General features: G+C 27.7%; 10 protein-coding genes across 13 annotated transcripts; 7 read left to right on the top strand and 3 right to left on the bottom strand.

Annotated features, from left to right (window-relative positions):
• Nucleotides 1-756: 756 nt before the first annotated feature.
• LOC101497510 (GDP-mannose 3,5-epimerase 2-like) lies at nucleotides 757-4411 on the bottom strand. Its single transcript, XM_004495740.4, has 7 exons — nucleotides 4270-4411; nucleotides 3088-3498; nucleotides 2630-2726; nucleotides 2402-2531; nucleotides 2172-2304; nucleotides 1576-1783; nucleotides 757-1229 (listed from the first exon to the last, which is right to left on the bottom strand). Exons 2-7 carry the CDS (start codon nucleotides 3495-3497, stop codon nucleotides 1065-1067), a joined length of 1143 nt encoding a protein of 380 aa, XP_004495797.1. The 5' UTR covers nucleotide 3498; nucleotides 4270-4411; the 3' UTR covers nucleotides 757-1064.
• An 8586-nt stretch (nucleotides 4412-12997) lies between these two features.
• LOC101498047 (light-inducible protein CPRF2-like) lies at nucleotides 12998-17246 on the top strand. Of its 3 annotated transcripts, none has more exons than XM_004495742.4 (6): nucleotides 12998-13535; nucleotides 14356-14452; nucleotides 14804-15023; nucleotides 15620-15695; nucleotides 15809-15934; nucleotides 16689-17246. In XM_004495742.4, the coding sequence occupies exons 1-6, from the start codon at nucleotides 13167-13169 to the stop codon at nucleotides 17091-17093; spliced, it is 1293 nt and encodes a 430-aa protein (XP_004495799.1). In that variant the 5' UTR covers nucleotides 12998-13166; the 3' UTR covers nucleotides 17094-17246. The 3 variants fall into 3 exon arrangements, with proteins under 3 accessions (XP_004495799.1, XP_073223327.1, XP_004495800.1); XM_073367226.1 differs by having other exon boundaries at nucleotides 13004-13535; nucleotides 15635-15695; XM_004495743.4 differs by lacking the exon at nucleotides 14356-14452 and having other exon boundaries at nucleotides 13037-13494.
• An 856-nt stretch (nucleotides 17247-18102) lies between these two features.
• On the top strand, nucleotides 18103-19469 carry LOC101498594 (sec-independent protein translocase protein TATA, chloroplastic-like). Its single transcript, XM_004495744.4, has 2 exons — nucleotides 18103-18471; nucleotides 19180-19469. The coding sequence occupies exons 1-2, from the start codon at nucleotides 18187-18189 to the stop codon at nucleotides 19300-19302; spliced, it is 408 nt and encodes a 135-aa protein (XP_004495801.1). The 5' UTR covers nucleotides 18103-18186; the 3' UTR covers nucleotides 19303-19469.
• Nucleotides 19470-25951: 6482 nt separating this feature from the next.
• Nucleotides 25952-31999, top strand: LOC101511757 (transcription factor UNE12-like). Of its 2 annotated transcripts, none has more exons than XM_012714531.3 (7): nucleotides 25952-26533; nucleotides 27409-27555; nucleotides 30128-30250; nucleotides 30329-30394; nucleotides 30522-30587; nucleotides 30700-30777; nucleotides 31276-31999. In XM_012714531.3, exons 1-7 carry the CDS (start codon nucleotides 26171-26173, stop codon nucleotides 31504-31506), a joined length of 1074 nt encoding a protein of 357 aa, XP_012569985.1. In that variant the 5' UTR covers nucleotides 25952-26170; the 3' UTR covers nucleotides 31507-31999. The 2 variants fall into 2 exon arrangements, with proteins under 2 accessions (XP_012569985.1, XP_012569986.1); XM_012714532.3 differs by having other exon boundaries at nucleotides 30131-30250; nucleotides 31276-31801.
• An 11922-nt stretch (nucleotides 32000-43921) lies between these two features.
• LOC101498926 (auxin-responsive protein IAA16) lies at nucleotides 43922-46959 on the top strand. The gene is made up of 4 exons (XM_004495745.3): nucleotides 43922-44326; nucleotides 45944-46321; nucleotides 46407-46468; nucleotides 46573-46959. Exons 1-4 carry the CDS (start codon nucleotides 44046-44048, stop codon nucleotides 46608-46610), a joined length of 759 nt encoding a protein of 252 aa, XP_004495802.1. The 5' UTR covers nucleotides 43922-44045; the 3' UTR covers nucleotides 46611-46959.
• Nucleotides 46960-52412: 5453 nt separating this feature from the next.
• LOC101499251 (pathogenesis-related protein PR-4) lies at nucleotides 52413-53068 on the top strand. The gene is made up of 2 exons (NM_001364753.1): nucleotides 52413-52694; nucleotides 52770-53068. Exons 1-2 carry the CDS (start codon nucleotides 52425-52427, stop codon nucleotides 52938-52940), a joined length of 441 nt encoding a protein of 146 aa, NP_001351682.1. The 5' UTR covers nucleotides 52413-52424; the 3' UTR covers nucleotides 52941-53068.
• Nucleotides 53069-56662: 3594 nt separating this feature from the next.
• On the top strand, nucleotides 56663-58194 carry LOC101497056 (pathogenesis-related protein PR-4-like). The gene is made up of 2 exons (XM_004495556.3): nucleotides 56663-57260; nucleotides 57725-58194. The coding sequence occupies exons 1-2, from the start codon at nucleotides 56943-56945 to the stop codon at nucleotides 57893-57895; spliced, it is 489 nt and encodes a 162-aa protein (XP_004495613.3). The 5' UTR covers nucleotides 56663-56942; the 3' UTR covers nucleotides 57896-58194.
• Nucleotides 58195-59889: 1695 nt separating this feature from the next.
• Nucleotides 59890-61868, top strand: LOC101496747 (probable prefoldin subunit 4). Its single transcript, XM_004495555.4, has 3 exons — nucleotides 59890-60022; nucleotides 60100-60210; nucleotides 61371-61868. The coding sequence occupies exons 1-3, from the start codon at nucleotides 60014-60016 to the stop codon at nucleotides 61629-61631; spliced, it is 381 nt and encodes a 126-aa protein (XP_004495612.1). The 5' UTR covers nucleotides 59890-60013; the 3' UTR covers nucleotides 61632-61868.
• Nucleotides 61869-63847: 1979 nt separating this feature from the next.
• LOC101496415 (PRA1 family protein E-like) lies at nucleotides 63848-64948 on the bottom strand. The gene has a single exon (XM_004495554.4). The coding sequence runs from the start codon at nucleotides 64824-64826 to the stop codon at nucleotides 64251-64253; it is 576 nt and encodes a 191-aa protein (XP_004495611.1). The 5' UTR covers nucleotides 64827-64948; the 3' UTR covers nucleotides 63848-64250.
• Nucleotides 64949-66891: 1943 nt separating this feature from the next.
• LOC101496090 (uncharacterized) lies at nucleotides 66892-68281 on the bottom strand. The gene is made up of 2 exons (XM_004495553.4): nucleotides 67604-68281; nucleotides 66892-67498 (listed from the first exon to the last, which is right to left on the bottom strand). The coding sequence occupies exons 1-2, from the start codon at nucleotides 68082-68084 to the stop codon at nucleotides 67419-67421; spliced, it is 561 nt and encodes a 186-aa protein (XP_004495610.1). The 5' UTR covers nucleotides 68085-68281; the 3' UTR covers nucleotides 66892-67418.
• Nucleotides 68282-71315: the final 3034 nt, after the last annotated feature.

The raw sequence follows: 71315 nt of genomic DNA, 5'->3' as shown, positions 1-71315 counted from the left end.
ATAAGTTTATCAATTGATAAACTATTAGAAACATATTAGAAACATGAGGTTAAAGAATGAAACTAAAGCGATTAATTTAAATGAATTTTTTTATTTGAGAAAAAAAAAATTAATTTTTACGATAATTTTTCAAAAAATAATTTTCAAAAATTTTTCAAAAAAAAATCTCAAAATTATTAAAACACTAGGGACCTATAAACTCCTGAGTCCCTCTATTAAGTCCCATAAAATAATGGATCGAGATTTAAAAAAAAAAATTTTGACAAGGATCTACCTTCATATAGCAAATTGGAAGCTTTTTTAACAGTTCTACCTTCTTATAGTAAAAAAAGTGTTTTTGGCCGTAAAAGAAAGAAAAATTATTATATTTAAAATTTCGTACTTCGATTGTTCAAGATTCATCGTTAGAGATAGGATTTTAGGTGACACGCCAATGAACAAAAATGAACTCTTTTTTTTTTGTCAAAAAATATACTCCTTTGAGGAGACAAAATTGATGCAATGAGTTGTAGACTAAGCAGTGTGTGAGAGAATCTCAAAAACTGATTAAGAAAATATCATGACATAGTGGAGTAAAGTGAGAAGCTGTTTGGAATACTTTTTAGTGAAAATTATTTTTGAAAGATGATGTTTAAAAAACAAATTAGTTTCAAAAGGGGATAGATAGCATATATTGATTGCAACAAATCATAAGCAACTGCCTTTCCATTTTGGAAGACCATCACAAATTACAAGGTATAATTAAACATTCAGAAATAATATGAATAGCAATTACATTGAACTTCAAAAGTCACAAGGAAGAAAACAATTGCATGCTTATTAATCAAAGATTGAAACTAAAAAACAAATGATAAAAAATAGTGCAGTAACCACCTCAAACACCGATAAGTGCCTTAAAAAAGGTGATATGAAATGAAATAAATACATGGAACATCAAGGATTATGGTGTATGCATAAACAACCTGCAAACAGCTAATAACAATGACCACGGACATCTAATAAACTGCAATATAAAACCAACAACTCTTTGCCTGAAACATTTACTCGACTGCTACTGCCGCGAATTAACCACTTCCCTCTTTACCGTCTGCTGCCCGAAGCGAGCCTAACTGCACTGGAGCTTGGGTTTGCACCACTTTTGATGATCCATATACCGATGTATCAATACCTTGAGCCTTCTCCTTCTCAAGCTGTTCCTTAATCCAGAAGTATGTAATCCTCAGCCCATCCTACAATATCAAATTTTAGATACTGCTGTAAGTATACACATAATCATGTGGATGTTTATTAAGATAAAAAAATGTTGGAGGGAACAAGGTCAACTAGGAATTTTATTGATGAGTATAAAACATAAACATTCCATTATTCTCTCTTGAAGAAGACGAAGGAGCCAAATCGGATAAAAAGTTGTTTAGACACAAGAAAGTAGGAAGGTGTCATTTTGAAGAAAAACAAACTGAACTAGGTATAATTGGCGTATGAGATGACTGTTCATCAGACATTAATCTGAACTTTGATTATAGTACATAAAGTAGGAATAGGAAGGTGATTTTCACCAAACTAAATTATTAGTACCTTCAACTTCATTGTTGGAGCCCAGCCAAGTTTCTCTTTGATTAGTGTGTTGTCAGAGTTACGACCACGAACACCCTCTGGGCCTGGAATGTGATGTATAGGAGTGTTCTTGTTATCAAAACTAAGGACAATCTCAGCCATCTCATTCATGCTGACCATTTCATCACTTCCAATATTTACCGGCTCACGGAAGTCCGATTTGGTCAGTCTAAACACAACAACAGATCAAAATGTCAAGTTTTATCATAGAATATAAATTAAATTTTAAAATAAATATGAAACAATTGCTTGATAAACACCATATCATCTTCCCTATCTAACCAATTAAGGCACATACCAAATTATCAGAAGCAGTAAGCCAGTAATCCCTCTTATAATCATATAATCCAATAATGTTGATTGAGTAAGCTAACTAGATTTTGTAAAGAACTTTTTAATGAAATTGACAACTAATTAAAATAACACAAACATGAAAAGTTTACTTTGATTACATCGACCATAGAAATCATAAGCTCAAAATTATAATTCAAACAGAGAAACCCAAGAAAGAACATATGAATACAGTTGGATAAGCCATAAAATCAGGCAAGACCTACCTAAGTACACCTTCAACACACTCATCGATGAAAGTGAATGACCGTGTTTGTAAACCATCTCCCCACATCTCAAATTTGTCGGTAGATGTAAGTGTTTTCCGACAAAAAGCAGCAGGAGCCTTCTCCCTTCCACCTGTTTGACAAAGCTGACCAAAATTAAAAACGTCTACTAATTTACTCATTTGGAAAAGACGAAACAACCAAAATTTGCAATTCAGTTAAGAGCATACCTTTCCATGTTCCAAAAGGACCATATATGTTATGGAACCTCCCAATGCGGCACTCAATTCCAAAATCTTTATTATAGTGTTTGCATATCTCCTCTGTTGCAAGCTTCTCTAGCCCGTATGCATCTTGTGGCTATACATATTCATCAAACTCAACACATCAATACCAGTCATAATGTAAAAATGAAGAACCAACATGCATCAAACAATCAAAAGGGATCACCAACAAACCTCAGCAGGCCATGCATCAGACTCCTTCAAACTCACATTAGTAGTTTCTAACTGTTTAAATTCAGGGTAAATACAAGCACTGGAGGCATAAAAGAACCTGAAGAAAAAAAAAAAGTTTTGGCAATTGGCATTAGTAAAGTACATCGTATAATTGAAACTGACACATCACAAATATTTATTCGGTTATAATATACGCGCTTATCATATAAATGTTTATGCATAAAATAAAATCAAATTATTTTCATATAGTAAGCTATAAGCTATTTTTATAAGCTATCCTTTAGAATTTATGAAAATAAACTGTAAGAAGTTTATGGACATCTCATAAGTTGTTTTCATAAACTCTCAAACAATTTCACAAATGTTTATATCAATAGATAAATTCAAATAAATCAATCTAAACAGACCCTAGTTCCAAAAACATATATTTGGAAAAAAATGATGTACAAGATACTAACCTCTTAATGCCATTAATCCTCGCAGCCTCGATCATGTTGAAGCTAATCATTGTATTGTTGTACATAATGACAGAATGATTGGACTGAATAAAACCCATTCCTCCCATATCAGCGGCGAGATTGAAAACATGGTCAACCCCTTTAGTAACTGTTAAGCAGTTATCCATGACCCTAAGATCAACAAGATGGAATTCATCACAGAACATGTCCTCAGTCATGTGCTCATTTTTCTTCCAGTCAGAAGCAATAATGTAATGTCCCTCGGTCTTGAGGCGCCGCGCTAAGTGCGAAGCAATAAAACCCCCAGCTCCAGTGATTGAAATTTTAAGCTTTTCGGATGGCCAGTAAGGCTCTCTCTCAAGGTTCTCATAGGTGTATTCTCCATAGTCAGTTTTTCCAGTACTTCCCATTCTGCTTATACAACACGACGGTAACAAAAAATTGGTCTTAGTGTATATTCAGTTTCACTTTTGGAAGAATCAAAATTGATATATAGAAATCTAAATTGATTGTTCTCGCGTAAAATTGATTATAACTTGAAGCTACAATTTGGAACTTTTGCCTGTCCTCGAGTGTTATACGAATGTAGGCTAAACATAAATCACTTTACATTAGACTCACTCAATCAGCCGGAATCAATTTTACAAACTCAATTCATTCAAAATTATTTTGATTTGTCACCTCAGAACCAAAAACGCACTTAATTGAATTCAAAACACAAGTAGATAGACTTGAGGAACAAATCAATTTTCAATGTACAACATGAAGAACTAGAAGAATTGACGGAAGTTCCCCCTTTCAAGGAATAACCAGGCTGAGAAACACACACAACACATGCAGGCACATGAGTGATACTAGAATATAATTAAATAATGAAAACAATAAATTCACTATGGCTGGCAAAAGTACAAAACATGTTTCGTCTTTAGGCGAAAATATTGAATCGAAACAAAACATAGTGGAATTATTAGTATTATATAATAGCAATTATAATTGGTGAGAGTAAAATAAAAAAGAAAAGAGAAGATCTTAAAATAAGACACGACATGGTAAAACCGTTACATAGAAGACAAAAAACTCATGAGAGTTAATTGATATTTGATATTGATAATAATAAAAAATAAAAATAAAAATAAAAATGATTTGTAAGTGGGAGCAGTGGAAGTTAAAAGAGGAACAAACCTGAGAAAAGGAAAAGCAAAGAGGTTTGTGAAGATAATGATAATGATAATGATAATGTGAGGAGCGAAGAGGAAGGGAGGTTATGGTTATGGGTTTGAGAGGGAATTGAGAATAATGATATATATAGGATGATAAGTGAGAGCCACTCATTCCTTATAATTGAGAATAATGGCCTACTTATCTTCATTTATCACTCAGCTACCAACGAAACTTCTCTATGTTTCAACTAACAACTACTTCAAATCACTTACATTATTATCACCAGGATATTTTTTAAGTTAAAAGTTAGTCAATCAGTTTTAACTTTATCAATTTAGTTTATCTGTCATCACTTTCTTTATTAAAAAATGTTTATTTAATTCTTTTATAAAATTTGAGTTTAACTTTTATCAACTGAATTATACTATTATGTTCCCATAATGTCATAATCGACAATTGGAGCATATATTTTCAAAACATTGTTTGGTGCAAAACTATTACTATTAATTACTCAGAGTTTTTCCTTTCTTTGCTTGGTAAAATCTTGCACATTTTAGTCATGTGATTGTGGTGTATAACTCTCCTTGAAAAAAATATTATTTTCCACTATAGTGTGGGAAATCAGAATATACCTTTTTGGTCAAAAGAATCATTTGCTATATCCGATTTGATTTTATTCCACTTTTCCAATAAAGGTTATTGAAAAAACATCTAACACATTGCATGAGAACCAAACAAAAATGAGAATTTCAAGATCAATAATGATTTCCAATATTTCCGACTAGCAAATGCTGTATTTTTGACCAAAAAAATTATGGAAATATCTTTTTTTTTTTTCAAAAACTTAACCAGTCCTACTTTTTTTTAAAAAAATTATTATTTTTTCATTAAATTGTTTTTTTGTTAATTTTATTAAAAAAAACAAAGTTATATTAATAAAATCAAATAAAATACATTAAATTAAAAAAAAAATACTTCAAAATTGACTAGATGTGGCAAAATAAATAATTGGTCCCTAATATTTTACACCAACACAATTTTATTTTGTTAACAACTCCTTTATATTTTAGTCCAATTTAATAAATATAAAATATTGTTATTGTAATAAAAAAAGTAATAGTAATTTTTATATAAAAAATTAAAATTATAATAATAAAATAAAATATCAAAATTAACACATTTAAGTAGATGTGTCAAAATAAATAATGTATTATATTATTTTAACAGTTTACTGTTTTAGTTAAATTGACACTTAATATTATTATTATTTTAAATAACTCTCTCATATTTTTCATCTGAATATAATAAATAAATAATAATAATAATATTACTAATTTTAAATAAAATACATTAAAATAGAAAAAAATTACATTAAAATAGAATTAAGTTGATAACGTGTGATAAATTACTTTTTATTACGTTGACAATATTTTATTTTTATTATTATTATTTATATTTTTTTATTTATTTAGAGGAAAAATACGAAGGAATTGTTAAAAAAATAGAATTGTTTTCTATTTTATCTACAAAATATTAGAGACACTTTATTTATTTTGGACACATGCATATGTATTTATTTTCTATTGAATATATTTTATTTTATTATTATAATTTTGAATTTTTTAAATATTATTATTTTTATTTTATTATTATTATTATTTATTTACTCGTTTGGAGTAAAAATAGAAGGGGAATGTTAGCAAAACAAAATTGAATTGTTATTTTATCTCCAAAATATTAGGGATACATTATTTATTTTGGTACATTTAGTCAACAGCTTATTAAGTTTGATGTATTTCTTTTTTATTTAATATATTTTATTTTATTTTATTAATATAATTTTGTTTTTTTTAAATATTTTAATAATTTTTTATTAATTAAATTAACAATTATTTAATTATTAAAATCAAAAGAAAAAAATTAAACTTATTACATACTCGCATCTAGCCATGGCAACGGGGCGGGTCGGGGGCGGATTTTGCCTCCTCCACCCCCGCACCCGACTAATCGGGGAAAATCCGCACCCGCACCCGTTTCATAGCGGGTGTGAAAATTAAACCCCCATCCCCACCCACAACGGGTTTCGGGTTTCCCCGCCCACACCCGCACCCATTTATATATATAAAATTATAAATTTAAAAAATCATATCTATTATAATTAATATAATAAAATAATTATTATTAGATAATAATAAAATAAAAAATTATTATATATAGAGATAAGATTATAAGTTTTAATATTTAAAAAAATGTTAAATATATTTGATAAGTATATGTATAGAAAATTCAAAATTTACTCTAATAATACTTGCGGGGCGGGTTTGGGTGTGGGTGCGGGGTGGATATCATCACCCTCGCACCCATCCCCGCACCCGAAATTTAATTTCGAGGAAAATCCGCACCCGCACCCGCACCCAATCAAAGCGGGTTTTCCCCGCCCAAATCAAACGGGTTTGGGTGGGTAACCGCGGGTGCGGATTTTTTTGCCATCCCTACTCGCATCCCCAGATCTAACATATTCCTTCAGTTGTTCACATCATGTACGACCTGTGCAAACTAGGGCAATTTAACTAAGTTTTTAAATAAAAAAAAAAATATTAAAAAAAAAACGTAAATTCATTATTTTTGTGCTTAAATACAGGATTTTCCCCCTTTTATCATTATTTTTTAGATATTTCAATTGTATTCATTCTTTTCATTAACATTTAACATGTTGTTAATTATTTTAAATTTTTTCTGCAATATGTGATGCACTATAAGAAAATTTATAATTTATTGTCATAATTTCACTGCAAAATGAATTGGTATCATACTACAATAAAAATATAAAATTTTTATTCTTTAAAAATAAATTAATAAAATAATTTAAATTATTGTCCTAATTAAATTGATAATGGTGATATTATTAGATTGAATATTTTGTCTTGAATTCAAATATACGTGACTTGATAATTTAGTCCATGTGGTCTTGTTTATAAATAATGTTAAGTGATATTAGTATTTATTATTAAAAAAAAATTCACATTGTCAATAGATTTATTACTACAATCATTTCTTTTCTATGATTTAATCCACGTGATCTTGTTTACAAAGACAATTTTTTTTTATGGTAAAAAGAATAGGCGTTGTCATAGAACTAAAATATTGTAGTGATGAAATATTTATGTATATGGTTTTGATGAGTTTTAATCCAAAACAGTCAAATTTTTAAAGTTCCCAATTCCTATAAAAAACATATTAAGATTGCAAGGCTTTCATTGATAACATACAAGTTAGTTTAAGTCGTTCCGACACAGTGTCATTGTTTTGGCTATAAGTCACTACTATAAAATTAAAGAAGACAAGGTATTTGTTAGTAATAGAGATTGAACTTGAATCTTGTTAATAAAATTTCTTAGACCCTCAACCCAACCAACCACCACACGATTACCTCTCACTCTATTAGAAAAGAGGACCCAAAGAAAAAAGGACCTATTGTAATGGGTAGGTCTCAAACCCAAAATGACAAAGTTTGTAGTGTACTAGAGTCTAGAGCACACCGTAACGTAGGGGGCAGTGGCTGGGTTGATTTAAGCACAAACACATGTATGATGTATGTATTCATTCCATTCGGTCTAAGGAGTCATTTTTTTTCTTCTTCTTTTTAATAAAATAAAAGGAGTAAGGTTGAAGTAACCACTATCATCTCAATAATAATTAAAAAAATAGAAGTGAGTGCAAATTAAGTCAGACAAAAGCAGAAAGCACCATTCTAGTTGGGGGAGGGAAACTACTTGGAAAAAATGGTTTGTGGTGTACATTTCTGTTTTTTGTCTGCTCTGGACTCTATGCTTTTTTGTACATTGTTTGAATGGTTAAAATTAACTTTTTTTTCCTTTATTATTTTGTTTGTTTTAAATTTAGCTCTCTATGTACCTCCCCCTTCTTGTCAAAAAATAAATAAAAAATGCACATCTACTTCTTTTTAATCAACGTCTGATAATACTTCTTGTTGTTCGGGTTTAGGTTAATTATTTTTCCTCTTTAATTGCAGAAATTTTCGATTCCATTTAAAGAAATGTTAGAGTCGCATCTTCTAAGACACTCTTTTAACATACTCTAATAATAATTAGTCACATAATTAATATTTTTTATTGTTATACCTGATAAAAAAAAAATTAAATAAAATAAATTATTTTTGTGTTCATTGTCCACCTCCTTCATCCTTCTAAGCTTTCTCTCCGCCCTCCATAGATGATTTAAATCGCCTTGACTTTTGTAAAATCCGCAACAACTATAGAAATTCAAACAAATTTGTTTATTCATTAAATGGTTTGTTCACGATTTATGTGAGAATGAATTTTCACCTAATTTATTTTTTCAGATTTTTGTTTATCAAACATTATTATAAATATAAAATAAAAAAATATCTCCATTGGGTAGCCTATTCAACATTGCTTGGCTTGGCTACCATGTAGTCACCAAACTGGGCATAGAGATAAAAAAGAAGTTGTTAGAGGAAGTGATCCTAGTATTTCTTTTTTATTGATTAAACGTAGTTGTTTACTCGTCTCGTATTTGTCATCTTTCTTAAATACATTTTTGGAAATTATGATCTGATTGTCTATAATATATTTTATATAATATTAAAAACTAGAAAATAATAAATAAAAAACAAACATGGAAATCGAATAAACAAACCCCTCGGTGAAACTCATAGGCCACAGCAAGGCCCAAATAAACATGGGCCTAAGCATCTGGGCCTGGGAAAGAATGGCCAACGGACGGTTTGGCAACTTATGTATACAACATTGTTAACGAGCAAACAAAAAAACTATCGAACAGAGTTACAAACTAGTGGATCACTAGAAGCCAAGCCAAGCCAAGGGATAAGCCGCCATTTGGGAAGATATGAAAGAAGAGGCAACACAAAAACTACAGCTTGACTATTAATTAAACAAAATATTAAACTAATTTTAAGAGGAGAGAGGATTAAATTTCTTTTTAAGTGGTTTTTGCTCTCTATCCATTTTAAAGAATTTAAAGAGGAGGATAAAATACTCAATATAATTAAAAATTCATTTAATTTTTTTTATTTTTCTTGAATCAAAACACAAAATTATTAAAATTTATCCCATCCTCTATCTTCTTCCTTTTAAATCAAACATGTATTTATTTTCTTTTTCTTTTCTATGTTGAACCAAACATACTTTATTAAACAAATAAGAGGATATAAGACCTCATTACATCAAAACACAAAAGAGAAATAAGTCGAAACATAAAATTATCAAGAATAGTGTAAGACAAGTTGTCCATAGTAGGAAAATTTTCCTATACTTCCTTTATAGAAATACCAAGTGTCTAAACAATTGTTTTTAGTGAAAGATAGTGTTAAGTGTAATTATAAGGCTTGCTCTCCTTTATTGGATCCCTGGTATTTATTCGATTTCCTCTAATATTTGGGCCAATTGAAAGTTCTTAAAGCCTAAAAAGATAATCATAGAATTGAGTCAACTCTTATTTTTGCTTATATTATGATACGAAAGAAGTAGTTGATATGCATTTGTGAGGCCTAAAACTACTTAGTTGGTTAGACATAGCCTTGAGAAGAATACCTTTGAGTCTTTGGGAGATAAATTTAGTCATAAACTTGTAGATAAAATTGCATATGGCAATGATGCATAATTGAATAGTATAGAAAGAATCTAACACATTTTGGGATCAGAGTAAAAAAGTATCATTCACTTCTTGAATGTGGTTGAGATCAATCACGTAGACAAAATATTAACTACATGGGTCAATAATATTCCTTTGAGTCTTGAAGAAAAAAGGTGAAATTCATCTAATCCAAAAGATTTAATTAAGATTGCCTATGAGGAATAAATGCCTCTAGATAGATTAATTTTTAGATGTTTTATCTTTGGCTTAAACAAAATTGTATATGAGCATAATATTAAAGAAATTTCTATTTTTTTTATTAGTGGAGTTGGTTTAGCTTAATTGTCAAATTAGAATTTATTTCTCACTTGACCTTTATGTCATATCTTGAACTACAAATATTTAAACTACGTGATTTTAGTGCCTTGGAAAACTAATACTTAAATCTATATATTTGTGGATGAAATAAAGTTCCTTTTTCCAACTCACAGACATTTTCACTTTGAAAATTGTTGAAACTGCTACAAAGACTTTTCTTTGAGCGCACAATAAGTATCCTTTTAAAAAAAAATTACATCGCACATTAGCATATAAAGAGTTAAAAGTTTTATAGACTCTTTTGTGTGGGATTTGTTTTTTTTGAAATATTTCATAAAACACTAAAAGAAACATAACATAAAGTTTGTATTAAATTAAAATTAGGCTAAAGATTGTTCTAAATAAGATTCAATTTTAGATTCTCTTAAGCAATTTGTTTTTAATTAGAATTCATTAACCATTTAAGTTCAATCTCTTATTAATATTGTTAATTATTAAACTAAATGCTAGTTTAATTCTAAATTATGATCTGAAGTGAATGATTCTTGTCGTCATACATTACAAAAAGCAACAGCCATGAAAATAAATATAAGAAATAAGCTTTCAAGAGAAACGAAGTTGAAGTTTCTTTGAAGGGGAAGGTGGGTGTGAGTGGAGCCCTCCGATTGGATTTTGGAGCAACCGTATTAATTCCTTCATTTTATTGAAGAGACATTTCTTATTTCTACTTGAATGAAATATTCTTAGTTATTTAACATTCTATGATAATGATCAAGCCAAATTGGCAAATTGTAAAGCATTCTTTAATGCATGTGGGTTTGCTCTTATATCCATTTGTCACCATTGTGGGCTCAACTTTTTCCCCGCCCCATCATTTTTCTATCTTCCAAAATTTTCATTCTTTTATGATTTCTTGGAAAGAAATTAATCTATATACATTAATGATATAATTTTTTTTACAAATAATTCAATTAAATGTCATTTTTTAAATTAGTTTTTAAAATATCTCCACGAAATTTTACATGAATTGATTTGATTGGATATATGTATAAGAGAGTTTTAAATTTTCGAGTATACAAATTAAATCCTTTGAAAAATATATGTTGGATCAATTAAAGGATTTAATTATAGCTTAGACAATAGACTATACAAGATAATACAAAACGATATAATATAACTTTTTGTATTTTACTGTTTTCGAAGATCAATGTATAAAGCAAAATTATTTGTACTGCACCTTATTTGATATTTGTACTGCACCTTATATATAGTCTGCACAAAATATTTTTTTTATATAGTACTTTTTATTGATATATATATATATATATATATAAATGCAAAAAAAAAAAATAGAAAAAAGATGTAGAGAGGGATAATAAATAGAAATGAGATAGAGATGATAGGGAGGTAGAGAAAGTAGAGATGACAAGAGACATGATAGATAGTGGAGAGAGACATGAGATTGTAGATAGAGAAAGTAGAGATGACGAGATACATGATAAATAGTGGGGAGAGACATGAGATTGTAGATAGAGAAAGTAGAGATGACGAGATACATGATAAATAGTGGGAAGAGACATGAGATTGTAGATAGTGAGATTCGAGAGAGGGAGAGAGAGAGAGATTGGAGAAAATAAGAAAGATAAATGATGGATATAGAGAAGACAAAATGACAATTGTAGTAAAAGAAACAAAAATTCCTAATTTTGTCTAGTCCCTTGCCCTCTGTTTTGTCCAGTTTCGTGACCATTTTCTAAATTTATGTTCAATCTTCTATTTTAAAGAAGATTTGAAGACTTTAATTTTAAAGAAATTAAAAAATATGGCGTTGTTTGGTATTTTTTTCTCATGGTGTTCATTTGATTTAAATTGTCTGATAACTCATCAATTTGATTATCGGACAATTAAGTTTCTGATAAGAATTAAACGAACAAACTTAAAATATCTTTTCAGATACTTAATTAATTATTTTTAATTACTGTCGAATATCTAATTGTCCAGTTTTTATAAAAGTTACATGTGTAATAATAAAGTTGATGAATCATCATATAAGTCATCAACAAAAAACTCAATTTTCTAATTCTGATTTACATAATGATTAATTTGACATAATTTATTTTTCTTAAGAATTAAAAAATATTTTTATCTTTCTCAAAATTCAATTGTTTATTTTAAATTTTCTAAAGAAACCAAAATCAGTCTTTACTATAATTTGTTTAGACAATTTATGTTAGGTTAACCTAACAAATATGTAGGAAAGAAATCTACGGTGAGCTTTTAAAAATTTATAACGACAAAATCAAGAGTCTAATTTTTTTCCATCCTCAAAGCCATCTTAACATTATACAGAGAAAAAAATACAGTTTTACGTGGTTCAAAAAGTATATTAACTCAACTTTTACTAGCTCTAATTCTTTTGGTTATGTCATCTTGAAGTGCAAAGTATTATATTTTTTTTAGTGAAAATCCTGAGGTTGAGTTTGTTTAGAGAAATGTAAGTGTAGTTGCGCTTAATCTAATAAGAATTTGCAAATATTACCTCTCATGTTATCTATAATATTTTCTTATTTATTGTGTCTTTTATTATAAATGAATCATTAAGTGCATAATTTTTTATGTCCAAAAATGAAAAGTATGATTAAACCACCACTCTCTAAAATGTTTTGATTAAATTATTATTTTCTTACAAATACAATAAAATTAATACCAAATATTTTAAATAGACAGTGTCTTAACTCAAATAAAAAGAACTATTTCACATTAAATACAGCCATATTATTAAAGTCATGATGGCACACATATGTGTTACATAACATGGGGGATAAAATTGAATATTATTTCAATGTCCAGTAGTTGTTTTTTGACCAATATACCCCTACCACTCGTTTTCCATAGGATGTAGCTTCCACCATCTTCTCACACACAATCAATCGATCGAAGACAGAAAGGTTCGAACAAACAATATGGATAGGGTATTCTCAGTGGACGAAATTCCCGACCACTTATGGTCGCCGCAGATTCACATCTCCGCCGGCGCCGACGACTCCTCTAACTCTAAGATGAGCCGCAGCGCTTCCGAGTGGGCTTTCCAACGCTTCATCCAAGAAACTTCTGCTACCTCTCCCCTTTCTTCTTCCTCCGTCGCTGACGACGTCGTATTCGTCGATATTGACCCTCGATCCAAACAAAACAACATCGAAGCTTCGCCACTTCCCACGGACGCCGCCGTTTTGACTAATGGACCTCCTCCGGTGGCTGTTGACTCCGATGAATACCGAGCTTTCCTAAAGAGTAAGCTAAATCTCGCGTGTGCTGCGGTTGCCATGACTAGGGTATTTTTGCTTTTCCCTTTTGAGTTAATACAATGTGAAAGAAAAAAAAAAAACCATTCTATTCTTTTCGATTATATTTCAATTTGGATCGGTTTTCTTCATGTTCTTAGTTTCGGAGTGTTTAGTAAAATTCATTTTTTTTTAATTCTTGGTTCTGATTCTTCTGAATTATCGATAGTTTTCCTTTTTCTCTTCTTTTTGTTTAGCTGATTTGAGCTTCTATTAGAAATTACTAGAATTGATGCTTACTGTGAAAACTGAAAACAAGTGCAAAGGTATATTTTTTGTTGAGACTTGAGAGCATAACAATAAAAAAGAGACTTTTGCACTTGTTCTTAGGAGGGTGTGTTCTTGGGAGCAAAGGGAACATTAGAAGTTTGAAGACAGGATATGTCATATTGATGTGGAATTATTGCATAATTCAGAGTTGTATTATTATATTTCATCTTCAGTATTTCCCTGACTCATAACCAGAATTATTTAGCCTTCTAAAATTCAATTAAAATTTGATAGTGTTCTTTCAACAAATAGCTAATAGCTGTGCAGCAATTAGGATTAAGCATCCAAATAAAAGGTCTTTGATTGCTTCCATAAATGCTTTTCTTGAAATATATATTTGTTGGCACCGTCTGCCTGCATATTGTCCACCTTGCGTTTATAATCATACAGTACTCTTTAAAATTGTATTTACTTTGTAATTTTGTATGATCTATTACTTTTACATGGTTTGAAATTTGGGTTACCAATCTTCCATTTTGCTTATCTTTTCCCAATGAGAATGGTGCATGTATCTAATATTGTATCCTCCTCATTCCAATAGGGAACTTTGACTAAATCTCAAGATACAACCACTTTTCCTGAGAATGGACCACAGCCGTCTATTCCTACTCAAGTTGCATCTCAGCCCATTTTTGAAGGTTTGAATCAATAAATATTTATTCATATATGAAAACAGAGAGGATTTATTGAAGGTAGTGGATCATATTTATGAAAAAAAAGTTAAATGACACTACTGGCTCCATGAGTAAATTAGAGGCGGCTGAATCCTGAAATCTTAATGTAAAATAAATTAGTAACTACTGTTAGTTCACGCATGAGTAGGGTGAATGAATAATCTACATCTACAATTTTGTTTTAATCAGAAAGTTTTGTTCTCTTTTACTGATCTGCTAAGTAATTTCCTGAGCAGCTTTAGTTTTTTTTTTTTTTTTTTCCTTTTAATATGCATAACCTTTATTGAATTGTGTCAAATATATCTATCTATGCAGTATCCGCCCCTTCAAATGACCCACCTATATTACAAGATAAAGATGCCAAACTACAACAACCTGGGATTCCTTCCATACCTCCTGTACAGAAAAAAACCATTGTTGCAATTAGGCCATCGACAAGTGGATCATCAAGAGAACTGTCAGATGACGACGAAGCCGAGGGAGAGACAGATATGAATGACAACACAGACCCTGCTGATGTAAAACGAGTAAGGAGGTAACCATTTGTGTCAATATTTACTGATTTTATCATTGTAAATGCTGGTTCTTGTATATACATCGAAGAGTGAATTGCAATTTGGAATATCATGTAATTGGCGTCGGAGTGATTTAAAAGTTTGTTTTACCAAGTATGATTTCCTCGCTCCTGCTAAATGAACCAAGTGACAGACCTGCCTAAAAAATTGCATCCACTCTGTGCCATTTTATATTTTAGAAGTAAGAGTGATGTTTTTTGCCCTCAATATCTTATTTTTCTTTTTCACAAATTGTGTGCAAACTGTTGATGTGGTTGCATCAATTTTCACTTTGAGCTCCTGCTAGAATTTTTTAGTTCTGTTAAACTAAGATGTGAACAGAACTCTCTTGAAGTTAGGATGTTGCATTACACTTAAAGTGATTCTGCATCTGTTAATTTATACAGTAAGTTGAATGAAGTTATATTATCTGTAAGCTACTAAGCTTATCTAACCTGATTTTTTTCATAGACAAGAATCTTTTTTAACTCATTGTTTTTGTGAAACACTTCTTTGTTTGACTTGAGAACACATTCTATGTCAGTTAATTCAATGTCTAATGACATCTATCTGTCAGGATGCTTTCCAATAGGGAGTCAGCAAGACGCTCAAGAAGAAGAAAGCAGGCTCATTTAACAGAACTGGAAACACAGGTGTGTGTATTTTGTTTTATATCTCGGTTGTTCTTCCCGCTCTTGAATCTTTTAGCTAGTTGGTTGGTCCTCCCAGAGATTCTAATGTTTTCTGATCATATATTCTATCTTAGGTTTCTCAATTAAGAGGTGAAAATTCTACCTTGGTAAAGCGCCTTACTGATGTGAACCAAAAATACACTGAATCAGCTGTTGACAACAGAGTACTGAAAGCTGATGTAGAAACATTACGAGCAAAGGTAAAGTCTTGATTCATGTATTTGCTTGGCTTGATTAAGACCCTCTTTGGATAAACAGTTAGTGGTTATAGTATAAGTGTTTATCGTAAGAGTATATGTATAAGTTCTTTCTACGACAAATTAAAATGTCAAATTGTTTTCATGTAAGTTATAAGGCAAAGTTTTAAAACCCGGCGGGGACCGACCCGGTCAAGGCAGTGGGTCACTAGTTGAACTGCATGACTGTTGATCTAGTCTATATTTAAAATATAAATTTGTGGCAATAATTTAATACTTTTTTTACTCGATTAATTTAAAACTTTAGATTACATATTATACTAAATTTAATTTTTATTGTATACCTCTTAAAAAATTAAGATATAACAAATTTATTTTCTGAAGATTTAATGTTAATATTAGTATAAGTGTCCATAAATGTGAAAATTTTAAATATTTATTGCTTATATCCAATTAAAAGCAAATACTTGCCATCAAAAAGTGAATCGCCGAGTGGTAATGTCAATACTTCTGGGGCGCGAGTTCGATCTTTACCAAGTGGTTGTATTCATACATTTTGCTGGAGAGTTTATGAAAACAAGCTGAAAACAAGGGCTTATACTAGCATAAGTTCCTTAGGTTTCTATGACAAGTTGAGGAATGGAGCCCACTCAAGGTCATATTTCTCACAAGATAAGAGAAACTATATTAATATGAAAGTACTAATGTTTTGTAATGACATGTTTTTCCTTTCAATCCATTTTATTATCTCTTTTAGGTGAAGATGGCTGAAGAGACAGTCAAAAGAATTACTGGGTTGAACCCAATGTTTCATGCCATGACTGATATATCATCAATGGGCATGCCATCATTTGATGGGAGCCCTTCAGACACTTCGGCTGATGCTGCTGTTCCGGTGCAAGACGAGCCGCATCATCACTTCTATCAACCCGCGTCCAATAATTCCATGCCCTGTCATGATATGGGAGTCAACAATGGTTTGGGTGACATTTCTTCAATTGAAAATGTGCAGCAGCAGCAGAACAATGCAGCAGTTGTAGGTGGGAGCAAGATGGGTCAAACAGCTTCTCCCTTGCACCGGGTGGCTAGCTTGGAGCATCTTCAGAAACGGATTCGTGGTGGTGTGGATTCTTGTGGACCGCCTTCTAATGGAGAGCAGTAATAAAATAGCTATATTCATGAATGCTTTTGTCAAGAAGTTAATCTTGAACGCTCATTTGTGTTGGTTATTATTATTATAATTAAAAGTCATATTCTTGTTAACTACATTGAAAATCAATTTAATGGAGCACATGATGCTATATTCAATCATGCATCCCATATCTTCTTTTGGGTGAGATACACTTTACCATATTTTATAGATTAACAAACAATCCCTTAATTTATTCCTTTAAAATGTTTGGTTCATGGGATGGGAGGAGAAGGATTTTATTGAATGGGAGGGAGGGAAGAGAAAGAAAAAATGCTATGAGAAAGATAGAAGAAAGGAAGCCGCCTAAACTGAATTGATTTCGCTTGACTAATGTCAAAAATCATTGGAAGCAAGTCTTGTTAGACTTATTAATTTCGGTTGATTAATCTATAGTTACTTTCATAAAAAAATGATTGTTGAGTTTTTTTGGAACATTTGATTATTAGAATTTCATTTCATCTAAGGGTTAAAACAAAAACAAAAAAGTTGAAAACTATTCGTGTTGTCAATAATACTGTATATGCAATTAGTATAGTAGTAAAAAGATAAATCTGAAATTAAATAATTGAGTTTAAATGATTTATGAACTTCATATAAAGATGGATTGTTTGAGAAAAATTGAACTTGAATCATGATTAAAATATTTTTTATTATATTTTACTTATTTTCTGACTGAATTCTAGATTACTAGAGCCTTTTTTGGACTCAATTTCGACGACTAGTGTTATTGCAAAGTGGTAAGTATAAATTTCTTGCTAAATGTTCAATAAACAACAAAATGCTCCCTACTTTAAATTGAAACAACATTACCCTATCTTCAGAAGTAATAATCTTAAAAAAAAAATTACCGTAATTAATAATCCAGAAAATAACATTCAACTTTAAAAAATAATCAAGAAGTTAAAAACTAAATTTTTTTGTCTTAAAAAAAAATAATTGTATAGAAAATGACGAAAATATTGGGTGAAGCATTGAAAAGTGTTGACGCAATCCGCAAATTTCCGAAACCACAAATAATGTTATCCAATTTAGCAGAAAGCAGGAAATAGAAAATCAGACGAAAATGGAGGCAACACTTTCCCTTTGTTGTTCATCAGTAATTCGAAGGCTTCCACTCTCTTCCAGCTTATCCTTCTTAGCTTCGAAGTCTAATTACAATACATCAGTTGTGTTGAAGAAAGCCAGAATCAGCAGCAGAAGAACAAAGGGTTTCACCTGCAAGGCCTTCTTTGGACTTGGCGTGCCCGAACTTGTTGTCATTGCAGGAGTTGCTGCCCTCGTTTTTGGTCCCAAGAAGTTGCCCGAAGTTGGTCGCAGCATTGGCAAAACCGTCAAAAGCTTCCAACAGGTTCCATTTTTTTCTCATTCATTTTCTTTTTAACTTTATTCAAATTCATAGCCACATATCCAATTACCGCTATTAGATTAGGTGGTTAATTAGTTTAACTCAAATACAAATCGAATTTAAACCCTAGTTGGAACAGCCAGATTGCCGCTCGGATAGATTAAGAATTTCATAAATTGTTTTCCAATACAAACTTATATTTTCTATAAAAATATATAGCATGGTTGAAAATTATCTTACCGTCACACTTTATTTATCTTCTAGCAAAATTCTAAAATACCATCAAAAGAGGAAAATAATTATCTTCTCAGAGAGTTGTTGCCTCAAAAACAATTATTTATAATATTTCACTAAAAAAAAAAGTTTTTATCTACGAAGCACATACTGACGGACACAGACACTTCGACACTCTTAATGTAAAAAGTATAAGACACCAATGTCAAAAAACTAAATATGTTAGCAATTAAATTTCATATTTTTAATTCCCATCATTAGTCATAATCGTTTTTACATATCTTTAACTCCTATAGTTGTGTTTGAGATGTGTCCAAGGGGTTTAGGGTGTGTGGAAGTAGAGAAAAACAAGTCTTATTTTTGAAAGACTTATTTGAGGTGTCGTATGGACGTCGGACGCACGCCGAATTCTAGAGTTGTCCGTAGTCTTTATTGCATACTCGGTTATATATTTATTAGATTTTTGAAATCTTGTAGGCAGCAAAGGAGTTTGAGACCGAGCTAAAAAAAGAACCTAATTCCACAGAAGAAATTCCTGTTACGAGTGACCAGGAGGAGCAAGACATTAAGGTTTCTAGTACAAAGGAAGATAGTGCATGAGACATTGATATTATATTCGAATTAGACATGTCTTAATAAAATTGTACCATGGCGTTATGCTATGCATTTAAAAGTACTACTTTACTATTCTAAAATTTAAGATGTAAAAAGTTGTGCAAATGCTGAGTGTTAGTATATTCAATTAGTAGAGAGAGTTTGTATTTCTAGACCTTTTTTTCGAATTCCTTGGAATGTCTGAGCTAACCAACTTGAACTACCTTCATCCGAAAAGATATGCATTTCATGCAATTCAAATAGTCAAAAAGTAATTAATTTCTATTTATAATAATAGTGATCAAAATTTAATTAATTTTTTTTATAATAATGAATAGATAGAGTATTTGTAGGTGTTTGTGGTTTGAGGTACTTTTTTTCTTTCTTTCTTGGGTTCCAAAATATATTTGTTGAGGACTATATTTGTGTTTTGTTTAGATGATAAAAAAAAGACAGAAAGAAAGTTAGTAGATAATAAGTTGATTTTTGAATTGTTTAGTTTAAATGAAAGTGAGAAGAAAATGAAAATAAAGAAAATTATGTATGTATTAAATGACATGGATATCCCTATATAAATTGTCTTATTTACTTTTTATTTAATTGTCTAAGGGCATATTATAATTTTTATTTAAATTATAGTATGAAGACTGCTAGTAATACACTTTTTAAAATACATATTACAAAACACTCTTCCAACAGATGAAATTCACATAGATTACATTAAATCGTGTGGATCCTATTTAAATTTGTTGAGAATCATCTAAATTTTAATAAAAAATATTAAAAAATATGTTTTACTAGTATTATTTCTTCAAGTATGTAATACATATAATTTAATTTATATTAATTATTTTATTTACGTAACAATATTTTTTATATATTGTCTGAAGGCACTTAAATTAATTTAATACAAAATTATATATGTTGCAAATAATAGTAAGGTAGCAAATAAAAGAACAGCAAAATAATATATGCACATTGATCAAAGCAAGGACATATGGAGGTTTAAAAAAATTGACATGATATTTTAGTTTTATTTCCAATTTCTGAAGGAAAGGCTGTCTGTGCGAGATCCAAAAAGGAAGGAAAAAAAAACTATATATCATTTGTAGGATCTTTCTTATGTTCCCCTTTTATAAATAATGTGTTAAATATTTGATACACTTAATGAAAGAAGGGAAGAAATTGGCTGCCTGACAAACAATTATTTATAATAATAGTGAAAATTTATTTTGGTTCATATTCAATATTAAATTTGAACTCTCAACTCTAAGAGAGAGGTAGAGTGGTAAGAGTTACGATGACAATGATAACTTCGAGCTCCTTGATGGAGTGATTTATCTGCGCACAATCTAATGATCAAGTCAATTTTTGCCAGAAGAATAATAAATAGTTTTAAGTTTGAATAATTGTGGTCTTTTGTTTCTTCAAGGTCCTTTTACATCATCCTCTAGGGTTTCTAGAATAATTCTAGTATAATCATCAACAAGTATAAAATTTATGAATTTTAGATCACCCTTTGATTACGGGTGCATGTCCCTTTTGATACAAGATGGTGATAGCCACTTGGGAGTCAAAATCATGGTTGAATTGTCATCTAGTGACTTGGGATGGCGACACAATTGAGCTAACGTAGTCCATTATAATTTGATTCTTTGTTCAAACATTGAATGACTAAGATTTGAGGTATAGGCGAGTTATCATGGTCAATTGATTTCGAATTCCAGTCTCAAGTAGTGTGTACCTTAATTCGAGAACTTTTTAGATTTTACTGAATTAGGTCGAGTTAGCATGACATCGATCAATTGCATTGTAACTTGAGACCTTTAGATATGTCACTGGCCCAAAACAGTTCCTAAAAAATGAATAATAGATTAGTTCCTCACAAAAAAAAAATGATCGTTTTTAGTCTTTTACAAAAAATAAATCAAAATAATTTAATTTCGAAACTAATATCTATCATGTTGACATAAATAATTCAGTTTCTGATATGCTATCATATGAAAGTGGTACAAATATAGAAATAGGTTGCAAGCTTTGAAGTTGTTGTTACATATTGGAAGTTTGGTTGTGTAATTTGAAAAATATTTAGTCCTAATTTAGTTCCTTAAAAAAAAAAATGAAAGTATCAATTTAGTCTCCACAAAATAAGTAAGTATTTATTTAATATTTATTAATTTTAGAGTTCAACAAACTTGATCCTTTCAAGAAAAAAAAAACCAAAAACCAAAAACCAAATATTCTTCAAAATATTATTTCAAAGATCTAAATGTCTCTAATTTTTGTTTATAATACATGTGGATTTGATAGGTGGACTTTTAATTTTAAGTAATTCAAACATAGTTCGAAAACAAATAAAAGAAATCGATTACAAAAAATTAACATGCTTCAATTTATTTTTGTAAAGAACTGGAAAAAAAATCATTTTATTTATCAATAACTAATATATCTTCTGTATTTTTTTTGTAAGAGACCAAAATATACATTTAAAGCTATAATAATTCACCAGAGGAACGGACTAGCATTTTTCTTTCAAGCAAGTTGTTGATTATTTTGAGTTTGATTTGACTACCTTAACTAGTATTTTCATTTCGTCCACTTATAATAGTCAACGTAGTCATACAAGATAAGACATTCTTTTTCTTATTTTGTGAAAAAGCCTACAATGGTTCAATTATTCATAAGACGTACTACAACATTTTCTGAAATAATTGAACCTCTGTCTGTTGCTTAATTTTTTTTAAATAACTGATTTAGTAAATAAATTTTTTATTTTTAATCTTAGATTGGGATATTTAACAAAGTTTTTTATTTTACACAGAACTCGATAAATTTAGGTAAATTCAGATAAACTTATACAAAAAATTTAACAATTACTTTTTATTTACTTTTTTCAAATTAGTTTAGTTTCACCTTGTTATCATTTTCTTCTTTGGTAAATTGATTTTATTCAAATTACTTTTTTCTTTAAAATTGAGCTAAAATTTTAAATTATTAATGCATTTATTATATCATATAAGTACATAAGTTATGTATATATTGACTAAAAAAAGCCATTGTATAATTACAAGTAGAGTTATAGACAAAAGGAATTTGCTAAAAACTCTTGATTGTACATTGGTTATTTGAATTGAGATTAGCAATTAAAAGGAAAAAAAAAAAGTGGTTGTTTTTTTTTATAAAAAGTGGTTATTTTAATCATTAATAGATAATTCTATTGACCTTATCTACTTGAGTAAAAAAAACTGACCATATCTACTTTAATATTTAATTACTACTATTTATCTGATATTATATGTAATATTTCTTTATTCAGGACATAAAAACCAAATTAATAGTTCAAAAATTCTAAAATTCCAATCAAAACCAATTAATAAATTTTTTTACAATAGATTTTGATTTAAATCTTTTCTTTATTTCTTCTTCTTCATCCACGTAAGATAGTGATTTTGGATCATTTTTGACCGAAAATCATCCTTTATATCATTATTTATTTTCTTTTCATGTGTTTTTATGAGTCCGTTGTCTTGCCACAACAATATTTCATTTTTTGTTCTTTTGTAATATTTATTTGATTTAGATTTGTCAGAATTTAGAATCTTGATATATTAAAAATTCAATTAATAACATTGACGTTATTAATGTTATAAATTCGAAAACATGAATATTACAGAGATTTTAATTTTGTCACATTTATAGATATTTTAATTTTGTTGTTTTATGTTGTTAATTTAAATATTATAAATTTATTCTTAGTTCATTTTTTTTTAACGACTTTTGTATATCAATTTTTTCATACTTATACTTATGATATAGTTAAAAAAATTAAAATATTTTTATTTAACGATTCTCTAAATGCTTTTATATATGATATTGATAATATAATCCCTCGCCTAGCTATATTTATTTATTTTAAGAATATACTTCATATAATTTCTAGACCACGTCTCTTAGGAAATATCAAAATAAAAGAACAAACAATACATATGCTGGCATGACAAACTACAACATCAAAGCATAGAAAGCAATTACCTACAACTTAATGATTCGCAATTACCTACAACTTAATGATTCATCATTGACTTATGCATAAATGGTTTATTTTATATGTTAAAACAATGATACACTGGACCTAGTTTCTTAAAAAGTATGATGTGCTGTATACCACTTTCATTTGCATAAATAACTTTTGTATATCATGCTTTTGAAATAATTAAAGATTAATAAGTTCCATGTAAGAACTACATACTAGTAGATCATTGATACGTGTCATTAATAACGTAAAAAAATTATCATAGGCTGTTCTATAAGTATAGTGAAATCCGATAAAATAAAAGAATAAAAAAAGTTTATATAGTGAAAAAATAATACTATTTTTTCATTAGTTTTGACTTTTGAGTTTAAGATTAGATTTGTAGTAATTAAATTATAATTCATCAGTGGTAAGTAATAGATTTTAAATTGAAGTCTTGTTAATAGACATAAAAAACTTCATTCTTTTATATACTTCCATCCAACTAAAGTGATCAGTTAGTTCTAAAGAAACAGATTAATTAGACACAGTATAAAGTGCATGTTGGTTTCATAATAAAATCACAGTGAAGTACATTGATTTGGTTAAAACTACATTCTGTACTTTTTACAAAATTATTAATTTTGTAACTTTAATTTACAAAATTATAGTGGTTTACCATCAATGCAACAAATTGATTTTGTTACAACAATATAGGGGAGAAACAAGTAGTAGAAATTAGATCTTGTTCTAATACACTTAAGAATCAGAGTTAAATGTGGTTTTATAGAAAAAAAATAAAATAAGGTATGAATATTAAAAAAATATTTATATATGAAGTGTAATGAAATAAAAATTGATTGACTGAATAGGATTGTTGTTTTTTATTTTGCTCAAAAAAATACAAATGAGTTGCAAAAATAAGTGTATAGCTCCCAACATTATAGTTTGATCAAAATATTAGTTATTATATACCCATTTGATTTTAAATATATGCAACAACAAAAATCATATTTTATAGTTTTAAATATAAGTAAAATTTAACTAATTCTACCATATTTAATGTGATAGTTCTTATAATAACATTTATCTATTGTAGGTTTTATTTTTCAATAATTTGTATACTTCTTATAAAAAAACTCATTTTATTTTCATGAACAAGTTTTCTTGAGGAATAATTTAGAATACAATGATTTTTTTATTACTTTGAAAAAATTAAATGAACCCAACAACTTTTCTTAAAGGTAGTGCATATTTTTCTTAGATATAAGATCGAATAGAGTATATATATATATATATATATATCAGACAATTGGAACTTAGGGCGGGTCGTCCGCCTTAATAATATGACCTTGAATGACTGTTGGAAAATTTGATGTATATAAATATCATTGTTGTTATGAAAAAAACTATTTCATAGAGGAAGAAAAAAAATACAATTTGATTGTTTATAAGTATTATACTAATTTTTATATATTTTCTTACAAAATACTGAACATTCACTATTATTAATAATAACAAATCTATAAAAAAAATTTAAATGTTATTTCATTAACACTTTTGATAAATGATATGAGTGCAATGTTGTCTTCTAACATGAATCAATCATTTTGTCATGTATATAATTTAATTATTTATAATTTTTTAAATGATATTAAATAGTTTTTATCAAATAAAAACTCAAATATACGTGTATAGATTAATTTTTACATGTACAATATAATTTAAGAAGAAAAAAATATTCATTGTCTAATTTTAAAGTTGATGATATTAGTGCATAGTTATAAGTTGTATAATTAAATAAGTATTGAATGTTTGTGATTTGAGAAGAGAAAAGGACAAAAAGTGAAGGGAGATAAACGTTTAGGCAACTTAGTTTTGCCGTTTTGTTATTTGTTTTCTCTATATTATCTTGGTTCGTATAATTGTTTAGTTTTGCTCTCTCTCTCTCTCTCTCTCTCTCTCTCTCCCTCACGTCGTTTTTAGTCTTTTTAAAACCCGTAGCGCACTCACCATTCTTTTCTCCTCTCTATCTATATGTGTAGTGAAAAACATTAACAACAAAGTCCCAAATTCTGTTCTTCATTCTCACTCCGTTACAAATCAAAAACATTATCGGGAAGCGAAGCCCCCAAATTCCAACCGTGTTTCCTTGTTTTCCGCTTTTGGTGGTTGAATTTGTAACCGATAGAAACAGAAGAGAAGAAATGTGTGAATATTAAAGCATTAGAATCGATAAAATTAGGTGTTATGGCAGGTAATTGTAGTTCGGAGGGATTAGGTGACGATTTCTTCGAGCAGATCTTAGCAGTACCTGAGAGCGGATATGGGAGGAATAACAATAATAGTAGTAATAGAGGTATAGTAGTAGATGATCATGTGTTACAATTGGGGTCCACAACAAATTTGAGAAGTGGAGGAATGCAATTACCATTGGGTTTGAATTTGGAGCAAAGTCATCATGGTTTTCTAAGGCACCAAGACACAACACGCTTTGTTGAAAACGTTGTTGATGTTGAGGGCAACATTACCAATAACAACAACCATCACCGACACCTCCGTCTCCATGACATCAATACTCCCTCACGTCGTTTTTAGTCTTTTTAAAACCCGTAGCGCACTCACCATTCTTTTCTCCTCTCTATCTATATGTGTAGTGAAAAACATTAACAACAAAGTCCCAAATTCTGTTCTTCATTCTCACTCCGTTACAAATCAAAAACATTATCGGGAAGCGAAGCCCCCAAATTCCAACCGTGTTTCCTTGTTTTCCGCTTTTGGTGGTTGAATTTGTAACCGATAGAAACAGAAGAGAAGAAATGTGTGAATATTAAAGCATTAGAATCGATAAAATTAGGTGTTATGGCAGGTAATTGTAGTTCGGAGGGATTAGGTGACGATTTCTTCGAGCAGATCTTAGCAGTACCTGAGAGCGGATATGGGAGGAATAACAATAATAGTAGTAATAGAGGTATAGTAGTAGATGATCATGTGTTACAATTGGGGTCCACAACAAATTTGAGAAGTGGAGGAATGCAATTACCATTGGGTTTGAATTTGGAGCAAAGTCATCATGGTTTTCTAAGGCACCAAGACACAACACGCTTTGTTGAAAACGTTGTTGATGTTGAGGGCAACATTACCAATAACAACAACCATCACCGACACCTCCGTCTCCATGACATCAATACCACTTCTAATTCCTCACCCTCTTCTACTCTACATGTATGTTTCTTTTTTCATCTCATTATTTCCCTACTTTCTCCCTTTATATTTTCAATAACCTAATTAACTGCTTTTATATTTTTATACTCATTATCAATTCTTATAATTCAATTCAACTCGGATGATGTATATTATATCTTAGTTACTGATTTCATTTTTAAAAATAATTGGAAACAAAAAATTATTATAAATTAAAAGTAAAATTAACTAATCATTATGTTTTTCCATCGTCTTTGAAGTGATCTAGATTTTGGCACTTGAGGTGACTAAGTAAAAGTTTTATTTACCCTTAAACTAACATCTTATGCGATCAGATGCATTAATAATTTGATTGATTTTTACTATTAATGGAAAATATTTTACACAGGCATTCTAAATACACCAAGTTTCTAAAATGTTATAAAAAATTAATTTCTATACACTAACGAAATAAAACTCATGCAACCAATCAAAACATATTAAATATTTATTTGTAGAGATATTTTTTACAACAAATCTAAATAAAAAAGTGGTATCATAGAGTGATGTGTTAAAAAAAATTACATTCTCATTGTATATAAATTAAATTCTCTTTATAATTTTGACAAAAAAAATCTCTTTATAATTATCTATGTGATCAGATATGATTGGATATATGTGTAAATTTTTACATTGAAAATATTTTTTTTTACAAAGAATTATAGTTAATCTTGAATATTTTTTGGGGTTAGGTAATAGTTAATAATAGGGGTGAGTGGGATGTGAGGGTATATGCATGCAGTTGACATAAGACAAGAAATGTGAAGACATTTGGTTAAGGCAAAGATAAAATTATATGTCTCAGGTAGGTGATGAGTATTGTTATGTTTTGATGTTATATGGTTTGTCTGTGGCAGCTGGATAGAGATTCGATGCATATGAGGGGTTTGTTTTCAACGTTTGGACAATTGCATACTCCTACTCATGCTCAACCTGTTCGCCCAATGCTCCCATCTCCACCACCTCAACCCCAACTCCACCTTCACCATCAACAACACCAACAGGTTTTTATTATTTTAAATCATTTCTCTTTTTCTTTCAATTACCATATTGTCCTTTATCTTTTTTCAATCATCCATCAATTATTATTTCTTAATCAACAATAAGTGCTACCAACACTTTATTTGCCATTATCTTTCTAACTTACAAACTTAAAGCTAGGTCTCATCCATGAGAGTGTAACCTATAATAAATTAATGAGATCGTGTTAAAAGGAGAGTGTGAAAGAGAAGGTTGATGTAGCTCTCTTAGTTATCATCTTTTAATTATAATAGTAATAATATACATTGGCCAATTGCCAACTTCCGTCCGTAACCCACTCAAACCTCAATCCTATATAAAGACAAAGTATTATATTATGTTTACCTTAAAGTAGAGTCCCTTTACAATGCATAAAGAGAAGATGCCACTGAATGATTAATAAGTGCTTCATCCATGGCCGTTCATTCAATCATTTTATAAATATTTTATGAAATTCAATTATTATAATAAAATGCTTTTCCTTCTTCAGTGAAATCTCGGTATTGGGTTCCTTTACAATTTGGCCTTTCTTGTTGTTCATACGCTCATAGTGTTAATTTCAATTCTAGGAGGGAAAATATTCGCATTCGCAGAATCGTTGTCTTTTTTCCCCCTTTTTCCTTGATTCATGTTTAAAAAATTCCTAGATTTTGTTTTATACTCGGTTGTTTATGTTATTTATATTTTCAATTGATGATTGTTGGATGTGTTTTTGGTCTTTTAAAATCTATCATTTTCAAATTACATTAATTAGTATATTTTAAATAATACTTTTGGCTATTTATTTTAGACAGAAATTGGTGTAATGAGATATTAATAAACAATTAAAGGTTTTCACTGAAAAAACACAAATTATTTTATAAAAAATAAGTATATATATTTATGGTTTTTCTTACTTAGTGTAAAAACCTTAATTAAAACTATACTTAAAAAAAAACAAAATGAATTGTTATTTGAACATTAAAATACAGATATAATAAACAAATAATGGATCTTTATAAGAACATATGAAGGTCATAGTTCCTCCAAAATTTTCATTCTTAATAGGTTTAAACACATATTATGTTGTGTACATATAACCAAGCGACAAGGTTGACAACTAATATGTAGAATAGGCTAATCAACTCCCGGATGATTTTTTCCATTCCTTCTGTAATTTTTAACAAAAAAGTTTTCTAAAATTTTGATGTTAAAGTCTTTTTATTATTATTTTTTAAATGTAAAAGTTGTCTAAAATTTTAAACATTCTATACCACTTGTCCACTTTAATGCGTGATGAATGATGATATAGTTTACCCATTTTTTATTTACGCCAACGCTTTTTGTTTTGTTTGAATTTTATTACAGTACTTCCTTCGTGTCACAACGATGTTATTTTAATAAAAAAATATTATTTTAAAATAAATATAATTTGCTATTTTAAATACAATTTAATTTTTTTCTTTTATATTACTTTTTAATAATTGTTATGTGTAAAATTTATAAAATATTATTGTATTTTATATTGATAATAGTAAAAAATTTATCAATAATTAAGATGACAGGTTTGATAAAATGAGCTATTTTTTTTATTTTTAATTATTATAGTTTTTTCATTGTGAGACCAAGGAAGTATTACATATTTGATACTATTAAAAAAGACTATCAATTTTGACCCGATAATTAAATAAATTATTTTTATAATTAAAATTTTAATTAAAATCATTACAAGAAACGTCATTTCATAATAGCCTCAAAAAATAAAATATAAAAATTTTGTATTGTTAAATCTTAAATATGATTTAATTTATTTATAAATGACATATCATATATTAATTTTTAAATGTATATATGGACGTAGTCCTTAACATTAAACACTCATTTTCAATTCTAACGGTCTCGTACCGAATGGGACCATCAATCTATATGTCTATTTTTTTAGAGGTTCACTTTTTGCAAGCGTGCAACATTTTGATGTCTTTTTTCTTTTGAAGTTTAATGATAGTTGTTTGTCGGTGATGATTCCTCCGTCTTCACCTCAAGTTGTAAGGTGCTACCATAGCCTAAATTTACTTTGTAACAAATGCTAAAGTTCCTGCAAATAAAACACTAATACTGAAGTTTTTTTGGGATTTGATCCGGAAAGTATACAGTATTGTCGTATTAGTATCTGATTCACTCAAAAATCTAAATGCATCCTCCATAAATGTGTGTGACAAACATAACTTTATTTTAGATTTTACATCTTGTTGTCTATCTGCCAAATTACATAAAGATGTAGTTGTCACCATTTCATGTGGATGTGGCTTAAAATCAACGACAGATGACCGTCTACGTCGGTTTTTAACTGAGTTAGTGACTAATATAACAACCTCTTACATTTAAAAACGTGATTTATCCATCTCAATTAATTGTATGATAGTGATTAAGAAATGAAAAATAGACTGAACTACCTTTTACCTACTCATACAATGTGTAGCATTCTTTGTTTTAGTACTGAATTTGATAATAATTTTTCATAGTAATTAAAAAGTATAATCAATATGAATTCAATAGTACGTTTGCATTACATTACAGCAGTTTCAGAGCCAGGCACCAAATCCAACGTCTGTTGCTGCCATGCCACAACCACCAGGCATCCGCCCTCGAGTGCGAGCAAGAAGAGGGCAAGCCACAGACCCCCACAGCATCGCCGAGCGGGTAAGCTCTGCAAATTACACTGATATAACATTTAGATACATATTTTATAAAACTCATCCTTCTTTGACATCGATGTAGTTACGTCGCGAAAGAATTGCTGAAAGAATGAAGGCATTGCAGGAATTAGTCCCCAGCATCAACAAGGTTCGTGGTTTTGCAATGATGCTACAAAATGGTGTATGACATAGATAAAGTTAAATATAGGGATTGTTTTGTTTTTAAAATGTAAGTCCATTTATGTTTAATTAATATTATGAAATTGTGGTTGTAGACGGACAAAGCAGCTATGCTTGATGAAATTGTTGATTATGTCAAGTTCCTAAGGCTTCAGGTTAAGGTATGTGTAAAGAATCTTCTTGTTTGATTTTAAGCTTTTTTATAGTATGATTTTTTTAGCTAAATAGATTTTTTTTAATAGTGTATTTAATTTTATTGATATGATCAAACAGGTCTTGAGCATGAGTAGACTTGGTGGAGCTGGTGCAGTTGCTCAACTTGTAGCTGATGTTCCTGTTTCTGCAGTAGAGGTGATAATAATTAAATTAAATGCAAACATGAAATTTGAAAATGCCACTTTCATTTTTTACTTCTTAATATTCTTTTAATAATTTTTATCTATATATAAACTAGCTTTTGTCTCTCATTGTAAACTCCTTTTGCAATTTTTATATATATTGAGAAAAATATTAGTGTATTTAACATAATATAGACATTTCTAAAAAAAAATACATTTTAAATATCAATGTATTAAACTTTGACTTATCTTTTAAGATACTTAACGATACTTATAAAAATATAAATATTCAGTAGTGTTAACTAGAGGTATATTTGAAAGAAATAAAAATGTAGATATTAATTCCAAATAAAATTTATATTTAAGGATATTTTTATTTTCAAAAGGAGCTAAATGACTTTGATTTTTATAAAAGCAAATATCACTTTGTGTGCTTTTATTTGTAGGCTACTCTGTTTTGACACAACTTTATGGTAGACTTTAATGGTTGAATTGATTCTATGATCTTTAGGGGGAGGACGTAGAAGGTGGAGCCAACCAGCAAGCTTGGACCAAGTGGTCCAACGATGGCACTGAACAACAAGTTGCTAAACTAATGGAAGAAGATGTTGGTGCAGCTATGCAACTTCTTCAATCAAAGGCACTTTGTATCATGCCTATATCTCTAGCCTCAGCAATTTTTCGTATGCCTCAATCAGATTCATCAACAATCATCAAGCCTGAATCAAACAATCACTCATAGAAGAATATGTTACTCCTAGCTAACAAAAATAATTATCACCATAGACTTAACATAAATTTGCTCCAATTATCCGTCCTTTATCATAAGGTTATTATTATATTATATATTTTATAGTATAATTTCTTCATTAGATGGAGAGTTATCCACTAGCCACTATCCAGCATTTTTAATTTTATTTTTTTCTTCAAGTTTTGTCAAACTAGGATAATTAATGTCATTGCTAATAATATGTAAAATTTGAGGAGCCCAGCATGTCAATGTCATGGTGAAAAATCAAATATTTTCAATCACTCTATTGATGTTTTTTGTCCTAAATATTTATGGTGGGGTTGGTGGTGGATGACCAAAATATTTGTAGTGGAAGCTCTTTTTCTTCGTTTTTATTTTTTTGAGTTAGTGGAAAGTGGGGTCATTTAAAAGGAATGATAAGTTTGTAATGTATGATGTATTTGGAGAAATTTTAATGCAAGTTGAATTAAAATATTGTTGTTTACTTTAAAAAGCTGTTTGGAAGCATATGATAATCGGAAAAGCTAAACGTGTTTTAAAATAATCATAGATTCATACGTTTGAGTTTGGTTTGCTTATAAAGCAAAGTGAATTCCGCCCCAAAAATTAGGTGAGAGATAACTAAACCGTTTGCTACTTGATAAAGATGAAAATGACACTTTGCTAATTTACTAAACAAAATAAAAGTAGACCTTATCTTCTTATACAATTTCTTTTTTTAATGAAAAGGATACAGATATTATTTATTTATATGAAGTTTATATATGCTTGATGATAGAATAAAATAAAATCCCCTTATTATTTTATTGATGTATGTATTCTCCTGTCATGTCCAAACTTTGCTTGGGTGTATTATTTTGCAAGTATTTTAGTTAAATAGCTATAGGACAATCAATTTAGGCAAAAGTATACCTTGTTACTTAATAAATATTTTTTAGCTTATTGGTATCTATAAAAATTTTGTTTAGTTTTTATAAAAAATTTCTTTAATTTTTGTTAGTTTCTACACTATTTTATGTCAATAGTTTTAGTATCTGATATTAAGTCAACTCATATGTATTGTTAAATTTTTAAATATTTTTTGTAAGTATGTGTAGAACATTATAAATATATCTTAGTAAAATTTAGAATTTTTTAACAATAAATGAATTAAATATAAATTTTTAAACCTCAAAAGCTCAAGAAATCAAAATGATAAAAATCTAGACTTAGAAATCGAATTTTCAACTTATTTTTTGGAGAGGCAACTATCGGAACATATAAAATATATACGTAAAGTTTGATAACATTTCGATTAAAACCTCATAGAAAATTATAACGCCTAAGTATGAAGTATTGGTTCAAAAATAGACTTATCCCGTAAATTTAACCAAATCATCAAACTATTGCTCTATATATTTTTAGAGTTAGGGTTTTGAAGAATTAAGAAAGAGATATAAAATATAACTTTTGATTTTTCATTAGCCAACATGGGAAAGGACCACAACAAAAATATTAAAATAAATAGAAACAAATAAATTTCTGCTCAATTCTTTTGGGTTTATACTTTGTAAGTTAATTGGACCACTATTAGTGTACATTGACTTTGATAATTAATGTGAGACTTCAATACAATTTCAACAAAGATGACCCATTGAGATATCTCTCAAATGATGAGTCTTGGTTCAATATGAAAAAATCCTGAAATTTGTGAAATAGAAACAACAAAATCCATGTCTATGAGAGATATAATACTTTTTTTTCTTTCTAAAAATCACAAAGTTTACAATATATTTTTATAAAAAAAAAAATTCTACAATTGTCCTAAATTATGTTTTGGAAAGCATTCAGCTTATTAAAAGTTTAAAAGTTGTATTTTCAACAAATAAAAAATTATTTTTAAATTTTTTAATGAACGCTCTGATACACGTATAAACGAGACCCTTTTTAAAATATACCTCCTAATACATATTCTCTATGTTCATTTTTAATTGTAAGTTTAGAGCTTTTAACACATACCAAGACAATTAATAAACTTTGTTACTTCTTATGGAACATTTATCTTTTTTCATATCATACCCTTAATAATTTATCACATAATTCTATATATTTCTCTGTCTCCATGAAATAAGTGAAGATATTATTGATAAAATTATAATTAATGTAGTATTAGAGTTTGAAAACAATAAGTAAATAAAAATAAAAAAATTCTGCAAACACTAAACTTGATAAATATATGTACAAATTTTTTAAATTTATAGTACATCATTTTATGAAAATATACACACTAAACAATTGAGTTTGCATTGTATATTTTAAAAAATATGTACCTCAAATATATAGTTTTTGGTGTACATTTTTATAAGATTGTGTATATTACAACGAGATGACTATGTAAAATGAGGGGACTTTTATAGTGAGAAGAATAAATTTTCACTATTAACAAAATTATGAATATCTAAAATTATAAGAAAAAAGTCACGCCGTTTTTTTAATTGATAACACTTAAATAATTGTAATCAATTATGATTATTTATATATAGATGTATGATCAAGATTACTTATTTCACTTTCCTTTGTTAAAAATGCTTAATATATTTTCATAAACTATATATTTATAATATAAAATTTTATAAAAGAAAAATGTGTTCCGCAAATAATAAAAGGTGTGTAAAAACTAAAAAGTATCTGTCGAAATATGGGGTATGTTTTTTTCTCTCTGTTCAATTGAAAATATAGTTGAACACTTTACTCTATACCTTCACTCTTATACTTATACCTCATAATTTTTTAAAAAAATAATATGAATTTGATCTTTAAATTTTTTTATTATTTCACAAACTTAAATTTTATTTTTTCACTAATCAAATATCAAATTTTTCAGAACAACAAAAAACTTGAAAAAGGTTTTCCGGAATATAACTTATATACTGAAAAACTTAAAGTTTTATGTTTTCTAGTACATAACATTTTAATTTTGAAAAAAAAAATTAATTTTTAAATTACCGAAAAACTTGAGGATTTCAAGTTTTTCATAACAAATTATGCACCGAAAAACATAAAAGAAGTTTTCTAATACAAAATATTTTTAAAAGTAAAATTATTTTTAAGTTTCATGAAAACTTTAGGGTTTGAAATTTTCTGGTACAATTTTTTTAAAAATTATTTTAAAATTTCAAGAAAACTTGGGGGTTTAAATTTTCCAGAACAAAATGTGTATCGAAAAATTTCCGGAATATAACTTATATATTGGAAAACTTAAAATTTCAAGTTTTTCGATAAAGAATATTTTATTTTTAAAAACAAAATAATAATAATTTTAACTACCGAAAAACTTTGAAGTTTCAAGTTTTTCGGTACATAACATTTTTTTTTAACAAGATTTATTTTTAAGTTTCCTGAAAACTTTAGGATTTTAAATTTTCTGAAATAAGATATGTATAGGAAAACTTGAAGAAAAAAATTCTAAATATAACATCTATACTAAAAAACTTGAAAAAAAAATTTCCACAAAAAAAATAAATAAATAAAATTTGACTCTCATTTGTGTATCAAAAAACTAATAGTATTGTGAATAAAAATGAAAACATTATTTATATAAGGATAAAAACATTATTTCATAACATTTTATAAGAGTAGGAGTATAATAGGGTACATGGTATAATTTTTTTAGTTTAAAGGTGTGGAGGTGTACATACGGTTGATGAAGTCCATACGTAACACTTATGATTCCAGCCCATATGTTTTTGAAGGAAAAAGGGCTGGAGCCCTACTTCAAGACTTACATGAATCGAGCCCGTTTGTTTAATAAATTAAATATTTTTGGCTAAAATATAATTTTCACCCTTTATCTTTTATTTAATATATGTTTTAATCTTTTATCATTTATTTAATTTGTTTTGATCTTTTATTTTTGTTTTAGTCTTTATCTTTTATTTAATAATCATTTTATTTTTTATTTTTTATAAAATTATACAAATTTATCTTTTTTATTAAGAACTGAAACAAAAAATGCTAAAAGATAAACACTGAAAACGAATAAAAAATATAAAAGATTAAAATAAATAAAAAATAAGATAAAAGACTAAAATAAATATTAAATATTAAATATTAAATAAATATCAAAATTATATTTTAGCTGCCAATTCTTCTCAATTTAATTTATCAGAAAAATAAATATTAGAATTTATGCATAAATTATTAAGTATATTATATTATTATTTTTAAATTAAACTGAATCTTAATTTTCACTCATTAAGGGGTAAATATGTATTTTAAGAAAAAAGAACTATGAATCTATGGAGTAATAATAAATGATCATTTTAGTCTCTAAATAGTGAGGTGTATTCACAATATTTTTTTATATTTGAAAAGTTCATATTTAATTCATTTAAAATTAAAAACGTTACAATTTGTTTGGAGGATTTTTTTATAATATTCTAAATATAATTGTTAAAAAATTATTCAAAAATTTAAAGTTGAAGAGAAATTAAATACGGTTCGTTGAGTAAAGACTAAAATTTTAACACATTGAATACATGCATTTCAACATTTTATATTTTTTTAATGCTTAATAAATATCATTAAAGCACTTATTAGTATTCCCCGAAACATATTTAATCCTAACATTAATAGTTGTTTTTTGAATTGAAATAAAACAATTTCTCATAAATATAAAAGAATATAGATAAGAGTAAAAATAGGATATAAAAGAAGAGAATATTTATATGTATTACATTTTATTAAGATATACTATTTACATTGTTACATAAGTTCTATTTATTTATAAAACAAGTATATTAAATGTATCATCAACATATTGGAATTAATCACAATAACTTAGATAAAGGTCTTTTACTTGTGGAAGTTAAAAAAAATCCTTAAAATTATGAATATCCACAAAAGGATATGAATATCCACAACAATACTGACACGCCATCATACATAAATCATTTTAATATGATAAAAATAATTTCACCACTTCATTAAAAGAAAAGGACAGAATAAACAAATTGGTCTACAAAAGTAAGAGTATTTATCAAACTAACCTTTAAATATTATGATTTGACAATATATGATTGAAATTTTAAATCTCACTCAAAATGATTGTTTTAAGTGTAAAAATAAAATGATATTCATTTATTTAAATTATAAAATATATACAGATTTAAAAAAATATAAAAGATAAATATATGAGAAAAAAAACTCAATGTATCAGTTAATAGCACAAAATGGTAACATGTTTATAAATATGATAAAACTTAAGTATTTAGAATATATATATTTTCACATCTGTAACATTGACGTCGTTAAAGTTATTGATTAAAATTTATAATTAATTAAAGTTAACATGTCAATATATACCAAACGAACGCAACACAAATACGAAAAAAACAAAAACACCACATTAAGACAAAAAAAATTAAAAGCATTGTTCTCATTAGACGAATCACAAAAGAAAACTAAATATGTATGAAAGTCGTCTATTTAAATAAACAGATGAAAAAATAAATAATTTAAAAAACGATTCTAGACATGTTATAAACCACCACCTCTCTCTAGTAGAGGAAGAAGAAACGAACTTTAGATTGTTTAAATGGAGTGACGAGTGACTTAAGGTATACTAAGTCAAGTTGTTGAAGACTATAATGCGAAGATAGAAGATAGAGATTTAGAGAGAAACATATTTAAGGTTAAATGTGGATAAATAAAGAAAAAGATCTATACTAAAAATTGTATTAGTGTTATTATAAAGGTCTTTAAATGTATTAAAATTATTAAATAAATCTAAATATTTTTTAGTTATTTTTGTTTATAAAATTATTAGCAAAAGAGACATTCAAAAATGTATTTGCAATTTTATTAAATTCATAAGAGTTTAAAGATAAAAAGTGATCCATATAAAATAATTTTACATGATCACTCCATCATAACTATTCAATTTATGATATCATGTTAGATAATTTTTAAATCAAAGACAATTATTTAATTGATTGTTGTCATGACAAATTATAATTGATTGTCAATAAAAAAATACAATTTTGCACTGACAATATATTTATTTTATTCTCAATTTACAAACTATAATATTCTATATACTATCTCCACCACTTAAAATTTCTGGATCAAGTAAGTTACCTTAGGATTTAAAGTTTTCACCTTGTAAATTTTGTATATAATCTAATATTTAAAGATAAAAATTCACATAAAAGACCATTTATTTATTTAATATTCCACATCATAACTTCTAACTTCAGAAGCCAAGAGAGTAACGTTTTTTATTGACCTGTTATAATCTTAGAAATATCGATGGACAAAATTTACAGTCTTTTGACTATATGTTGACAACCGTAACAATAAAATTACCTTTTGACTATAAAAAAAGGTTAAAGAACTCAAGAAGAGTGCATGACATATCCATGGCAGTAATATCACACGAGTGGTACGATCGGTGTTTCTTTTTTTTTTTTTGACAAAGAGTGGTACGATGGTTGGTCAATTGAAGTTGAAACAAAAGCAACATTAAATAATTAGTACCATGAAACGAAATAGAAATAGAAATAGAAGAAGAGGCCAGACACATGAGACCAAGCACTTGTACCGTGTGGGCCAAACCCACACCCACACGAGTGAATATGACGTGTGAATTAATGAGTTGATTAGTTGGCATTGGGTCCATTGCCATTGCATTTTATTTTATTTTTTTGTTATTGGAGTAAGCATCTTCCATTCTCGCATTAATTTTGTTATGTCTCTTTATGGGTAAATTAATTTAGGATTCGGTTCTTTCTTTTTTTATGCTATTGGTTCTGTCTTCATGGTTGTCTATCCTTGTATGTTTCGTCAACTGTCTCAATTTTTTCATGACAATTGACAAAATGTTAGTGAAGCAAATTAGTATTTAAAATTTTGAGGAAGTTAAATATTCTTTAAATTTTGCGAATGGACAAATATAATTATTAAAATATACTATATTTCTTTTGATAATAAATATAAAAATAAATCAATATGTATTTGATTTAAAATTTATTTAAATACACTTTGATTTTTATTTATATTTATAACGGAAAGAAGTATAAATTAAAATAATTTATAAATTAATTTTTATTAGAAGAAGTAATGATGTAGCACATTAAATAAAAATGTGATTTTTTACGTGGATCTATAATATCACATCCCCACATACTATATTGCATGTAAAGTTTATAACATAATTTATTTTACATGTTTGGACTAATCGATATTTTAAAACTAAATTGAGTAAGATATTTCAACCGGTTGAATTATAACCTAACACAATTACCGAAGTCTATTTTTATCTTCTTTTTTTTAAAAAAAAAAAAAAAAACTTTAACTCTTATGCAAAATGAATCCATTACAATTACTATTTGATTGCAGAAGTATCTCAACCATCCACTTTTTATTAGCAATTTATAACATTTTTATTTATTTGTCGAACTTTAAATCATTAATCTCTGATTTTAATTAAAGGACCTGTGATGCAATAATTGCAGTAAATTGTGGTTTCTCTTAAAATTCCTAAACAATATAAGAAAAGAAACCAAATAACGAATTTGAGTCGGACTATTTGGTTAAGGGGTAAATTGATAATAATAAATATTATTTTTGGATTAGCAGGAGAAATTAATTAATTATTGAAAACTACTACTCTAATAGTTTAAAAGTGAGTGTTATTTAAGGTTTTTATACACACATTAAAAAATATAATAATTAAAAGAAGAAAAATATTTATTTTACTAAATTATCTTCAAAATTAATTATTAACTAATTTTCTATTATCATAAATGCAAAATAAAAGTCATACTTTGGAAGTAGTCGACATGATAATAATTTAATGGTAGAATTGAGAGATAAAAGTACCTTAAAAATTGAAAATAACATTCGTTTTAAAATAATATTTTTGAAATTTTTTATGGTATATTTGAAAATTAATATGCTCTATTACTATCAAATTAAACTACTAATAATTGAGTGACATGTCATTTATGAATAATTTGATCATTTTTTAGATTTAACATCACTAAATTTTTAAGTTTTAATTATGTCTATTTTGAAATGACATATTTGTTATGATTTTAATTAAAATTTTAATTATAAAAATAATTTCATTAATTACTAATATCAAAATTGAGTAAATAAATATATCAAAAATCTTAATTTAATAAATATAATTGTAATATTCACATAAATAAATTAGAAAAAGTTATTAATTAAAATATTTATGATATCAATGAGGCTTTTTTTTTATAATATCATAAAATTTATGAATATTATTTTTGTTAAAGTGACATTTATTATCGAATGAGTGAGGTAATATTCATGACACTAAGAAAAGGCTCTCTGATTCTGTAATATATGTCCAATTCATTAATCGTTTATCGTTTGAGGTTGGTTCAAAAATTTGGTTGGAAAAAGAACGTCTTGAACTTACTTGAATCGTGAATTAGACGACTCAAATTGAAAAGAAATAAAATCCTTTTACGTTATTGTTAAATATTAGGCAAATGTTAAGCTATCTCAAAGGCACGTTTAAAATATAAAATGTAAAATTTTATCTTGAAATTTTTGTAATCAATTCATTGAAAGTTTTTTTAAAAAAAATTCAATAAAAATATTTATACTTTTAAAATAATTTATAACACATATTAACAAGATCCTAAATATTAATATTATTTTTTCAAGTGTAAAATCTGTTGTTATTTATCCTAAGAATTATTATTATTATTATTATTATTATTATTATTATTATTATTATTATTATTATTATTAAGACAATAGCTGTATTTTACATTTACATAAATAAATTGTGTTAATATTTATGCCACCGTAAATAAAAAATAAAAATTATGGTTGCTAATGGCTTGGCGAATTGTATGTCTACGAAAATTAACATAGAAATGGCAAAGAAAACCTAAAAGATAACAAGATTACTTTTGTCCAACAATACTTCTATCTTTTTAGTAAAAGAAACAAAACAATACTTCTATTCTTATACACACTAGTCCAATTGAACCAAGTGGTCAACAAAACCAAAATTATTCTTTCTCGCATTTTTATTTTGTATCAAATATCAAACTAGTATATTTTCCTTAGGTTATCCAAAATTATATATATAAGAATATTCTTTGTGTGATGTATAATATTTATAAAAAAGTTATATATATGTTTTTGTCTGTACAATATTATATATTTTATTACTCCAATTGTATAGTAACTAAACATTACATAAAAAAAAAACATGTGCATATTCAGTTGTAAAAAATAATATAATTATATTAATGAATAAAAAGGATGACCTATATACAAATCTATAATTTATTAAATCAAATTTTAATATCTTCATCAAATTTGAAATAAATAAGTGTCAGTTGTTTTAGTAAAAATAGAAATCAATAATACATATTTTATTTGTTTCAAATATAAAAGATAGTTTTTTATATTTAAATTAAATACATTACATTAATATTACTTGTTTATATTTTAAAACGAAAGAAATATAAAACTAATATAATGAACATAGTGAAAAATAAAAATTAATTCTTAGAAACAAACACGGTAGTTTAAAAATCAAATTTGAAACATTTAAAAATAAAACTTTGTTTATCAAATTTAAAAATTATAAATTAATAATAAAAAATTAAATATTGATAACTTGTTGTAAAAAGTTTTGCTTTGATAAAAAAATTGTTTTACAAATAGAGTTTGTTGAAAAAAGATTACAAATAAATAAAAATTTGGAATTAATAGGAAAACGACATCTGGCATAAATATTTTATTGATGATTTAGGAAGTAATATGTATATTGATGATGATATTGATGCATTGAATGTATCAAATCAACTTTATTTGACCCATATATATCTCTTAATTTTTTTTTTTGACGAGATATATCTCTTAATTTCTTTGTTCTCTTTTACTCACCCTAAAAGGTAGACAAAGAGTATAATCATAATAATACTATATCACAAAAGTAATAAAATAATACAATCATATTTTTAATAAATCAAATAATATTCATTCATAAATCTATAAACAAAAAAACAATATAAATTTGCTTAAAATTAAAAAAAAAATGAATTTATAAATAACTTTAAACATCGCTGTTAATAGTATAAATAATAAAATATTTATTAATTTAAAAAATTAAAGTAATTAAAATATTAATATTAATGTCTTTAAATTTATAATATTAACGCTATTAAAGTTGTTTGATTAATATGTTAAACGAAACAAATATTGTAACAAGATTAAAAAATCAATAAAACTACACAAAAATGACAAACAAAACAATGTCACATTAAAGTAACCGAATATTATAAAAACACAATAAAAGGACCAAATATATGTGGCGAAAATCCTTTATTTGAATTAAAAGATTAAAAAAACACACAACATAAATAAATAATTTTAAAGCATCAAATGATTTCAAATCACTCGTTTTCTAAGCAGAAAATGAAAAAGAGTTAGTGATAAATTTTTTTCTAGGTGGCCAAATTTTAATACAATTATATAGTACAAATGTTGGAACTCTACTAATATTTTTAAAGGATTTTAATAATAAATTCCTTTGATATACATTTTATTGAAGTATAAAGTATTCTCTATCCTCGATAGAGAACTATTCCATCACCTTAATTTATTTTTTATAAAAAAAATTATAAAATCATTTTTCTGTTTCATGCACATGATTATTCAAATGTAATTTTATCCTCTTTGACATTAGTTGTTATTTTCATTATTATGTTTCGGGGGACAAAGGGAAACAACTAGACAAACTTTAAAAAGAAAAGTTAAATGCAAAAAGATTCCTTCACTGACCATGTGTTTTTAGCTAATTTTTAATCTTTTTGCTTTTGTTGTTTAAGCATGCAATACATGAATTACAAAAATTTATATTATAAATTATAAATTTTATGAAATATGTTGTGCAATTTTTTAATGTACTATTTATTATCTATAATACTAATCAAGTTCCCTAAGAAAAATAAATAAATAAAAATATTATATAGAAAATATAATTAATAATAATTTTTTAAATAAAATAAAATAATAATATTGACTAAAACCAAAAACTAATGGAAAGGAATGAGAAAATACCAGTAACAGTTTTATCACAAAAGCATGGAATTTTTTTCATGGACAAGTATTCAGAATTATGCCCGAAGAGTCCATTCGGACTGAATTTATGTGCCTTCGACCAAATTCAACTTACAAAACGTTGTGGAATTTTGATGTGATTATATCATCATCATCAGGCGATGATCTCAGTATCACAACGAAATGCACATGGATTTCAACACAATTCCCTGCCCCTTTTACTTTAATGACACTGTTATATAAAGGATTTTCTTTCTTTACCAATAAGGTATTCCCCTAACTTGCGTGTTTTTGTATGTGCACTATTGTGCTTCGTTGCTTCTACTCACTCTTCGATATCTACTTAGCCTCATTAGCATCTTTTGTGGAAATATAATACACAAACCATCTAAGCCACGCACAAAAGGTGACATACACCAAAAAAAATCTTACATTAACTAAAAATCAAAGGTAAATGTAATTTATGAAAGAACATTTGTTAATCCACTTAGATTACTTTTTACAAATGACAACACCATGATAGATTATACAAACCCCAAAACAAAACAATATATAAAAAATATAGTGCTATAAATTTATGATCCAAATATTAGGGTCATATATAAGAATCAGATCCACGAAGGACTTAAGTCTCTTACGATAGATGACACTCATTTAATCTCAACTTGAACTACTATTTTGGTATCTAAAAGTTTTATATTATTTAAAAATCAAGAGAAATTATATTTTATAAACACTCACGCTTAGTCAATTTTTTTTTAGAGCTAATATACCTTTGTGTCATGTTATACATATATATTGCTTAATTCGTCTAATTTTATATTTTATTTAAGTTTTGTATAATTCTAAGGAAAATTATTAATTATATGATTTTAATAATAAATAAATTTTATTACTAAAATATTTTTATTAATTATAATTAATTTAGAAGTTTGATAAATTGAAATATAATAAATAAAAATATATTAATAAAAAAATTAAAAAAAATAAAAATAAGATAAGAAAGTAGTACATATACCAGTAGACTACAACAATGTATAGATTAGGATTGTTATTTAGTCGTAATTATTTATGTAAAAAAGGTTAGAATTGGTAATTGGTGGGTAGCAAAGAAAAGGGCAGACAAGTAGGGGCACGGCCAAACTGGGATGTCCACTACCCAAACAAACTACAATCATTCTTATTATTACATCATCCATTACGTCAATCTCCCGACAATCCTTGGATGATCCAACCATTGAGAAATCATACACGTGTCAACATCTCATATCATTTGGTTCCCCCGTACCCCTTCAATCCATAGTATATCACCAAAAAAACCATCCTCCAAACCGCTCAATTCCCAAATTCCGTGCTTAAAAGCTTTCAACTTCCTCTAAACAAAAAAACGTGTCTGTGTTATTTTTTCTGACTAAGCGAGTAAACAGAAAAAAATGACTAGCGTAACGGAAACAGAGCGAGACAACTACAGCATGATAAATTTCGAAGAAACAGAGTTACGACTCGGTCTTCCTGGTGGCTCAGCGAGTGAACACAGCGAGTCACCTATTAAAACCAGTGGTGGAAAGAGAGGTTTCTCAGAAACCTCTAATGTTGATTTGAAGCTTAATCTTTCTCCCACTAATGATTCTGTTTCACCTTCCTCAACTATACCTCTTGTACCTGCAAACAAAGTTAAAGACAAAACTTCTACTACTGCGCCTCCTCGCGCTAAGTAAGATTTTCTTTATTTCTCTCCTGCTTTACCTCGATTTCAATTTTATACTTAATACAACTTTTTTTGTTGTTCTTAATTAATTTTGTAATTTGTAATATGAAGTGAACAATTAATTATCTAGGTTTTATAGGAGATTGAGATAGGTAAGGTAATAGAACACGTGGAAATGATATTTTCCTTGTTATTTAGATATGAATTATGTTAAGGATTAAAACACTTTGTTTAATTTGTGCAACACTATTCCGAACGGGAATCTTATTAGAAAGAGCGTGTCAACTTTACCTTGTTCATAAAATACAGATTATTGAGAACTCAAACACAGGAAAACCATAGATTCATATTTATTTGAACTTATCAATTGGAAAGATTACACAGATGTAGTAACAAGTTTTAACTAGGTTAGATTTTTTTTTTTTTAATTGGTAGAAAATCACTTTAATTAAGACATTTGATACTCTAATGCTATGAAACGAGAGTAATCTTGGTTCATAGGTTTAAGTTCCCGTCCAATTGCACCTTAAGTTGTTTACCATCTCCAAGGGTGTATTCGGGAGGGAGCGAATTGTGATTCTCCCCCAAAATTTATCATAATGATATTGTTTTTTTTTTAAGGGAATAACTTCATGTTAGGAAGTTGCTTGTGAGTAAAGTTCACGGTTGCAATTATATTTCTTGCTCCTTAATTTTCGGGTGAATTCAGTCTTACAACTTGATATAATTTGTTGCTACATGACAATTTTGGTAGTTTTGTTCCGTGTTCTAAACATATTGTTCGAATATGATTGTAAAAAATTATTAGCAATTTGACTACCAGTAAAAAGAAAAAGAAGCAACTTGACTAGAATTTAATTGAACATGAAAAAGAAGCAAACACTATTCTTTAAAATTTAGTTTAAAATTATTTTATAGTCTTATTTTGAAAAGTTTAACTCTAATCTACATTATAATATGATATGATATCTGCGCAATTAAATGAGAATATATTAATTGAGAAAAAAAGAATATAATTAAAAAATGAATCCCACTAGCAAACTTTTTTAGTGAAAATAATATTTAAACTTGGCGTCAATATTTGATTTGATTAGATTAGATTAGATTAGGTCCGTATAAATAAATATTAAAATTTTGTAGTTAATCATGTAGCTAGTGTGAGAATGAATTCTAAAAACATGATTTGTTTAATAAAAAAAGAATAAACGTGGAGTGGATGGGCATCGTATATAAGTAGAGCAGTAGTAGTTAATTAATGAGGGAATGGTGGAGAAGAAAAGAAAAATCTGAAAATGCGATGGAAGAAAAAAGTATTACAGGGCGGCGGAATAGGTTGGCAAGCAATATTATTTTAGTTGGATTTCTTTTGCGGATGGCATGGTTGGTTGTCGGGTAGACAAAGGAAAAAGACAAGACACATGGAATCTTTACTTTTTCCATCCACTCAATTTCTGAATTCCCCTAAAGGATAAAAAAGTTGAAAATGATAGTCCACACGTCTGTCTTCTCTCTCTGCGTGTCACCTACACATTTCTAACTATTCCTCCAATAATTTAAGTAACTTTGAAAATATTTTGTTTTTAATTAAATCTCTAATTTAACTAATGAATATTGAATTTGCAGGGCACAAGTTGTGGGTTGGCCACCAGTTCGATCCTTCAGAAAGAACATAGTGAATGTTCAAAAGAGCAACAATGAAGTAGAAGCAGAGAAGAAGACTAGTGGTAGTGGTGGTGGGAATGGAGCGTTTGTGAAGGTGAGCATGGATGGAGCACCTTATCTACGCAAGGTGGACCTCAAATTGTACAAAAGCTACCAAGAGCTGTCAGATGCGCTGGCTAAAATGTTTAGTTCCTTCACAATTGGTAATTGTGGGTCCCAAGTTACCAAAGACTTCATGAATGAGAGTAAATTGATTGACCTTTTGAACGGTTCTGATTATGTACCAACATATGAAGACAAAGATGGTGATTGGATGCTTGTTGGTGATGTGCCTTGGGAGTGAGTACTAGTCTTCTTTTTTCACCTTCATTTAATCATAATAAGAATCTTGTTAATTTCATGCTAACCAACACAAATTTCACAGAATGTTTGTTGGATCATGCAAGCGCCTCCGCATAATGAAAGGTTCTGAGGCAATTGGCCTAGGTTAGTTATTATTGTTAAACAATATCATACTGATTAATTACATATACCAAATTAAGTATAAAACCATATGGAATATCTTATCCTAAATATATTGTTAATTACAGCACCAAGGGCAGTGGAAAAGTGCAAGAACAGAAGCTGAAACCCCTGTCATGTTCCGACAAAATATTCTACTTCTTGTTGATCATCGATCAGCGTCCCAAGGAAGCAAATTTGGCTCGAGTAAGGTCGAGGCTAGTATAGGAATAAGAGTTTTTAATTATATTATTATTATTATTATTGTAATGTGTCTGTGCTATCTTTTTGTATTTTTTTCTTCCTATATGTGTATTATATGAACGATAAAATAGTTGGAAATTCATTAGGGACAAGAAATGATATAGAAGATGTTTATATGACCCAGTTTTTGTTTCAAAGGGAAAAAATATGTGACTCTGTCTATTGCCAGCGTGTGCTTGACTAATAATTAATAATGTCAATGTTTCCAATTATATTTACGGGTTTTGTCCCCCACCATTTTATATTGTACATTAATATGCGTGACAATATATATGCATATCATCCGTATACATATCCTATTTATTTCGTATGGAGTTTTGTGAATGCTATGCAAGATCCTTAGCATAATGTACAACATGTTCTTGTCTGTCAAGTTGTAATGGACCTAATTGGTTGAGGTATTATTGCCTTTAGATCCATGGACATGGTGGACCCAGGCCATGTGCTTTCTGTTACGACCTTCAATTGAGGGATCCACTACTTTATTTCACATGTTCCCTCTTATTTCTGATTTAATATTTTCATCACTCACTTTCTATGATGGAATGGATGGCTATCCTTAAAAATTATTCGTGATAAGGTATAGGGTGATTAATTATTTAATGAGGGTGGTGTGGATATGAGTATATTAATACCCAATTTTTTTAAAACGTCAATGATAATATTATTATTTATTATTGGGTGAAAATCAAAATTTTAATTTCCCTTATCTCTCAACCCTTTATTATTTTTATTCCAACCACCAAACCAATATTATAACTTCAATTTTTATATCTTTTGTCATGTGTTTTTTTTTTCTTTTCTAATTTGTCTCTTCTTATAAGTCTATTTGAATTTTTATACCCATTTGTCATGTAACTTTTCCACAGTTGTCTCCTTATAAATTTATTTTGCAATTATTACATGTATTAAAACAATTTTTTTTTATATTGATGTGCTAAACTTCGGCCTCTCAGCTTCTATGGCATGTAGTAATATTGATAAGGATTATTAAATAAAACTATCTAGTAATTTGTGTTTGTAAACTTAGTGATCATGATAAGGATTCAATTATTATAAGCTGACGAGGATTCAGATACAATATAATGAAATTCAGCCAAAAAAATAAAGTTTACATTACATACTCAGTAAGTATAAACCAAACGAATTAAGGGATCAAAATCTTACAAAATATCCCTATTAATGTTATTGAAGGAGACGTATATAAATTATAAAAAAATTTGTAAGTGGTCAATCAATTATGAAAAAAAATAAAATTATCTTGAAATGAGGTATCATCATTTCATCATAAATTCTTTATATATAAAAAAAAGAGGTCAATATCATTAATATTACTTATCGAGAACCTGTTTATTGTTTGTAAGATTAAATTAGGGTGGCATATTCATTCATTTATCCATCATCCATTTAATTAATTCAACTTTAAATTCATCAATTTCATCTACCATATAATAAAAATATTAATGGGTTGAATTTAATTCACCCATTTAAGAATATAGTAGATTTCAATCCATCCAATCTTCATTCAAAATTCAATAGATCACATTTTGTTTAATCACCGGAGAGTTGTTCACCATTGTGAACTTTTCAAAGCTCTACCTCCTCAACCACTACTTTTTAAATTAATAATTATTAATTACACAACCTGCGTTTTTAAAATATAATATAAAAACTGATTTTTCAAACAATTAAAAAAATGTATTTTCTTTTTCAAACAAAAATCAGTTTTAAAATTATGAAATTACTTCAAAAAATTAAAAAATTTAAATAATATAAAAATATTTTCAATTCTTTTGTTTGTAAAAAACAGTTTTGTAAAAAATAAATAAAACTATTTCTAAAAATAATAAAAACTATTATTACAATATATATAATTTATTAAAACGGTTAAAGAAACTCAAAAGAAAACAAAAATTACTTTTTCAAAAATTTAAAAATATATAGATCGTAATTATATCTGTATGTATGTATTACGCCCAATATGACAAATTGTGGCCCCCGATAGAATTGTGATCAGGCTCCCATCGTCAAATATTTTGGATTTATGGCACTTAACAACTGTATCAATGTGTGATTATTTGTGATAAAAAAACCTTTCAGTACCATTATAAAAAAAATAATAAAAAAAACTATCAGTATGATATTTTTGTTTTCTATATTTGAATTTGTTCACGAGGATGGGATATAAGGCAATTACAAAATGGGCCCTATTTAAAAATATATGGGCCCTATTTGGTCGGGCCGAGTAATAAGATTAGTTAGCCCATTCATCTTTCAGATTTTCATTTTATTTAAAAAAAATGATAAATTTTATTATAATTAAAGTTTAAATGATTCATCCTTCAAATTTTTATAGGTTAAAATAGATTAAAAGAAAAAGTAATATAAAAGGTGTAAATGTATAATTAGTGTTATTTTCATAAAAAATACAATTATCATCATATCACTTATATGTAAAATTAATAATATCACTAAGCTGTTGACCGAGAAAAAACACGATTTCTTAGTTATAAATTATGATTTTATTTTTGCTGCATATGATTGTTTTTTCATATTTATATCAAATCACGTGAAAAATAAATTATAACCGTATAAAACATGAATGATAATATTTAATCACATAGGGAACACGTTAGATGTTATTTTCAATGTTTACTTCATCAAAATCATAGTGTTATTTTCTCAACCTTTTATTTGTTTTACTAATTTTTAATATTTCATTTAGTAAAAATAACTGTTCACTTAAAAATAATGTTATAGCAGTGATATACAAATTACTTTCTGAACTAAAAATCCAACCAATATTTCATAATCGTGTAATTGATTTTTGTAACACTTATATCTTAAAGTTTTGTCGGGTAATTACTCAACTTTTTTCATAGGTATCTAAGAATTCTTTTTACGCATATTATAATGATTGAGTACGGTTATTGGCAAAATTATTCCGTGTTAATATGTGAATGGATTTATTTAGCCACTACAATCACTTGTTTATTTAATTTGGGATACAATTTGCATATGTTGGTATAGAAAAGATTTTCACATCACCATCAATTATAACTATTTGATTATTAATAAGGTTTTCCTTTAATCATAATTAATTTTAAAGTTACATATTTGAGTAGTTGTAATTTATTGATAATATAAAAAATAATTATATAGAAAGAGCTCATACAATATTTTTTTCTTTTAATGTATACAAATTAGTATTTTAATTAAGTTCTATTTTGATATATTTTATCCTTTCAGCTTAAAATTAAAAGAACACGATTCCATTCTCAGAAAATCTTTCATCCCAAGTTTATTTAAAACTAAATATTTTTGCAATATAGCTTTCCCAGTTTTAAAATTGATGACAATTCAAATCTAGGTTATGTCTAGAGGAGCATATAGAATGCTAAATTTATCTTTGTGAGGTGTAGTTTATGTTGCTGAAGTTATTAGTATTTTCTCTGGATTACGGTGGGTTCACAAATTACATTTGAAATCGATGTTTTTTAAATTAGACTTTAAAACAGTAGTTGATATTTTTTACTTGAATAAGGTTGATAGTACAAAAATATCAGAGTATATTATTTCCACATTATAATAACTCTAGTATTGAATTTATTAAGAGGCAAATTGTTCATATAATTACTAAAACTGTCACATCTCAAACTAATTTCCAACTTTTGGTTGATATACCTCATTATATTAAACACATTATTATCAATGAAATATTATAAGTTTCTATTATTAAAAAAATATTAGTAACGTAGACTATAAGTCATTATAAATAAAACTATATATATACTATTTAAAAAAAAAATTCAAATTAATAAACCGTTCATTTAAAATTTATATTTGTAATTACATGTTTATCTATCATGAGGAAGAGGAGGCTAAGTCCCCAAACAAATAATTAAGCGAACAAAAGATGAGAAAAAACTAGAACGTGGTATATGGGTTGATGTGTAGGGGTGAGAATATACCATACTCACATAGGGCTATGACATAGCAAAGTAACTTCATATACTTCGTTCAAAATATTAAAAAAAATATGTTAAACATAGTAATTATATTTGCTTTAAATTTTAAATTAAAATATATTTATTTGTAAATTTTTTCATTATATTTTGGAATAAATGGATTATTTATAAGTCCATTTTTTTTTTTAAATATGAGATTATATGTTATTAAATTAGTATTTGAAACTTATAATTCTTGCAATGGATATAAAATAATGTTTGACCCACTTTTAGAAAACACTTTAGAAATATATCGCTTAAAAAAGTGTTAAATGAGACAACAAATTTTGTAATGTATATAGACTTTTTATTGTAAATTATTTTTACTTTTAAACATAATTTCGAATTTCTAACAAATAAGTATGTGTTTGATTTTAAGTATAAAGTTGAAAATAAAAAGATAATATATTTAAATATATTCACATAAAAATGAATTGAATAATATAAATAAACATAAAAATTACAAATTATATCTTTAAATTAATTAAATGAATTCTAATAAATTTAAAACTTACAAATATAGCAAAATCAATTTTGAATTTTAATAGTTGTTTTTATCTACTAAAAACGAATCCAAACCAAACTAAACCTTTGTACAAAATCAAAGAAATAAGTAGTTATAAATGAAAGTAATTATACACCAGATGACTTGGTCAAGCTTTTGTGTGTTTTTGAAAACGTGACAAAATTGGTTTTAAGATAAAGTGTAGCGTGGCTGCGTGAGATTGGATTCCTATATAATCTTAGCCCCATATATAAAAGATAAAACAATAAAAAAATTTAAGGTATATAGTATTTAAAATTTGAGATCGCTTTATAAAAGTGATAACAATATTTTATTCAAAATATTATATTTATATTTATATTTATATTGAAATTTTATATTTTAAAATCATAATTTTTTTATTTATAATATAAACTATTTTTGTGAGTAAACAATATGTATTTAATTTAAATTTAAATCAAATATATTAATTTTTATTAACTTAAAATATTTATATTTAATGCAAGAGAAAATATTAATTTTAGTGATTTGTAGGTTATCTTTTAAAATTTGTGGGAAATTAGCCACAATCAATTAAAATTAACCAATTAAGTTAGTCCACTAGTTATATAAGACCTAAAATTGTAAATAAAATAAAAAATAGGAAAGTATATGTAATTTTAATTAGTTGTAAGACAACCTAAAATTTATCATTAATTTTTAATGTACAACTTATTTCTGTAGCTATCCTTAATTTATTTTTGTACTAATGAAACTTTTCTTTTGATAAAGTTTACTAAATAATCTTGAAAAATGCTAGGCAGATCTCTAGGAATTATTTTTTAATTAAATCAGTAGATTAATAAATTTGTTTTTCGAACTGAATATTTTGTTGAAGAATTTGTTTTTCACGCATATGGTTGGAAATCCTCAAAGAAGACAAATCAAACTAAACGGCTATAATAAATGTTCTGGAATAATATTGTGGAAAAGACAGACTACATAAAGAAAAATCAAAACATGTGTACTACAAAATCAAATGCACGCTAACTAGAAATATGATCAAACGGTTCAAATGTATCACTTGTCAATTGCGTACGTAGAAAAGTGTCGTGTACCATTTCATTTATGTTTCTCCAACTCTATATATTTGTACATTAGCCTCTACTATGCAATACACAAGAAAATGGAGAGCACACAAAGAAAGTTGAGTTTGTTGGTGTTGTTGTTTCTAATGGGAACGATGTTAGTGAGTGGTCAAAGTGCGAACAACGTAAGAGCAACATACAATTTGTACAACCCTCAGAATATTGGTTGGGACTATTACAAGGCTAGTGTTTATTGTGCTACATGGGATGGTAACCAGCCCTTGTCTTGGAGACAAAAATATGGTTGGACTGCCTTTTGTGGGCCTGTTGGGCCTCAAGGCAGAGATTCTTGTGGCAAGTGCTTGAGGGTATGTATATATATATACTCATCAACATTTATATATATTTTTTATATTAATATTAATGTTGACTTAATTATGCAGGTGACGAATACCGCAACTGGAAGTCAGGTAACAGTGAGAATAGTTGATCAGTGCTCCAATGGTGGTTTGGACTTGGATGTTAATGTCTTCAATCAACTTGATACTAATGGACAGGGCAACCAACAGGGTCACCTTACTGTTAACTATACCTTTGTTAATTGCGGTGATTAATTTCTATATTACAACCTATCTACTATCAATAAATCAATCACTCTTTGTGATCAATAATTTATTAATGTACTGCTCGTGCCTAATAACATCATAAATAATAAAACAACCGGTGTTACTTTGGATCATCTATTTCTTATTCTGTCATCGTTTATTTACTATATGTCGTTATTAATTAGATTTAATTGTAGTTTTAGTCTTTTATTTTTATTGATTTACGAAATTTGTTTTCCTATTTTAAAATTAATTATGCTTCCTTTAATTTTTTTTAATTAAAAAATAATAATGTGAGATGGTTTAAATAATGTGACATATAATACGATGATATAGAATAATTCAAACTCGTGAAATTAAAATAAAACATACTAAAATTTAGATTTCAACTTCATTCATTTTTCATGTTTTTCATCTAGATAGTTTTTTATCATATATAGTTGTATCTTGTATGTCACGTCGTAAAAAATATATTAAATTATCATTTTTTTTTTAGTTCAAAAATTCTGAAGGAGAGACGAAACTATTAATTTTTAAAATAAAGAGATCAATTCTATAAATTAATAATAATAAAATGATTCAAACTGTTGAATTTTAAAATAGATCCTAATTCTGTAAATCGATGATAATATAATAATTTAAATAATAATTAAATCAATTAATTAATAACTTCGCTTCATGTGTATATCATCATTTCATTATCAACAAATTAATTCCTTGGTATTAATTTAAGATTATATATCATTCGTGCTCCCAGCAAGATAATTCCAAGTTAGGCATATTATGACGAATTATCAACTTCTTAATTTTAAGTCAATAATTAGTGTGTTGACTTTAAAACAGTTGAGTGTACTGTTGAATTCCCACTTATAATTTTTCTTTACTTTGAAACGCCGCCTTACACGACCATTCACGTCAATAATTTCACTTTTTTTATTTTTTTAAAATAAATACACTGTAGAGAAACTTATAATTAATTAAAATAGCACCGATAATCGTTTTAAAACAATCTCACGAAATATTTTAACCCGTCCTGAACATTTTCATTTTCATCTCTTTTTACTAAAGAGATTATATTATGTGTAACTCTAGCTCAAATTAATTTTATATTTCTTTTGAAACATACATCATATATAATTCGATTAAATTATATTTTTCATACTTACAAATATAGTATATATGGTTTGTATAAAGTATTTTAGGTACAATAACAATATGCAATATTGATTATATATATATATGATTAAAGGTTTGTATAAAATATTTTTATACTTACAAATATGCTATAACCTTAAGCTTTTTACTTTTATTGCTATCTTGAAATATTTATGTAATGAAATATGCAAATGCACGTGTACCTTCCTATTAAAGTTGAGTTGAAAATTTTGAAAAACTCTATAATAAAAATAAATAAATAAATAAATAAATTAACTTTTAAATTTGTGCATATCTAATTTTAATACATTATATAACACATGTCATTGATTATTTATCTTTTTATTTCTATCACATTATCAATAAATCACTCTTTCTCTCTTCTAAAATGTAAGATAGATGTATGAGTGGACACCAACATTTTTATATAAAAATCACCTTGATGATTTTATCTTATTCCAACAAAACATTGTGTATTATGTTTTTCAAAATTGTCTTTGTAATAATAAATTAAAATAAGTTATATATATTATTTTACATATGATCTAAATTAAATATAATTAATAACATAAAATTATATTTATCAATTTATCTTTTGTTTCCTTTTTTCTATAATTTTTTTGATAAAAAAAAATTATGTTTTGTCTTCTAATCAGCTAGCAAGTTAGAACTATTTTTTCTAACATTTATCAGTTATATATATACAATTTTTTAATAATAGAAATTTTCTATTATATTTTTCTCACACACACACCTTTTTGTAAACAAAAACAATGATCAACTAGTTTAAACTTTGAACTCATATCTTTGTACCTGACGGAAAAACCAGTAAGATGTTGTAAAAGAAAAAAGACAAAAACAGCTAGCTGTGTACATGTTCAATTACTTAAAGGCTAAAATAAGTCATTTTCCCACACTAACCATAATAAACTCTAGCTTTCTTAGATTTCATAAACGAAAATCCAAGCTCTTTGATATGGCTATTAGGGGTATAACGAACAATGTTCTTGATATTAATTAATTTATTTTTACATTGTCTCTCTTTCAAAACATTCATAAAACTCAGTTTAAAATTATAAACAATAAAACACACTCATAAATAGTTAAATACTTTATTTGGTTCTTTTTAATCCCCGTTTTTAAAGAAAAATATTTCTACTTATGTTTTATGGATTAAATTACACTAATTCAATAACATTGTGTTAGATTAAATATTTTTCAAAATCAACTTTTTAAATTAAAAGTTATTATAAATCATATAAATTATATTTATAAATTTTAATATTAATCTAGAATCATTTCACGTGTTATTTTGATATGTTAAAATTAACGTCTATGATATAATTATGTATAACATCATTTTTGAGTAATGGCACATCTAGATAATATAAAAAATAATGATAGATTAATGTCAAAATTTATACATATAATTAAAATATATAATAATATTTTTCAATTCAACAATTGATTTTGATAAATATTTATCTAATATAATATTATTAAATAAGTGTAATTTATAAAATATCATGCATAATAAGACTATAAGAGGGGAAACAAATGAAGCAAGTTTTACATAGACACAAAATTTGAATATAATTAAGTCATATCATTCAATTCTTTTTTCTTCTATTTTTTTTTATTAGTGTATATGCATTGTTGTCACAAGTAATTCCGAAATTGAGGAAAAGGACAAGACAACTGAGCACTGCCTTGGAGATCTACTATGTTTATATCAATTTTCTTTTCTTTAATTTTTTGTTTACTCAAAACAAGAAATGTGCAACTTACTTTTTACTAAGAAATGTGCCACATTTACTCTACTTTTCATGTATTATGTGCATTATGTAAAATTTTAGAGCACGTTTGCATGAGTAATTATACATTATTGGAAAATTTAGAATTTTATTATTTGGATAAAGGAATTGTTCTTTTAAAATTGAATTATTGTTGTAAATTTTTAAAAAATTGGGCCAAAACTAAAAATTAAATTTGGGCTTAAACCGAATTTTTGGAAAAGTTGAGTAATTATTTTGCAAATTTTTAGGGATCAAATTGCCACAACAAAAAAAAGATTAATATGCAAATTTTGAAAACATAGGGTCAAAATTATAAATTTGAAAATAATTATAGACACCATTTCATGATTCATTTATTATAAAGTAAAAAGGAAATTTAAAAATTTGAGATTTTATGTAATATTTGAAATTTTCTAAAAATTTAAGTTCGACAAAATATCTCACAAAATATTTTGATTGTAAAAATTCTTCAAATTTATTAACCAAACAAGCTAATTTGCATTAAAAAAATTGTATTTTCTAAAAATATTATTTCATATAAACACACTCTTAAAAGTTAGAATTAATAGTGTAATCAATATTCACCGTGTAATTCAAATTTGTTTAATCATTTTGCTAAGTATTTTATTCATTAGTTTAGTTCTCGAATGTTTCTTTTATTAGTAAATTTGATTTATAAAATTACTAACAAAAAAAAAATTTATGATGTGTTTAATTTCAATCTATTCAATATTGTGTTGGCCGCACTTAACTCATTTAAAAAATTAATTTTTTATTTTTATATAAATATTGGAGTTTTGGTCTAGACCCCCTTTAATATTAATTCATGGCTTCCTCACTAAAATATAATTACACGTAAAAATAATAGGTAATTTTTTCTCATATTTTTATATTCTAAAAAATCTCAATATACTTTCAAATTAGTTAATCCAAACATGTATTTAAAGTTTTTGAGGATATTAAGGTGAAAGAATAAATAATTTGAATAATAAATAAAATTTATAGTATGAGCTTTGATTTTACTGGCATAAATTGATGCCGGCCACAATGAAGCCTATAAATGCAAACACATCAACCAAAAAATTATCAATTGCAATTTGCAAGACAAAAAAGCTTAACAATGATGGCAAAGCTTGCCCTATGCATGTTGTCCTTTGTGTGTGTTGTGATTTTGGCCTCTGCTCAAAGTGCCACTGTGACGTCTACATTTCAATTATACCAACCCGAGCAACATAATTGGGACTTACTCGCAGTGAGTGCATTTTGCGCCACTTGGGATGCAGACCAGCCTTTGTCATGGCGTAGCAAATATGCTTGGACTGCTTTTTGTGGACCTGTTGGGCCTCAAGGCCCAGATTCTTGTGGTCGTTGCTTGAGGGTACGTTCGGCCTATTCCTCATTTCTTGTGGTCGTTGCTTGTGTTGTCACATTATTATTTAATAACTATAATTAGGTTATTTATTTTACAATTTGTTTTATCTCAACATTTTTTTTTGTCAATTTAAACAAAAAAATGTGTCAATATGTTATGGGATGATTGTGAAAAATATTTTTCATCCACAATACATGCAAATTCAACTTCTTTTTTTTTGTTGATCTTGATCATTTGGTTCTAAAAAATGGCATTTGTAATTCAAAGTTCAACTTGAAAGTAAGTATATTATGATTAATAATTGTTTCTCGATACATCTGATTGATTCAATTTTAACTAAACTTTCATTAACCAGTTGATTATAGAAATTAAACTTATATAGTACATACATGCTTTACATTTAATTTAATTACTTTTGTGGTTTTGGTTGATCTAGAAATGAAAGCATTTGGTTTAATATTTGTTGATAGGTGACAAACACTAAAACTGGGGATAATGAAATAGCTAGAATTGTTGATGAATGCCAAAATGGGGGATTAGACTTGGATATTAGTGTGTTCCAGAGGCTTGACTCGGATGGAAGTGGGAATGCTGAGGGCCATCTTATTGTTAACTATGATTTTGTGGATTGTGGTGACTAAATTAAGTGTATTTGTAATGTGATTATGTTGTGGGCTAGGTAGGTGGAAGGCATACACGAGGATTTGCTTCACGCGAGTTATTATTAATCAGCTTCTTACTATATATATATTATAGTAATGTTAAGCAACACATTCTATAATATTTCTGATATATTCGATTAATTGATTAAAATTTATATAAATTTTATTAAAATATGTAAGTTTCATATAAATTATTAGGATTTATATATATTTTAATTAATAAATAAAAAAACTAAAATATGTGTTGTTATCGTTATTTTTTTAGCTAGGTACTATTAAAAGGGAACATAAAATGTTGCTATTGTAACTTATAAGTTTGGAACATTTTATGTTATTTTGTTTTTTTTTAATTGATATTTACATTTGTGTAAAATAGTTTTATATGATTACCAAATTATAATTCATTGTTGTACTACTTTATTATTATTTCCTAAAAATATTTTTAAATTAAGATTAATCTCCGTTTAAAGAATTGAGAGCAGTTGAAGAGTTTAATCACTTAAAAAATATTTTTTTTTTCATATACACCAATTATAATTGAACTATCGATTAAATGCTAAAAGATTCAAACATCTACTATATATCGTAAACATCTACTATATATGGTATATACTATGTTGGTTTTAGCACTTATACATTGATCAATGTACAAATAATAAAACCAAAATAGTAAATTATTGATCAAATAGTTAAAAAAAAAAATAGAAGAAAATTATGTTGCAGGTTTATAACGATGCAAAAATCATCTACACAGTAAGCTCCATCTTGTGAAGACGGAAGACTTACTAATAAACTATTATCATTATGAAACCCCTTCAAAATTGGAATGTAATATTTTTAGGAAAAAATATTATAGTTTGTTTTTGAATTTATTGAGAACATATATAGCTTGCATACAACTCTTGGCATAATTACTATCAAGGAAATCTCTCATTTTTATCAAGAAAAAATAATAAGAATTGAGAGGAAAATAAATCTTTAAATTCTATTGATACATTTTTACTTAAGAAACTCATTTATGATGAAAGATCTAAAATAATATAATTAGAGAAGTTACAAACTCAAATTCCAACTTTATTCATGATATGAAAATATTTTTCATTTTTTTTTTAAATAAGACAAAAACTAATTTAAACATCAACTTCATCACATTTAGAAATATGACTAATTAATTTGTTGCAGTTACATCTAAATCACAACTATATGAACTTAGAAAATAAAGTAAACTTTCACTAAATGCAAAAAAATAACTCTCTCAAGTTAGGGATTATCTTAAACTTGTTTAGATTGGATTTTGGATTTTTCCTCCTATATTTTTGCACTTGTTTTTATTTTTCCTTTTCTTTTTTATTTTGTGTCAATGTATTTTCTTTTATTTTTGTCATTAATGTAATTGCTCATGCGAATCTTAACTTAATTTTAAGTAATAGTTTTTTTTCTTTTTCTTAATTTGGTATTTTATTTAATTTTAAATAACAATTTAATTTTTTTTTGTTTTAAAATGTAAAAAATATTATCATTTTTTTACAAAAATTCAAAAAAATTATTAAAATTTTCAAACAAAACTCATAAACTTAATTATCATCTTCAATATAAAATTAAATTTCATCAAATTCATTATTCAAATTTTTAAATAAATTCATATTTTTATTCTTTATTTGATGTTGTTGGAGATGAAAATATGAATTTATTTTAATATTTTAGTTATGTATTTGATGAATACATGAATTTTCTTGAAATTGATATTGAATTTTATTAATTTTCTTTGAAGATTTTGATGAATTTTCTAAATTTATGTAAAGAAAAGATAATATTGTTGATATTTTAAGATATAAATGATCAAATTATTATTTAAAATTAAATAAAAAACTTAATCGATAAAAAGAAAAAAAAGATTAAAAAACTAAAATATTATTTAAAATTAAATAAAGGGAGTATTGAAACAATTATGTTTATGTCTCTCTATTATTAACATTTTTTTTATTTTTTTTAAAAGAAATATTGTTCCAAATAACATAGTGAAGAGTGAATATATTATCGAGAGAGCTAGCACAGTGTAACTGTGCTGTGCTACACAAAATTTGAATCAGCAACAAAATGCAGCAGGTAATACGAAACCCTAAATTGAATTTTTGTGATTGTAATGTTTGATTTTAAGAGTAATTTGTTTGTGATCCGTAAAGGGAGGAGGATCCGACACGGAAGTCACATGGGAGGACCAGCAGAACATCAACAAATTCGGAAGGTTGAATAATCGCTTACACGAGCTAAACGATGAGATCAAATTCGCCAAGGTAATCAATCTCTATATTCAAAATATTATTTTTGCGTTTTGGAAATTAGGTAAAATTTGTTCCAATCTTCAATTTGTGTTTGGGTCTCTGCGTTATCATGCCTTTATTTTGTACATGCGTTGAATAAACACGGAAAAGCGTCATTCAAATTGAAACTTTGTGGAATAGAAATGGGTCCAAAATCGAATAATCAAAGGGATTTTATTTACTTGTTTATTGAAATCAACTTATTCCTGAATTCTTAAAACGTCCGGAGTGGAATATTACACGATGTATAGTGCTCAAGGAGGGATGCTTTAGTGTTTTGGATAATGAATGACTTGCATTTCTCCTTGTTCTTTTTCTTTTATGCTGTAGCTATTAGGTAGGTAGGTAGTTTCTAAGCCGTTTACCTTGGCCATCTGTCCCTTTTCGGTGGGTGAAAACTATCTCGGGCCTTATCAACCATTTGCTGTATGATGTTAGAGTTGAGTGTGATCTAGGTCGGCCGAGTAAAGAGACGACGGGTCGAAGATAGTAGAGCTTGAGTTTATCAAACCTAGCCCTAGTAAATATGCTATGAAAGTCTACTGTCCCCAAGCATGAGGCTTATAAGAGCGAAAAGCTTAAGAAGTATGGTGGAACTTGGGTGTATAGCATTAGGCTTTTAGCTGAATTAGTTGCTCAAATGACGAAGTTTCATGATGGTCCAACTTCATTTTGTAGAGACAGTACCATAGTGGCTAATGCCTCTATGTCAATATCAAACCTAGCATACATCTACTTGACTCTTACAGAAAATAGATTAGGTATGAATCCTGTCATCTCATCTGAGATAAGCTTAACCTGTTGCCTGCCTCTCAGACTCTTTAGAAGTGGAATAAAATGAAAAAAATTGTGAGAAAATTATAAGACAATGGAATGGTTATATCCTCCAAAATCAATTGTGGGTTACTGCTCGAAGCTTTTCTCATGTATGTTGGTATGTGTGTGTGTAAGTGAGTTTACATATACATACAAGTTTAAGAGTTCATTAATTCATGTTATGTCTTTCAACTTCTCTGTTTATGGTTAAATACTCACTTCGTTTCGTTTATTAGTGTCGCTTTTGTAGAAGAATTGTGTTTCTATTTATTTGTCGTTTTTAAATGATAAAAGTCTCAAATGATAATTTGTCACAGGAAACAAATGATAATTTAGAGGATGCAAGCAATGAGCTGATTCTCACAGATGAAGAGGTCGTTCGGTTTCAAATAGGGGAGGTTTTTGCTCATGTGCCTAAGGATGAAGTTGAGAACAGGATAGAACAGATGCAAGAGGTGACAAGCCAGAAATTGGCAAAGCTTGAAGAAGAGAAAGCAACCGTGGTCGCTCAGATGTCTGAACTGAAGAAAATTTTGTATGGGAAATTCAAAGACTCTATCAATCTTGAGGAGGATTAGTAACTTGTTGATAGATTTCTAGGTTTTTTGTGGTTAATGAGTATATGACCTCATAGACCCTTGGCTTTTTTGAGTCAGATTGTGTCTCTTAATTGTAGAATGTGTCTTGCTTGAACCTCTTTCATTTTTTTGCAGATGCTTCTGCCTTTTTGGCTTGTTCATTCTATGTGAAATTTGAATGTCTTGATGTTTAACTACCCAGTAATAACTTATTTGAGCCTGTTTTTCTGTCGAGCATTTATTTTTTGATCCTCGAGTTTTATACATTTATGAGTTGTTTGTTTACATAGCAATTTTTCATTGCAAACATTGTGTGCCAGAGTGAAGAAGAAAATAAACTGCGAACATTTAAAGGACTTTCAAAAAAGTTTTAGTGTTGTTGGGGTTGTTCACTAAAATTTGGATTTGACTATTCTAAAATAAGCAGTTTATTTTAAAGAATAAAATGAGTAATGTTAACAATTGGTTATTAAATGAATGATAGTTATTTTGTGTATATTTATAAACAATTATAAATGATTATAATATCAACTATTGACCAATTTATTTCACCAACTTTTTACTCTATACGAATCAAATTTCTATAATTTATAATATGTCATTTGTATTGAACTGTTTTATTAAGTTTAATTTTAAAATGGTTATATTTATACTATTTAATTGTGTGTTGAATTGTGATCGGAGAATACTAGAATAGTATAGGTAAACCAACAGGGATCTGCACTAAGTGTATGAGGCAAGGACATTACGTCCTTTTGAGTATTTAAAAAAAAAAGTGATCCAATCCAACTCCCCCAAACGAAAGTTAGTATTCTCTTCATTTCTTGCCCTCTCAATTTATTCCATTACTGTAATTTTATGTGTCTATTTGCACATATTTTTAACACTGACAAATTAAACAATAGTAGTGATGAGAATGGAGATGATCTAATTCCCGAAACCAACCCAATTTAGATTACCTTAGTTGAAACTATATATATAGTCTACGGGCGTACAAGTGGAAAGAATATCATCCCCCAAAAGCAAGCTTTAACGAAAAAAGCCTTCAAGTTGTAAATTTTGCAGCACACAATCAAACTGCCCAGTTGTTGGACTTCAATTACTAATGAGAAAAGGGGCATCTCTAAGGATACAAATCGATCATAAGGCTAGCAAAAGCACAACTGGAGGCCATTATGAGTTTCACATCAACTGTACGTTCATCATAACTGGCTAGTTTGGACATAAAGCAACAGAAAATAATCTAACAGACAAATGCATGCACATTAGAGCTGCAACTTGACTACCAGCACCGTCCAAAACAACCGAAAAAATCTAGTATAAAATCATAGACATTCCAATATATTGATAGTAGTAGCATAAAATTCATGGATCATATCCGAAAATCACAAAAAAGTGAAGACACAAGTGATATTCCCATACCACCCACCATTCATGATTGCATTGATCCTCTCTCACAAAACACACGAAGAAACCAGAGAAAGCAAGTCAAAATTAAAAATTCTAGGCAGACATGTTGTAGTCATCATTGCATCTACACGCACAAATCTGCTAATAATCATTGCCACCCATGTTTTGAATACCAGCTAAATAAGCTTCATTATAATATTCTGGGAGTTTTGTTCCCGAAATTCTCCTTTTCAGCCTTTTTTTTCTTTTGGTGCAATCCTTTTCAGACTTTCGACTCTCTTTAATCTTTACCAGCAAAATCCAACAATTATGATAATTAAATAGCTATATAATAAACAATCAGAGAGAAATACCCCCAAGAAAGTTTCTAGAGAACAATAGCAATAATGATAATTAAATAGCTATATAATAAAAAATGACAAACCAATCCTTTAAGTTTGAGAAAAAGGATTAAGCATTGTAGCTGTAAACTAATTTTACATTGACAATGAATGTGGCCCTTTGATTTTATTCTCTCAGTACATAATTATAACTTTCATAATTAAATAACCACTCAATCAACTATCTATATTTCGTTATTTACATCGAAAGTGTATTTTCATTAAACCCTTTAAGTTATGTGCAAGGTCCCAATTTGAGGAAATTAACAGGTATAACACTGCAGATGTGTAAATATACAATCAATATTATATAATCATTTAAAGTTCAAGATAGAAAAAACTATCAGAAATACTATGGCTAGCACAGGTAAAATAAAACCAACAAAAATAGATTATCAAAGGGGAAGTTGAAGTTGTGCAGCAAAATTGGGGAACTCATAAAATCATATGTAAAAATGGAAGTGGTAACAGAAAATGTTGAACAGGTAAAACAATCCACCACCTATTACTACATTAACAGATCCTCTTCCCCACAAAATTCTCAAACCTATCCAACAAAGATCGACAAAAAACATCTAATGCCAATTCAATGCACCAATTATTGGCTACATGAACATTGTTACAATCTCATGACAATGACCAACCCAGGTTGAATTTTGTGCCACTGAATACTAAAAAAAAATGAACACACTTGGTCATCATTGCAATGACCAACTCAGCTTTGAAGTCTAAATTCCTTTCTTAACTGAACAATTAACTTGATAATTCAAAACTTCAAATCAGAAAAACTTAACCTAACTCTGAAAAGTGAAAACCTTTCCGTCATCAATCAAATCCTGGTATAATTTGTTATCTGAGGAAGATGAGATTGGCTTGCAACAACAGAAAGCAACCCACTTTCTTCATCAAGAAATAAATCCTCGGTAACCCGAAAAGACCCATGCAACCCTAAAACGACAACACCAACGATCAACGACAGCAACAAATTGAGGCCCACGTGAGTGGAAACAAGTCCAACGACAGTAACAAAACCCAAAACGCAGATAACCGTCCGATCATCCAATGTTCTGTTGAAAATAACGAGGGGGGAATTACGCGAGAAATAGAGAAAGAACCACGCGACGAGGAGGATTAAGAAGACGATCATGGAGAATGGGTGCCAAAGAAGGCTGAGGAAGACGATAAGTAGCATTACGGCGGCGTAGTTGAACTGAAAGTAGTTGAGATTACGGCGGAGACGGAGCATTGCGTCGTCGTAGGAGAGGGGACGGGAGAGGGCGGAGAGGTCGAGAAACTCGCGCCATGAGCGGGGAGTGGCGATGAGATTGGAGGTTGGTGATGGTTGCCACGTGGCGGTGGAGGGGGATGGGATGGCACCGTAGGGAGCGGTGGTTGTGGTGGACATTTGGGAGAGTAATTAGATCTGAAATCTCTGCATCTTTTGCTTTGGTTTAGGGTTTCATTATTACTTGTCACAGATGGGAATCGAATGAAATTGGATCATTATTTTTAATTTTATTTTTATTTTTATTTTTCTCTCTTTGTCTTGCCCCATTTTCCCCGCCAAAATATATCTATCTTGGGGTCTGCGTGGGTTCAAATGAACCGGTTGATTTTATTTTAATTCAGTTAAGTTTTTAATTTATTATTTTACATCAAACCCAAATTAAATCAACTTGATTCTCAGTGGATTAGATTCTTGACTCATAAAAATATTATTTTAAAAATGTAATTAAATTTAAATATTTAAAAAATTTAAAAATAATAAAATTATATCATTTAATAATTAAAATACATCAACAATAAACAATTAAAATTAATTAAAATAGCAATAAATTTTTAAATATAATCCAACAATTAAATTTTAATCATACATCAATAATAAAATAAATAAATATGATCACATCAATGGATTGGTTTACGAGTTTAAAATATTAATTCTTTTATCTAAACTAAATATCATTAGGTTAGTTTGAGTTAGACCCGAATTTAAATGAGACAAGTCAAAATATGAATTTAATGATTGAATTTGTATATATCCAGAATTAAACCTTAATCATATAATCATATATAAATGATTATGATTGAAGATGTTATATTATTATTTTAAAAAATCACATATCTTTTTATTTTAATATTAAACATGATCACTTAAAAATATTTTTTAATCTTCTCGTACCCATATCTCTATCAATTTTCTTAATCAAACATTCATTATTTCTCGTACTCCTTGCATTTTCTTAATTTTCAAGAAATGCAATAGAGCAACCTTTTATTCCTGCCACACGAACAATGCTACCCCAAACTACTTGGAAGACTATTATTGCCATTTAGCCGCAAGCATTCATATCCAACATGCCACTCGGCTAAATCTTCTAGTATATAAAACTTTGTGCATTATGATCATTTCTTTTCCACTCACCTAGCATTCATGGTGGCCATCTCCATAAAAGATGAGACAAGAAACTACTCACTTCACATTTAACATGATGAAGTACGCGAAACAATAAATCAAATATAAATTAAATGAAGAAATTTGTATACTTGGATGGATCTTCTTAAGAGCGGAGAAGGTCACAACCATCCCAAAAGAAAATTTATTTGATAAAAATAAGTATATATTTACAATAATATTTATCTATAATATATATAGTGTATATAATGAATGTCTCACTAACTATTTCAAATTGTGTAGTGTCTCGGTGATAATAGAGTCTTTTATAAACTTTTAAATGAAATGATTTCACATTTGTGTTAGTTGTTTAAATAGCCACATATTAATTACTTATTATATCAATATTTAAATAATGGGCTCTTTACGAAATAGTCTAAACAATGCATTTTTCCACGATGACCTCCATGAATAAATCTACATGGGTCTCCCTTGGAAGTGATGGACACAAAAAAGGACTCACTACATGTTTTCATTTGAAAGATTTGGTTCATTTGAAATTATATTCTTTTTGGCTTGGGGTTAGTTGAAAGTCCAAATGGACTCTTCCTTTGACAATTAGAATATGCATTTAATATCTTGAAGAAAAGTGGTATACTTAACTCTAAATTATATGCATTTTTCCTATGGAAGAACGTCATAAATTATTTTACACATAGTATTCATATCCTAATCCAGCTCATAATAGAAGGCTAGCAAGATGTTTCATATATATTTCAGACATTAATGGTCAAGTTGGGTGTTTGGAATTTGTACTTCTAATAAAATATATATTTATTTACTTACATGTGACTTTTACTTTTCACATAAACAAATTATGAGAATTGAACAAAACATTTGTGAGTGTTGATCATGTATATATGAACTAATTAATGTTCATTATATTCATAAAAAGTTTTTAAGTGGGTTGTATCACGAGTGAAATTTTTTCTTCTATGTTTTTGTTATGATAGCAATTAGCCCCACACGTGTTTTTGCAAGGGTAAAGAAAAATTATAATTTTGTACTTATATTTGATACTAAATTATTACACTTAGATGAATTGAAAACACCATTAAGTTACATAAAGAGGGAATTGGGATGAAACAAATAACAATTACATATTTGCAATTGCACTTCTTTGTATCTTTATCATCACAAGTCATGCCGAGTCAAAGTGTATGTTCTAAGCTAAAGAGAAGCACAACTTATCTATACTCACAATTAGTGACAATACATTACCTTCAAATTCGATCTTCCACATGTTAACGAAATTAGGCAATACATACATGCTAACAATATTTCACACCTCAAAAATTCTATATTGAGACACAATTTGATATTAAAACTATATGAAGAGAAAAGGTAAATAATGAAAATGTAGGGGTGATTGGTTAGGCCGTTTTCCTCTAACCTATGTTGGAGCCAAAAAAGTATCAGAATTAAGAAATAATCTGAGTGATTAGATTTGAAACCGAGCTCCTTTTATTCTTCTTTGTCCATTCTTCATGTTTTTCATATTCCTACAAAGTTGAAACAAACTCCTCTGCTTGAAACAATTCAAATTCAAGAAGATTGCATCACGGAACACGCAACAGCTTGAGCCCAATGTCTTAACTTGGTCTTGACCAATTCAGGGTCATCCCCTACATTTCATTAATGTATAACACAAACATATTGAGCATGGAAAAAGAATAATATATATAGTGATGCATATTATTGGTAAGAAATGAAAATGCAATAAATGTAACCTGGACTACAAATCTTCCATGAGTCAGCATCACTTCTAGGGCTTCCAAAGGAAGAAGAACGTCCACCAAGGGATGAAGCACGACTTTGAGGTGTAGAAACAGGGCTTGGTGACAAACCTCGATTAACAGCAAAATAAAGATCAAGTGCAGGTAATGTATTACACAATCTCTGACCATCTTCTTCATTGAAACCAAATCCAAGTTCTATGCATCCTTTAAGCTCATGCAAATCCTCATCTGTTATATCATCACAAACACAATCATTAACAATACTCCTCCTTCTTTCTTGTCTCCTCCTTCTCTCCCATGCTATGTCTCTAGGTTTTTCGCACATTGACAACTGCTTCGATAGCCTCTTTCTATTCTTCCACGCCACCGGCGCCAATGTCATGTGTTGCAACTCCTCCTCCGTATCGCTTGGCAACGGAGAAGATGATGAAGATGATGACATTATGTCATACTTTTGCTCTTCCTCATTCATAGCTGCAATTCTAACACAATTTCTTTCAATCAAAAATGTTACTTGTTAATTGTTATTATTAATTAATTAATTAACAAAAAATTGTGATGATGGCGGAGGCAGCATGCAAGCGGCGACCGCCTTGCTTTGCCTCGCCGCCGATGAAAGGCTGGTTAGTGAGAGATGCGGTGGTATGTGGAATAATAGTAAAATGAAATGTGAAATGGAATAGGAAGAAAGGGGTATTTGATATGTTCTATTAATGGAGGGTTTTATGTTTGGTGATTTATGTTTAACCGTACGTTTGTAACTGCCAACACCAAAACTTTAGGAACAATATTTAGTAGTGCTATGTATATTGTGCTGTGCTTCATTCAAGGGTACAACTATATTCGGGTAAAATCTTTTTATATGAAATCAAAAATTAATTGGCGTAACAATAAAAGAAAAACCCCAAGGGGTGTTTTGGGTTTTGCTCTGTTCCACTTTGCAGCTAATTCAGTTGCCTGTTACATGTCATTCATTGGTTTTGTTTTTTTTGTAAGTGTAAAATTTTGTTTTGTCACTTTGTTGCTGCTTTACATGCATGTCTGTCACTAACTGATGTAACCGTTATTTGCATAGAAGAACCAACTGTAACGATGATTTAGTCGGCATTGGGTCTAAAATAAAACGGTCGAAGTTAATCACAGCATCGGTCAGATAGAAACCGACGTAATGATAGCGTCGACTAATCCGACTCTAAGCTGAATCGCGGTACAAAATAGAACGTTCGACGTTATTGCGGCGGTTCTTCGTTAACGTCAACAAACTGTAACAAGAAAAACGTTAGCGTCGGTAAAGCCGACTCCAAAATCTAATAAAAATAGACAATTAACTTTATAAATAACATAGCGTCCGTCAGACCGACGCTAACTTCAATACTTGAAATAAGAACAGTGTTAAAAATGTAATCATAATACATTTGATTTTCATTTCATTTTATTCCATTTACCAAATTAATTCTGAGATAAGCACTAGTGGCAATAGATCTGAAAGCGAAAGAATCTCAACAAAGTAGGGGTGAAAACTAAAATAACATATAAGATATCTTTAAATACAGAAATTGTAATGTCAACTTATCATGAAACATAAAAAAGATTATGATTATATTTATACCGTAGAGTTTAATTACAATTTTTTCTCATGGTTCAATAACAATTACTAACATTGCATTATAAGCAAAATAATTCAATGATGAAGACCACATAATATGGGAAATTCCCGTACCTACAAGAAAGATATTTTGAGTGTTAAAAAAATAGTGTTTATTTTACAACACAAAGACACAAAAAAGAACATTAAAGTTTATGAAATATCTATTCAATTAATTTATGAAAAAGAAAACCATCTTCACATTCAAGATTAAGAGTACAACAATTTAATTTTATTCAGGTATATAAAATTTTGTATGGCATAATCATGCATTTACATTTATAAATGTAATCATTCAAATGAAAAAGTTCTTACACACAAAGTGTTAAAAATGTAATCATAACTTATTTGATTTTCATTTCATTTTTATTTCATTTACCAAATTAATTATCATATTTGAGATATGCACTAAAATACATTGCAGTTCATATTAATTTAATTATTATTATGGTTTTTCAAACTAAAACAAAAAAAAAGTACCATAGAAGTGAAAGTGAAAGTAAAAGAACCTCAACAGAAAGATTGATTTGAACGAAGTAGGGTTGAAATATAAAATTCTTGAAGGATAACATATATAATCGTGATACTTATAAATAATCCAAAAATTACTAATGCCAATTTATCATCAAATATAAGAAAGGATATGCCTATATTTTAGAATTTAATCTAGGGTTCAATAACATTTACTACTAACATATGATAATGCATTAGACTAATGTTACTTTATTAGATGATAAGTAAAATAGTTCACGTGTAAATTTCCAGCCCTACATGAAAGATACTTTCAGAGACATTAAAGAGATATTGTTTGTTTAACAACACATCATAGACAGACACAAAAAAAACTTTGACGTAAATAAGGTGTATAAAACATATAACTTAACCTTCACAATTGGCATCAGATATATTGTATATGACTTCACTCAGTTTTAGATATCATGTCAATTATGCTTCACAAATAAAAATAATCTTTACATTCAAGATTAAGATAACAATATTTTTTATTTTATTTTAAGTTTGTTCAGGTAGATAAATATGTGAAACATCTATTCAACTAACTTAACCTTCACAATTAACAACATTAGGGAGTGAGAGACGAAACACTTAAAAATTATAGCGTCGTTTAGTAACTACTTCAAAATCCTTGGGCTTAAAATTTTGGCTCAAATGAGATAAGCACTAAAACACATATTGCAATTCAAATTAATTTTATTATTAGTATGGCGATTCAAACTAAACCAAACATAAACAAGTAACATATATGTGAAAGTAACATAAAATAGCTTTGGACGAACAAGTAGGTGTGAAATATGTAGAACTCTTAAAGGATAACATACATGAATGATATCTATGTAGAACTCTTTAAGGATAACATACAAGAATGATATTGTAGTACATAAATTTTGTTCGGCTAATTAAAAATAATTCAAAAAAAATAAATAATATATTTAATAAATATTTTGCACTTATTATTATTAAGTCTAAAAATTACAATTTTATAAATGTGGTCTAATTTTAAGTCTATATTTATATGGATTTCTGCTACATTATATTTAGCATTGAAAATAAAATAAAAAGTGGTATTTTTTCTACTGCCACATGTCTTCCTTAATTTCTTTTCTGCTTTGCTTCCTGGCTTTTTCTGCTTTCCTTTTCTTTCACTGAACCCTTGCAACAGGAAGTACCCCTCCCCTCTTGATTTATTTATTTATTAGCCTAATAAAGTTATTATTTTTATTATTTGTAAACTCAATAAAAAAAGAATAAGTCACATTTTCCCTTAATTTTATTAGGTTGTTTAAATTTTACTACAAAACAATAAAAAACATAAAATTGAGAGTTTTTTTTATTAAAGATAAAATAAAAATTAGAAAGAGAGCGTGAAAAGTAGAAGAGAAGTAATATAGTAAGAGAAGAAGAAAATACAAAATACAAGTAAGATATTCTAAATCTCTTTAATATTAATATTATATAGATATATAATTTTTTGTTGTTGTTACATATACATACAAAATAAAAAAAAAAACTATTTTCATGGGCTTCGAACCTTGTGCTATC

This window comes from Cicer arietinum, chromosome 4 (assembly GCF_000331145.2).
Source record: "Cicer arietinum cultivar CDC Frontier isolate Library 1 chromosome 4, Cicar.CDCFrontier_v2.0, whole genome shotgun sequence".
Taxonomy (NCBI): Eukaryota; Viridiplantae; Streptophyta; class Magnoliopsida; order Fabales; family Fabaceae; genus Cicer; species Cicer arietinum.
This window is presented reverse-complemented; position numbering and strand designations above follow the sequence as displayed.

Excerpts from the sequence above, each read along its gene's own strand:
- LOC101497510 (XM_004495740.4), bottom strand. The coding sequence starts at position 3,497 with ATGGGAAGTACTGGAAAAACTGACTATGGAGAATACACCTATGAGAAC. Across the intron at positions 2,532-2,629 it reads CTGATGCATGGCCTGCTGAG|CCACAAGATGCATACGGGCT; the intron begins GTTTGTTGGTGA and ends GAATATGTATAG. Across the intron at positions 2,305-2,401 it reads TCCTTTTGGAACATGGAAAG|GTGGAAGGGAGAAGGCTCCT; the intron begins GTATGCTCTTAA and ends TTTGTCAAACAG.
- LOC101498047 (XM_004495742.4), top strand. The coding sequence starts at position 13,167 with ATGGATAGGGTATTCTCAGTGGACGAAATTCCCGACCACTTATGGTCG. Across the intron at positions 15,024-15,619 it reads GATGTAAAACGAGTAAGGAG|GATGCTTTCCAATAGGGAGT; the intron begins GTAACCATTTGT and ends TCTATCTGTCAG. Across the intron at positions 15,935-16,688 it reads TAGAAACATTACGAGCAAAG|GTGAAGATGGCTGAAGAGAC; the intron begins GTAAAGTCTTGA and ends TATCTCTTTTAG.
- LOC101498594 (XM_004495744.4), top strand. The coding sequence starts at position 18,187 with ATGGAGGCAACACTTTCCCTTTGTTGTTCATCAGTAATTCGAAGGCTT. Across the intron at positions 18,472-19,179 it reads CCGTCAAAAGCTTCCAACAG|GCAGCAAAGGAGTTTGAGAC; the intron begins GTTCCATTTTTT and ends GAAATCTTGTAG.
- LOC101511757 (XM_012714531.3), top strand. The coding sequence starts at position 26,171 with ATGGCAGGTAATTGTAGTTCGGAGGGATTAGGTGACGATTTCTTCGAG. Across the intron at positions 26,534-27,408 it reads CACCCTCTTCTACTCTACAT|CTGGATAGAGATTCGATGCA; the intron begins GTATGTTTCTTT and ends TGTCTGTGGCAG. Across the intron at positions 27,556-30,127 it reads ACCATCAACAACACCAACAG|CAGTTTCAGAGCCAGGCACC; the intron begins GTTTTTATTATT and ends ATTACATTACAG.
- LOC101498926 (XM_004495745.3), top strand. The coding sequence starts at position 44,046 with ATGACTAGCGTAACGGAAACAGAGCGAGACAACTACAGCATGATAAAT. Across the intron at positions 44,327-45,943 it reads ACTGCGCCTCCTCGCGCTAA|GGCACAAGTTGTGGGTTGGC; the intron begins GTAAGATTTTCT and ends TTGAATTTGCAG. Across the intron at positions 46,322-46,406 it reads GTTGGTGATGTGCCTTGGGA|AATGTTTGTTGGATCATGCA; the intron begins GTGAGTACTAGT and ends CAAATTTCACAG.
- LOC101499251 (NM_001364753.1), top strand. The coding sequence starts at position 52,425 with ATGGAGAGCACACAAAGAAAGTTGAGTTTGTTGGTGTTGTTGTTTCTA. Across the intron at positions 52,695-52,769 it reads CTTGTGGCAAGTGCTTGAGG|GTGACGAATACCGCAACTGG; the intron begins GTATGTATATAT and ends TTAATTATGCAG.
- LOC101497056 (XM_004495556.3), top strand. The coding sequence starts at position 56,943 with ATGCAAACACATCAACCAAAAAATTATCAATTGCAATTTGCAAGACAA. Across the intron at positions 57,261-57,724 it reads CTTGTGGTCGTTGCTTGAGG|GTGACAAACACTAAAACTGG; the intron begins GTACGTTCGGCC and ends ATTTGTTGATAG.
- LOC101496747 (XM_004495555.4), top strand. Across the intron at positions 60,211-61,370 it reads ATGAGATCAAATTCGCCAAG|GAAACAAATGATAATTTAGA; the intron begins GTAATCAATCTC and ends AATTTGTCACAG.
- LOC101496415 (XM_004495554.4), bottom strand. The coding sequence starts at position 64,826 with ATGTCCACCACAACCACCGCTCCCTACGGTGCCATCCCATCCCCCTCC.
- LOC101496090 (XM_004495553.4), bottom strand. The coding sequence starts at position 68,084 with ATGAATGAGGAAGAGCAAAAGTATGACATAATGTCATCATCTTCATCA. Across the intron at positions 67,499-67,603 it reads ATGGAAGATTTGTAGTCCAG|GGGATGACCCTGAATTGGTC; the intron begins GTTACATTTATT and ends AATGAAATGTAG.